The sequence below is a fragment of the Arachis stenosperma genome, chromosome 9 (genome assembly GCF_014773155.1).
Source record: "Arachis stenosperma cultivar V10309 chromosome 9, arast.V10309.gnm1.PFL2, whole genome shotgun sequence".
In the NCBI taxonomy this organism is placed as follows: Eukaryota; Viridiplantae; Streptophyta; class Magnoliopsida; order Fabales; family Fabaceae; genus Arachis; species Arachis stenosperma.
In genome coordinates, this window is record NC_080385.1 from 162,118,908 (window position 1) to 162,190,996 (window position 72,089).

The 72,089-nt window shown below is 31.7% G+C and overlaps 2 protein-coding genes and 1 long non-coding RNA gene across 3 annotated transcripts; 1 reads left to right on the forward strand and 2 right to left on the reverse strand.

The window, feature by feature from the left end:
• Positions 1-16,513: 16,513 nt before the first annotated feature.
• Positions 16,514-31,807, reverse strand: LOC130948160 (exocyst complex component SEC5B-like). Its single transcript, XM_057876878.1, has 21 exons — positions 31,311-31,807; positions 30,856-31,013; positions 30,639-30,730; positions 28,798-28,992; positions 27,443-27,570; positions 27,194-27,352; positions 26,829-26,939; positions 26,115-26,189; positions 25,581-25,718; positions 25,295-25,474; positions 24,751-24,894; positions 23,754-23,880; positions 23,471-23,681; positions 22,700-22,815; positions 22,332-22,554; positions 21,875-21,971; positions 20,965-21,042; positions 20,791-20,847; positions 19,632-19,781; positions 17,256-17,468; positions 16,514-16,826 (listed from the first exon to the last, which is right to left on the reverse strand). The coding sequence occupies exons 1-21, from the start codon at positions 31,668-31,670 to the stop codon at positions 16,746-16,748; spliced, it is 3,093 nt and encodes a 1,030-aa protein (XP_057732861.1). The 5' UTR covers positions 31,671-31,807; the 3' UTR covers positions 16,514-16,745.
• Positions 31,808-34,665: 2,858 nt separating this feature from the next.
• On the reverse strand, positions 34,666-38,326 carry LOC130948323 (putative F-box/LRR-repeat protein 9). Its single transcript, XM_057877046.1, has 2 exons — positions 37,888-38,326; positions 34,666-35,858 (listed from the first exon to the last, which is right to left on the reverse strand). Exons 1-2 carry the CDS (start codon positions 38,319-38,321, stop codon positions 35,015-35,017), a joined length of 1,278 nt encoding a protein of 425 aa, XP_057733029.1. The 5' UTR covers positions 38,322-38,326; the 3' UTR covers positions 34,666-35,014.
• Positions 38,327-38,800: 474 nt separating this feature from the next.
• LOC130948087 (uncharacterized) lies at positions 38,801-41,515 on the forward strand. The gene is made up of 3 exons (XR_009072925.1): positions 38,801-39,163; positions 39,644-39,902; positions 40,643-41,515. It is a non-coding gene; the product is annotated as an uncharacterized LOC130948087 (long non-coding RNA).
• Positions 41,516-72,089: the final 30,574 nt, after the last annotated feature.

Here is a 72,089-nt window from a genome sequence, read left to right on the forward strand (position 1 = left end):
TAATTTGGTATATATAAAGAAGGTAGCTAAGCTAGGTGTAATTGTGAGAAAGACTATTGGGTACACTTGTTTATACTTTATCACCGAAGGAAACTGTGTCGCAAGGTAGAGCCAATTAAAGGGAACTGAGATGCAAAGGATATAGATGGAGGAGTGGAGCAGAGCAATAATAATTAGAAGTATAGAGTAGAGTAGACAGTAGAGTAGAGAGAGATCAGAATCTTTAAATAGTATTAATAGAGGTTGAAAAGGGAGAGTGGCATGTGGTAGGCAGATACTGTAGCCCATTGCCACCGTTGCTTTGATCACTCATCAATTTCTTACCACCAACGAAGGTAAGGGATATTTTTGGATATAGTATTCTTTTGCTCTTTTATTCCTGGGATATTTATTAAATTAGGTTCAGACTATATCAAACCTCTAGTAAATAAATTAATTTTCCGTTTTTTTTTTCCATGAGAATAGTGTGTCATGAAACCATTAATTACAAAAGCTTTATCTGATAAAGAAAATATTTAAGTAACTATAACTTTTATATAAGGAGTGTTAGAGGCAGTAATTTTTGTAGTTTGTAACCATCAATTGACCATTAATAGTATTTTTGATAGTGTGAGATTAAATTCAATAGTAAAAGATCACTCACTTTTTTTTATGGTTAAGTACTAGTCACAAAATACAAAAATTACTGACCTCTAAACTTTCTCCCTTTATGTAGAATAAAAAAACTTAATCTAATTTATTTTTCATCATTAAATTTAGGTGTTATTAAAAGACTACAAAAGTAACCGATAATAAATCGATAAAAAAATAAGAAAGATTATATATATGTACTATTTTTTACACTTTTTAATATTTTTTAAGTTTAATATTAAAAGTGATATAATGAAAAACGAGAAAAAAAAAATTCATCTTTTATTTCATATAAAAAATATAATAAATTATATACACAAATATTATTTCTATAATTTGTACGATGGCGCCATCCAAGCTTAAATGATTGTTAGATTTAGTTATAACTTTTTAAGTTTATAACATGTTACATCTGATCTAAAGCTTATAAATGTATATATGATAATATAAACATGATGATTATTGATGAGAATTCATCAATTAGATAGAACGAGGACACATACATTCTCTCTTTCTCTCTCTCTATATGTATATGGGTTGTGATAGTGACTTGAACCTTGGAATGAATGTCCTACCACAATGAACTCTTACTGTTGTTCTTCTCTTAGCTAGTTTGTAGGAACATGACTTCATGGCCGCATTGGTCACCTTTCATTTCAAATTAATTTTTGTAGGTGCTCGTATATATTCTCACATTTCTTTTTGCTTTTTGAGTCACGTTCTAAAGAATTGTCATCATGTTATTCTTGAATAAAATCTTAATTAAAGCTTGCTTTATTCTCATATTTAATTCTTCATCCTTAGCATTAAAGTTAAGTTTTTCTTCTAAGGGACCAAAATATACATAACTTATTAGTTATATCGTTTTCTTCTTCTCATCATCACTATATATGCGTTATCTTTATAACTTTCAATTCATAGGTGTTTTATGCTTATATTTGAAAATCTATGTGTGATAAACATTATTTCAAAAAGTTTAATGATTAATTTAACAAATTAATTTTTAGATTAAAATTAAAGGTTTATAAAAAATCTCTACTTATTAAAACGATTTAATTATATGAATCTCGATGTTATGGTGATGCTAGTTATATTATTGTCATACAAAAAACTTTACTAACGTATTATTAAGATATATATTTTGCAAACAAAAGGAAATATATATGAAAGTTTTCATAGATCAAAATTAAAATATGGTTTGATTATAAATGCTACAAGAAATCAAAAGTAAAATTTTTGTATATATATATATATATATATATATATATATATAATCTTAATTTCTTTTATTTTGTGTTTTTTAACAATATTTTTAAGATATTTGTTCACCAAACTCTTTAAAATATATAATAATATTAAGAAATCCAGAAAATCATGTAATCCACCGTACAATTACAAGCACATATATTTTTACATGCTTGTGAACTCCCAAAAATTGTTCAGTGCCGGCCACTTTTCCCCAAGAAGATAATCCATTGACGTAACTAAATTAAATGTTTGCCATACATAGTGTTTGTTTAAAGCTTTAATTTCTTTTTAGATAGAACTTTTTTTTAATGTCTTTAATTCGGATAATAACAACCTTCTTTTTATCTCTGTATCACTCTGAAATTAGAGTAGCAAGAGAATATTACAAATTCATGTATTATTATTAGAAATGAGTTAAAAAAATACTCTGCAAATATTATTTATTAATAAAATGGGATAATAAACTCTTTTATGTATTTAATAATTAAAATATAAAAAATTCATCTCATCAATTATTTTAACTAAACTTTTCTATAATATTCTTAAAAAAATATTTAAACACTTCTCAACATTATTATTAATTTATATAAAAAAATTTTACACAAATAATATATATATAAGTGACTAAATTTTAAATTTATTATTATTATTATTATTATTATTATTATTATTATTATTATATGAGAGCACTACTAATAATAAATAAGAATACTGCTAGGGAGTCAATGGTCTAAGTGTACAATGTGTATAATGGGTTATTGAGTTACAAAATAAACATTTAGATGATAAAAAAAGTAACACTAATGGTTATATTTATAATACTCTCTAAATTTTTATTATACAAATATTCCATTAACTCCCTATACTTTCTCAATAAATAAATTATAAAAATATTATATAAACAGTAAAATTAATTATTAAAGTTAATTATTATATATTTATATATAAATATATATTATTTAATCTATTTTTAATATATATTTTATATTATTAGGTGATTTTGATAATTAATTTAATCTACACTTGGTATACGGTTGATTTAATTTAACATGTTGATAATGGTGACTTGAGATTTTTATTTTTAATTTAGTTTCTTCTGTTGTGGGTTTGTGTTAAAGACGGTGAGAGCGCAGTAGGAAGCGGTGCGAGAGAGAGAGAGACGTGATGAACAGAAAGCCAGAAATTGATGCATGCATGTTTTTCGTAACAAAGTCAAACTCAGATTCATTGACTCAACAGCAGCATTATGATGAATAATATCTTTTTCCTCACTTATTGCTGCTTTCACCATTCATTAACATTATTATTTCATGCTGCAAAACTGGAAGGTTTCTTCATCACACCCTCTCTGTATATAGTATATATTGTTGGGCCAACCGTGGGGAGCTCTCGATAATTGGGGAGACTTCGACGAGGAATCAAGCAAGAAAACATAAGATGAAAAGACATCACATCCAACTCAAAACTTTAAAGTATCAAGTAAATGGGTCTCTCATCTTATAAACTCCTCACTCTTCCTTACTTTTTTTGATGTGAGACTAACTTCAACACTCCTCTTGCAATACTAACATATATCATTGTCATTAATTATTTCATGCTTTCCTACCTATGATTCTAAATTGCTAGTTTAATTTGTGTATTGCGGATTCCTTCCACTTTATTTAGTTTGTGAGATTGAGTTCATTAATTAAGATCATTTAACTATAAATATTATATAATACAGTAATAAGTGCAAATATATTTTTCATTTTATAGTATTTATTATTTTATGAGCAATTATTATTATTATTATTATTATTATTATTATTATTATTATTTTGGGACATTTAATTTAATTTTATTATAAAACCCTATATATAATATAACCAATTAAAATTAAATATGTCTATGTATTTCTGATAAGTATATATATAACTGTGAGATAAAAATTAAAATATTAAAATTAAATTAAATTTTTGTATTATATTTAGTGTAAAATATATAGAATTGAATTATATTTTAATATTTTATTTAATTTAAAATAATTAAATATAAATATAAAATAAAAAATTTATTAAAATATTTTTACTTAAAAAAATATTAAAATTTCAATCTATATTTTTAAAAATTTTAGCCTCTTATATTTCTATTTTTTAAAAATATTAAAATTCTGTGTTACAAAATTAATTTAATTTTAATGTTTTTACCATCAAACACAATATTAAATTTCAATTGTCTAAAAACAAACACTATCCTAAACGACCTTATCAAGTAGTAGTCAAAGTTCATATTATATTTTGCATTCATACTTTAATTACTTTATCAAGTTCAGAGCCCCCGCGTAAGGTGGGTGCATGTTTTTAGGAGTATATATATATATATATATAAATTTTTCTTCGATATATATCTCAATTTGATTATGGAAGCAATTCTTCATATCATGTATATCTTTTATAAATAATAAGTTTGTGGACAAGATATTTCAGTAGCGAGTGACAACAATGCAATAACCGAAAAAAAAAAAAGAAATTAAAGCAAGCAAGAACTGGAAGAAGAATATAATTAATGAAACATAGAAGATAGGTGGCATCTGGCATGGTGCAATATATAGAAGAGAGAACACGTGGAATGTGAAAGGTGAATTGTGTGTAAGCAGAAAATGAAAGTTTGTTAAAAGTATGCGGAATTTGATGGGTTATAAGGCAGCATATAGAAGATGAGATGCATTACATTCCAGAGGTATGAGTTATAAGCCATGTCATGCATCACCCTTCAAAACAAACAATTCTTATGTCACTTTTCTAAACTTTGCTTGCTTTAGTATGCACTATTCCATACATGCACCCACACCCTACCTTTCATTTTTCCCTTTTTCTTATTCCTACACACACTTCATTTTCCTTTTGCTAACGTAACACAAATCCTCTTGAACAACAGAAATTATTGCATATTTGTAAATAAAGATTTAACAATATAATTTTATTATGTTATTATGTCAGTAATTTTACCATAAACATGATATATGATAGAATACTATGATGCACGATACGAAACACGTCGACATATAAAATATAAATTTTTTTAGATAAATTGTAACGATATTTTGATATTTTATTGATATTAAAATATAAATTAATTTTTATAATTATTTTTAATGTCTTATTTTAATTATATTAAGTATTTAAAATATTTTTTGTTTTAATAAATAATAATGTATATTATATCTAAATTTATTTCAATAATATATTTTAAAAATAAGATTGAACATGCTACGCGTGATGATATTTAAAATATATTTTTACTTTTTATTAAGACACAGTTGAATACAGCAGATACGCGTATTGAACGAATATCAGTGAGTATCGTATTCGAAATATGTCTGACATGTGAACACGATAACTCGGCAAAATGTTCGTATTTCATAAATATAATACGTGGATCATTTAATTTATATAGATATATAATTGATTCTACTTAATAGGATATTTATTATTTGATTTATGATATAATCTTGTTATGTCACTATGTTAGTATATTACATACATGAAACATGACAATTTTAAACTACCGCTAAATAGTTTACATAGTAAAATATTATTTTTGAAGTATTTAATGTATTAATAGTATTTTATTGTATTTTATTTATTAGAATAAAAACTTAGAGCTTTTTGGTTTAATTATTGTTATTAACTTTATAAATAGATAAAACATAATCAACTTAAAAATTGTGTCCATATCATCTATCATCATCATATCATCATTGAATAGTATATCATTCCATTATTTTTCACTTTCACTATTGAAAAAGAGTTGTCAATATGATATTTACACACCACTCATATGAGGCCACATTCCATATATAAATTTTATAACATCCATGGCATTGGATTTTATTTTCATAACTATATACAAATGAAGCCTCAAAAACAACGCTTCCATCATGGAAGGAGCAAAAGGTAGTAAAAGCAAAGACAAATTGATGCAGCATCAGAGCACCACAAACCAGAACATTAAAATGATTCAGAATACTCTAGAGTACTTTAGCATCAACTTTCATGTCATGAAAACTTTAATTTCATATTATAAAATTATTTGTTATAACAATTTAAACTAACAAATAATGATATAAATACTTATATCTTTAACAATGCAAAATATGTTTTGTTTGATTCCATTTCTACACACATCTTGAAATATATAAATCGAGATCAAAATAAAATGGTACAAACTATTATAAAAAAGAGGGTGGGGGGGGGGGGGGGGACAATTTTATAATTAATATCATAAAAGCATTTAGTAAATTAAAGTTGCTTTTGAAAACCTTTCAAATTTATTTTTCCTATATAAATGTTATTATTTTTTAAATCTTAAAAAGTACCATTTGCTTATAACTCGTTTGAAAAAAATTATGGATTGACATTTTTAATGAAAAATATTGACTAATAATAATTCAAATTCAAGACAACTATAAAAAATATCAGTCATCTAATATATAACTCAATAATTAAATTAAAAATCACATGTTACATGCATTTATTATAGTGCAACAACTGTGCCACAAATTTTGTGTGCATGCATGTACAATTGACACAATTAGATTCAATTCATAGATCTGTTATAAGAATATCTATGTTATTAAGTTGCATGTGACATTGACTCTTTTTACAAGTATAATGTATATATTAACCCTTTCATAAAAAAATCCGTATAAATTAAACATGAAATTTAAGAGATATTGTATTTAATATCACTTATTGATTACAAAGAATATAACAGTCGAATGTAATCAGGGTTAAATCCTTAACCCTAATGAAAATAATAAATATGTAAATGTAAATGAAACTAATATAATCCGTCACAAACTTAAGCTTTATTTAAAAATTTGTCGTTTATCAATAAATTATTTTTTTTGAATGGATTAGACTGCTTCCAATTCTAAATATTACATCACACACTTGTATATATATTTAAAAATCGAGTAAATATTCCACCCAACTCCTGACAATTATTTCAAAAGGACTATGAAGCCTAAAGAAAATATCCAATCCGGCTCTAATTTTTTTAGGGATTGATTAGTCCCTGTGTAAAAAAAAAATAACATTGACTTTTTTTAACAATAAAATTAATTAATTCCATAAAAATAAAACTCAAAAATTGAATTAAATTTTTTTTTGGTTAAAAGTCTCGATCTTTCGAGATAATTATTCGAAACTGTTTAGAATTTTTTTTCTTTTTATCTATTATTTAACTATATGGTCATAATTCAAAATTCGAATGCAACATATTAAAAAAACAACCTTTTTATTATTCAATCTTAGTTGCCAGATAAATGTAGGTTCACTACAGTGTTTGGTGATGCGCATTGGGCTGTCACGGACCAACAAAATGTTAGTGTGATGAGTGAAAATAAATTGGAAGAAGAAAAAGACATTCAAATTTCTATTACGACTTGAGTAGCAAAGAGAAGAAGACACGTGTTGAGTAGCACGTGCTATCCAATGAGTATGACTTCTTTTTCTTTCTTTTTTTTTTCCCTTTTAAATGTAGAAATGTTAATGCACACAAAGCACAAAATCTTGATTTTCTGTTCCCTCCACTCTATTGTGTTTATTAATTTTCTCTTTGATAAGCTGGTACCTTCCCATTGGACCATATTGTCCACCCACACATACACTATACCTTTTCTCCATTCATTCCTTACTTTTATTTTTTTTTTCAAATAAATTAAAATATTTTTTCAATTTCTCTATTTGGTAGGCACATCAACAACACAACGGCAATGTTTTCTTTAACAAGATTTTCTTTCTTTCATCTTTTTCCAGAATTGCAAAAGAGAGGTACCTTTTTTTTTCTTTTCCTTCTTCTTTTCTTTTTCATTAGAGATTTATAGGTGTATGTGTATTCCTTTCTGCCTTAATTTGTCGATGAGTCATTTAATCATTTGAAAGTGATTGAATTTTATCTTTACTATTTCAAACATTTATAATTTATGTATGAAAATTAATTAATTTATCTCTTAATAAGGAAAAAAGTTCACACTATTTTATACAATAATAAGTATAAAATGGAATAAGTTGAAATTAACCTACTAGCTCCCACATGCCAAGTGTAAACAAATGAATATTATTCTTAATTATTTTAAGAAATTATCTCTATCTATGTGTGTATATATTATTATTATTATTATACTTATATTACATATACATGCATAAATAAAAACAGTGCATATTATATATTGTGTGACAAACTTATAAAATTCATAACAAAAATAATAGTAATTATTCTAGCTAACATACATACAGTTATATACCACAGATATTTATTAGATCAAAAAGAAAAAAGAAAACAATGAAACCCTTTATTCTTGGTCGTATTAGTAAATTAATTATAGATTAGAATGCATCTAACTTTAATTAATCTTGCCATGCAAAAGATAAATGTATATAGTAAGGTTACAATTCTAAGTGTAAATATCATGCATGCATGTTATCAATGGCTGCCATAATTTGATGTGTATTATAATTTCTTCCTTTTAAGAGTAGCTAGGGTTAGCTTCTTACTACAGTAGTATAGACATATTTTTGGAGCGTGGGGTGAAGAAGGTGCTTTTTCTATTATCTATCTTTAATAGAAAAGTCAAATATATTGTTTTTTTTTTTTTTACTTTTTATGACAAAAGTCAAACATATTTGTAATCTTTCTTACTGTGGGATGATCAAAGAATTTCCCACTTAATTGCAAAAGTACATGCAATGATTTGCCATTGAAGTTTTCTTTATGAAATTTCGTGGTGCACTTGTGTTATCATGGGTATCGTCACTATTGTGAAATAAATTCTCAATTGTTTTTCTTGTTAGATATAATTTTTTATTATATAATATAATTTATCTTTTAGTTTCTACTTAAAAGTATATAGTCAAATACCACATTTATAATATTATTTAAAAAAATTTGAGAAAAATTATTTTTATACGACATATAGTATAAAATATATATTTAAATATAAAATATATATTAAAAATAAATTAAATTATACATATATTTTTGTTATATGATGAATTAATTGGACATATAGGGGCGCTACATTCATTGTTTAATCTCGTTTTCTTTTTAAAGTTACCACAACGATATTTTTCGGATTAATTTTTACATCAATAATCACGATTCTAGCTTTTATATAAGTGGTCAAATTTCAAAGGAGTACGTGTGCACTTTTAACACACGCTTTTTCTATATTAAAAAAATCAACAATATCATTTTGAAATAAGTAGTGGCCATTGCAAATTGCGTCCAACTAATTAATTAAGATAATTAAGTGCAAAATTCGTTAATTCCTTCAAATATAGAAGGACATATAGTAAGGTTCTTTTGACATTTTGCACTTCCGAAACTCAGAGTCATGTCTACTTTACTGATGCGCTAATATTTATAGGGGAATAAAGAGAGATATAGGCATAGTAGTGATTGTCAAAATAAAAAGGTTAAGAGTTCTTTTAAGAGTTAAATTTTGAATGATTAATTGTGATATTGTTAGAGATATAATTATTTATATTATTTTTTTATTAATTTTAGAATGAATAATTTTATAATATAATATTAGAGTTCTATTTCTGAAAAAATATAGAGTTTGATTGTTAGTAAATAAAAAAATGTTAGAAATATTAAAAATGTAATTTGTATACTAAAATTAATTACTAAAATTAGCTATTAATGTATTTGTCTATAAATATATGTGTGATTTAATTTATTTTTAATGTGTATTTATATTTTAATATATATTTTATACTAGTGATTAATTTTGGTAAATGATTTTGATATACACATAGCATAACTCTAGAAATATAATAATTCATATTCTCTTCTTTTATTAGTTTAAAGTTTTTGGAATTAGTGGTTTTGTCATAGATATATTGTATAATTATTCACGTAATGGTTAACAAAATAATTTTTTTACTAATGTAATTATATGTAATAAGATATATGAATAAAATATTTTGATTTTAATATTACACAAAAAATAAATTCTTCTTTTAATTATTGTTGCCACGCATGGTAACAAAAGAATATTAGAAAAAAAATTAGCGAATTGGTTTTTCTTCAAAGTATGTCATTTCAATATTTGAAGCAAAAGCTATCTATTTCAATATAAAAGTAAATACAATAAGAACTTAAAAAAATAAAAGAGTAAAAAGAACACGTTGAAGGGGAATAGAAAGTAACAGCTTTGATCTTCGGGTTTATTTATTTTCAATTTGATTAAAATGTTTTGATATGTACCTACAACTAAAACAGATAGTATATGTGTAAATGGGCTTTATAAAGAGGTCATAGACAGTGATAAAAACTTTGAAGTGGGTTCAAGTCAGTTTTTGAGAGCAGCGGAGGCTTAGACCAAGTCATATTGCCTCTTAAACAAGCTACACCAAGTTTGAACTCCAGTTGAGACTGGGATGAGGTGTGTGTTGTGATACCTAAGATTGGGGGTTGTCCAATCCACTTGACCAAAAAAAAAAAATTAGTTTTTGAGATGATGAATAAAAGGTACTGTAAAAAATTCTAATGTCTACATAACTAAGAATATAAGTAAGATGAGTGTAGAATAGATTGAAAAATATCTAAAGTATTGAGATACATGCATAAAGTAAGATGATGACTTAGTTCTCTATAAAAATAATCCCATATGAATATGAAGATAGTAGGTGATTACTTTTCAAACTGTGTGAAAGGTTAATTCATGCTGAGGTAGTTATTTCTATGAGCATACTACAAAAAATCTAATAAATAGTAGCAAAAATTAAGCGATAGATTGTATAAAAAGTTAACCCATGTGCATGATAACCAAAGTAATGGGGAGAGTAACTATTACTTCTCCTCTAGTCAGATTGGATTTGAGTCTCAGTATCCGAGTAGATCGATTCGTGTATTTTTGGGACCCATCTTCAGTTTTGGGTTGATAATTTGGTGTAGCCCGTTAAATATAGTGAGCCTACCTTGGATAGAAAGAAATAAAAAAAAAGAAAATAAAAAAAAATTGAATGATTTTTTTTAAATGTATTTAGATGAAAAAAAAAAAAAGAAAAAATATTATAAAAAGATAATTTAATTTTTATATTATAAAATATATTAAAAAAAGTGAAGTGGTAATATTAAAAGTAGAAAAAAAATTTTTTATTTACTTTTTAATGTTAGAAAAAAAAATTAGTGGATTCCATTAATTTTTTTATTTTTTTTAATTTTTCTTTTCAACCAAATAATAAAAAATAACTATTTTTCTTCTCATTTTCTTTTCTCCTTTTTTTTTCTATTTTTCCTTCAAACAAACATAATTAAATCTGAGTCGAAATATTTTATTAGTTTTTATAATTTTTAAAAATTTATAATTAAATTTTTATATTTTAAAATTTTTTAATTGAATTACTACACTAATTTTAAACTTGTAATTTGATAATTTTTAACAGTAAATATTAATAAAATATTTATATCCTTCTTACAGAAATAGTGAATATATATCTAAATATATTCTGTTAAGTTAAATATATATTTTTAAAATATTAAAAATGTGATTACAAATTTAAAATTGATATAAAAATTAATTAAAATTTTTTAAAATGTAAAGACTCCGTTAATAATTCGAAAAAACTATACGAATTAACGAGAGTAATTTATTAACCTTTCAAATATTAGCTAATTAACAATAAAATATATATTTTTGTATCTGTTTTCAAATTTGTTGATTAAAATAATAAAATCCAAAAAGTCATTTGTTCTGCTTTCCATAGTTAGGTATAGTGGAAATATTTTATCTGCTTCCTTTCTTGACTTTTGATTAATAGTAGTACGTGCTATGTGAGTATGTGGTATATTATTCTTAACAGAAATTATTATATAGTATATTTTTAGTAATGTGTCAACATATCAGTGCATCACCTTTCTATCAATTGTTTCAGTTGCTTGCATTGAGAATATAATGTGGCGAACTCACAATGAAAGCGGATACTACTAAATCAATAACGTTGTCTAATATGATATGCTTTTAATTTGTCACTAAATATATAATAAACACATTTCTTGTAATATATACAAACCGGCGGTGAAATGATTCAATGAATTAGGGTGATCATAGATAGAATAAAATCAGATTTGTCCTAATTCAGATTCGATTTTAAATATACACTGATCTATTTTTTAGATCTTAATTCGGTCTTAAACTCTATGAAACTTAAACATTTTCGACCTATAACTATACTGAGTTTAAATCGAGTAAAGATCGGGTATTTAAAATTTTAACAATAATTTATAAAAAAATTTATTTATGATGCACTTATTTATAGGGAAGAAATTTGTTATCGAAAAATTGATATCCATATTTAAACTTGAATTTGTCTATAAATTTTAATTTGATGTTTTTTTTATCTATTTTATAATTCAATAAGGGTGATTAAAAATAAAACAATAAACTTATAATTAATATAACATAATATTAAAATTAATTTAAAACATATATATCTTTTTTAGTTTCTTTAAGATGCACATGGGTCGAATGAAGCTGAATTCGCATTGAGATCTAAAATAATGACTAGATCTATTTTTGAGATTCTTATCCATCTTTAAACCTAATAAAATCACATCAAATTAATCACTAAAATATTTAAAAACGAGCCAAATTTTCGAACCAGACCGGGACAATGTGCACCCTGCAATGAACACCGTCCCATATATAGATGTATTCCATTCCATATTCAAGTTTGATGATTGATTTATTTTTCTCTCATTTCATTCTTTCTTTTTAATTAAATGGTGACATTTGTTGTGCATCTATCTTTTTCTTTATATATCATTTATAGTTATATGCTAGGTATCTTATTCAATTCAATAATGATAAACAATTTGTTTAATTTACATGTGGCAGGAACCATTTATTTTTCCTTTTAAAATACAAGAAACTGTTTACAGAAAGAAAATACATTAAAAAGTAGCATGAAAAAAAAGACGTGTGTACATTTGTTCAACTGTAATGACATAAGACCTAAAGCATTTATAGATTTATAAGAAGAATTGTAAACATAGCAATAAGAAATTTTTAAATCAATGGCGGAATTTTGTAAAACAAAAAACAGTAACAATATTATTAGTTAAATAGTCATCATTACCAATTAGAAATAAATATATCATAAATAAATTAAAAAAAAAACTGACTTCAAATATTTTCCTTTTGCAACAAAGTTTTGGTAAGTGGAACTCATAATTGTTAAAGCTTTATGGATAGTAACAATGGCTTGTTTGTGAAACTGAAGACAAAGCAAGTGCTTAATGTAGGTGGATATGAGTGGTTGTCTCTATATGGGACAGTTTAATTTTATTCATGTTTAGTTCATTGAATATATGTAATGTCTATGAACCCGTAATTGTGCTTGTTTGCATCATTGTCTTTCCAAGCTTTCACATGTTAATTGTTCCCAACCTAAGTTTTTCATCTCCGAAAATTCTCTCAAATTTATTTATTTGTTTGCATAACTTTGAAATTTGCTTTTTGTCCAACCCATTTACATGAAATAATAATATTTGAGTTGAGAGAACATAATGATGTTAACTTTTAGCGAAAACTTTTTCTATTCACAAAAACTCGAAGCAGAACTAATGTACTAAAATCATTTCCATTTTTTTTTCAAAATCATATTTAAATATATGTTTCATACTAAATTAAGTTTCGGTTCCGCTACATTACCAACAGGCAACAGTAAGTGTGTTCATGGATGTGTCTAATAAAAGTGTCTTTTTTATAACTGTGTTTAATAGAAGTGTCTTTATAGATATATTTTCTGGTCTCTTTATATATGTATTTAAAATATATTAATTATTAAACACATCTACGAATACACTTCCATGAAACACAAATATAAATAAGAGTTGACAGAAATTGGCAGATAATATGTTGGTACCCTATACTTTTCCATTAAGTTTTGACTAACAATGTAATATTGAAAAGAATTTAATTTTTATTAGTGGATGTTTGGGCGTCATTATTTTGTTAAATTTTTTTTTCAATGAAAAAAATATTTTTTATTTTTTAACGTGTTTGGCAAATTTCTAGTAATAAAAGTAAAAGCACTAGTAAAATAAAAAAAGATATTTTTGAGATGGTGTAATTTACATCTTTTTTTAAAAGATATTTTTTCCTTAAAAAAAGATGTTTTTCTTGTAATAAATAAATAAAAAAGTACTTTTATATTGTTATACCCAAACATAATTGATAGATAAAAAAAATCTTTTTACACAAGATATTTAAATATAAAATTACTTTTACTTCTCTATAAAATCTTTTAAAAAAATATAACTCGAAAAAAGATTTTTTTTTAAAAACTCACCCAAACAAGCACAAACAACTAATTATATATTATCACATCAACAAAGATAACTAATTTTTAAACTACTACTTAAAATGTCATCTAAACCCTAGTAATAGGAATGTATGGGCGAAAAATGTAGGGACATTATGTGCCAATGCTTGATACCAAATTTGTTTACTTTATTTTTTTTTATCAAAAGCTTCATTGCAATCTACAAACATAACTAAGAATCAGTTTGGATTCGGTGTTAACAGCAAGAAAATTGACAAAAGCACTGTCAGAAATCTAGAATCGTCAAGAAATTGGTTTTAGCTACTGTTTCGTAGTTATTTAGGTTTTGTCAATTAAGTACTAATAAATAAAGGGTTAATATATGATAAATATAAAATAAAAAGTACTAAATTAAGTTTCAATTTGAAACTGAAAAGTTAAAGAGGGTTAATCTATGTAAAGAAAATTCATATAATAGAATCTATTATAATATATATAGTAAGGAAGAGTCCAAAATAGTATTATAGTAGAAGAATGATATATAAACATTTAAGTTTTGTATAAAATTATCATATCATTTATAATAATAATATAAAAAAAATATCTATCTTAAATCTATATTTATGCTACTATAGAGAATAATATTTGTATAATCAATTTAGTATTAATCTAAATTCTAATATTATATATTCTATTTGGCGAATAAATTTTATTTTATAAAAATTTATTTATCTATTTATCTATATATCAAATTATTTATAATGTATAAAAAAAATCAAATAATAACACAATAAACACTTGACATGTTAGATAATTTCTAATACTGTTATATAAATATTTTAGTGAAATTGTCATTTTATAGTTTTTTTATTATTGTATTACTTTTTAATCCTTTTAAGTAGTGTTTTGTCTTACTTTTTAATTTTTATATAAATTACTCTATACCTATAATAGTAATATCATTTTTCTTTTATAGATAAAAATTAGTTAACAAAAATTAATTTATTCTCTCTTTTTATTTTCACTTATATTCTTGTTTACGATATAAATCAACATTCACTTTACACCTTTTTTTTTTATCTCCTTTCACATAATTTTATGCCTTTCACTATTTTTTCTTTATCATTACTAATGTTTTCACAATTACTTAAAAATTTTGGTTTTTAATCACGGTTCTTTATTTTAATTTACTAAACAATTTGCTCACTATATATTTGGGTGATAAACTCCTAAAACACTATAACATATGAAATTCTTACGTTGTTATTAAGTTTTATTTTGCTATTTTTGATCTAATTGTGTTTATCATTTTATATTGTCTTTGTCATATATATATCACTTTTATTTTCAACAATTTATATATTTTAATATTATTTAATTATAATAAGAATGTTAAAAAAGCATGATGTGATGATTCATAGATGTTATTTTTAATTATTAAAATATTATATTTATATTTGCATTACATCTAATAGCTTTGTTCTTGTACTAATATTAAGTTTGTTAAACATATGTATTAGGTAATAAACTCTTTTGAATATTAGAATTAGGGGTGTTCAAGATTCGGCACGACTCAAAATCCGGCCCGGACCCAAAGTATAATTTGCCGTGTTCGGATTTATTATTTTTATCTGGTATTATTTTCGAGTCGGTTTTGGTTTACGTTTCTAGTCACCCAGTTCAATCCGAAGTCGCTTTTTATAAAAAAAAAAATATTTTAGAGTACTTGAATTAATATTATTTTTGTTTTAAAATAATTTATTTGATATAAATATAATATAATTGTTAAATTTAATTTTTAAAAATAAAATTTTATTATTTTAGTATATAAAATTTACAAATTTATATATACTAATTTTACATCGAATTAACCTAATTTATTTTAGATTGCTTTCAATCGAATCTAATCAATCCTAGTTCATGAACACCCCTAACTAGAATGTATAATATCTTTATAATTTTATTTAAATTTAATATTTATTTATTTATTTATTAAATAATTTCTTACGTATAAAATTAAATTAATTTTTGTTCCACAGAACCTGCGGATTTAAATCTAGTTATGCAATTATTTGGTGTTTAATGCAAAGCGTAATATAGTGGTAAACAAGCCACTCAAGAATTTCACTTTGAATCGACTCACTTGATCTACTGTGTGCACATCCCAAGGCTCCATTAATGTCTAATTACATTGATTTTCAAAAAACCACTTACATTTTGAAATAGGAGTACAAATAACGTGAACTTAAATATAAACTCATTCAGCTGGTGAATTGGTATCGTCGTCAACCTTGAAGACCAAAGAAAAAGAACAAGAATGGAAAAAAATGCAATTTCTCATTAACCATATGAACAAAGTTACACACTGAATACAATAGGCAAACAAACAAAAGAATATGGGTTCTAATATATGTTCATCAATGTCTATCTATGCCGCGAGAAACTCGGGGATCCAGTATTATGGCTACCCATGTAGGCTCTGCTAGGAGAATCCATCGAGCTCTTGAAGGCAGCTTTTGCTGGTTCCGGCACCGAGTCCAAAGGGATGGATTATTGAAAGCATGCTGTGTTAATGCGTGTCCGCTCAAGCTCTGGTTGAAGAAACTCAGAGCTACATTGCTGCGCAAGAGCCTGAAATACATGATACGAGCCTTCAGACAATAAATTTAGCCAGAAAAAGAAAATTCAAACCAAATGGTACAAGAGACACGAAAATTTGCACCTCATTTTCAACCCCAAGTCCCACCCAAACAGTCCTTTAGAGTTCAGTAGGTCTACTTACCCTCAACCAGTTCATAGGAAAAGGGTTGGTCAAACATTTAAAAAGATTGGGCCATTTAAAGCATTAAGTTTGCAAGACTAAACAGTTTCAAGTGATCCAAGAACTATAGAATAGACTCTAATACCATCTTAGTTCTTAGAATTGAGTAACCTGACTCAAGCTTAAAAGCTTAATGGAAAGCAAATTGCTCAGGTGGTTATAAAGATTATCCAAGCTTTATTTCTTGGCGACAGGAGACTTTTAAAACAAATAGCAAACAACATAAACAAGTTCCTTACAATGAGTTCATCTGGTGATACATTTGTTCCTTGTGGTTTATCGTCTGCAACTGCATCTTCACTTCCCCGAGTGGGCCGACGAGTATGCCCTGGATTATCAACATCAGACGCACTCTCGGTGGCTTTCTCTAAAAGCAAACCTTGTAGCGACCTCAAAGAATCTCTTGCATCAGACGTAAAATATGGGTTTAATATGGACTCAAAGTAGTCAAGCTGCATAGATACAAGTCAATTAATTAGAACTATGCTAGAAGTTAATTTATCATGTCTAAGAATATGCAACCACCACCAAGTCGTCGTCTTATTAGATGGAATAGGCTATTTGAACCAAACAATTTCATCGTAAATACTGCACCCACCAAGTTATTTTCTTACTAGGTGGAACAGACTATATGAACCAAACAATGAAATGCAGTCATATATACAAATAGTAAAGATTCTATAATAATGTCAAAAACTCTAAATAAACATTGCAGGTGAACGCCATGTAAGCATGTACAAGATTACCACCTCTTTCTTTATGTAACTGAGAATTACTGTCATAAAATCATGTTTTCCTTGTTACTTCAAACTTCGAAGATCGGTGGCTTTATGTCATTATCTGCGGAAACCTAAACCTAATGTATTTTCTAGATTAAGGTATCCAAAATATCATATCTTTTCTTGACAGGAGCCTTCTAAACTAAATGTTTTCTTTAGACTGGAGAAACGAAATGTCTTTTCGAGATCGGGGAGGGACCGGAGCCTCCCACATCAGGAAATCAAGCTAATCTTTTTCCCGTCTCCGAAACCAACCAACCCAGCAAGAAGACCAAACAAGTGTAGGTGCAATGGAAGATTGAAGGCTATTTTTTGGAAATATCATTCACCGCCAGTTCAATAGCAAGAAGTGTCAACCTCCTAATATTCATCTTGATCCTCCCAATTCAGAACCTCTGAGTGCAGAAGATCGAAAAGGAAAGAAAGTAGTAAGAGCTAATGATGAAGAGGAAGATGATGATAAGACGGTCTCTACAGATACTTTTGACTCCATAAATCTGCAGGAAGATGATATGGATGAATGCTCGCTTATAAAGCATCCCTCTTTATTTCCTATCTTTGTTTCGCATAGCAAAGGGGGCTAAAACAATTGAGAAGATTATGAGGGATTTCCTTTTGTCTGTTTTGGTGAGTTGGGAGATTTGCAATCTACATATAAAAAATAAAAAATAAAAATAAAGCAATTGGGTCTTGGAAATCCAGTATCAAAAAACATTAGTTTGACAACAAAATGGCTATGGTGTTTTCCTTTAGAACCACATTTCCTTTGGCATAAGGTTATTATTAGTAAGCATGGCTTGAATAGAAATTGATGGGATGCAAATTTTGCTTCACATGCAACTCACTCTAGCCTTGGAAATTTATTTCTAGTGGTTACACTACTTTCAAACCATTGGTTTTATTGAAAGTCAGGGATGCTTCTCGATTTTTATTTTGAAGATCATTGGTTAGGGGATGCTCCTTTTAACTTCGTTTTTCCCCATCTTCATCACCTATCCTCCTTCCATAACATCCCTATTAGAGATTTCTATTCAATTCAGGAATGTTCCTACTCTTGGAGCTCTCATTTTTTAGAAATATTAGTGATAATGAATCCATCGAGTTAGGTAACTTTCAGGTCTGCTTTGATAATAACCCTCTGTCCACTAACCCTGACAAAAGATTGTCGTCTCTTGATTCTTCGGGTATACTTGTAAGTCTTTTTTTCTGTCTCTATCTCAATCTCCAATATTGCACCTTTTTTTCTTGATAACCCACTTGGAAGTCTTTGCTTTCTCTAAAGTCAAATCTTTTGTTTGGAATGCTATGCTTAACAGAATTAACACCAATGACAAGTTATAAGTCAGAAGACCAAATAAGGCTAATTCCCAAATGTGTGTTATGTGTTCGAGAGACTCAGAAAGGATCTCACATTTGTTTTTACACTGCTTTATGGCTGTTTCTTTGTGGAATTCTATGTTCGGCAGTTTTGGAGAATCATGGTGTACCTCACATCACTAGATCAATTTCTTTTGATGAGGTTAGTGGGTTTTGGGAGAAAGAAAGAGGCATAGTTTTTGTGGCAAGGTGCAATATCAAAAGAAAGAATTTTATTGATGTATAGATAAAACAGTACACAGGAGTGGATGAAAAGGTATCCCAAAAAAAAAAAGGAGAGAGACAGCTACACGGAACAAAGATAATACACTAATGCTACATCATTTTTTCTCTCCCAATTCATCAAAGTGAACTGTGGTTGCCCAATTCAAGATCAAAGTCTGCCACAAGTTTCAGCTAGGCTCAATATACCATATTTATTATCATTTTAAGGCTTAAAACAATAACACTAAAACTTACCTCAAGCATGAGCTGACAAAATCCATTTGCATCAAGTGCTCCGAGATCCTTATCTTCGTTTTCATGAAAAATGCTGATGAATGTATCAATCAAACCTTCCACAAGGATGCCAAGTGTTCTATCCAACAGGGGTTTAGCACCAGCAAAAACCTACAAAAAAGAATTCAGCTCAGCATGGTACTTTGAAGAAAATAAAGCAGAAACAATTATTTATACACATAGCTACTCATCACTCATTAGGTACCGCTTAAAACCCAAAAAGGAAACAGACCTTAATAACCAAGTTTCTAAACAAGGATGTGGTTGTCACTAGAATGTTGAAAACACCAGTTTATCAACTCAATCTTTCTAAATGTGTGGCCAAAAACTAATGTGAACAAGCTAAGTTTAGCAATTCAACTTATATAGAAGAAAGGACAGCAAAGTATCATAAGGTTAGTATGAGGTACACAAAAGTGTGACAAGTCAAATTACCATACACTTTATGAAAGAAAAACAGTAAAAATTCTTTGAAAAGTGGAAACCTCTTTGATATAGAGAAGCCCCTTCTAAGGTCAAGTGCTTCATAGGGACAGTAGTCGTGGAATGTTTATTCATCTTAATAGAAAACAGCGACTTATTTGTTTAAACTTTCGGAACACTAAAAACTCCTTGAAAAGTGAAAACCTCTTTGATATAGAAAAGCCCCTTATAAGGTCAAATGCTTCATATAGACAGTAGTCCTGGAGTGTTAATTGAATAATATAAATACAGCAACATATTTGCTTCTTCATTAAACAGCATCCTTGCAGATAAGCTTGTGCACTCAAGTTGAAGCATTTACTTTTCAGCAATTCCAACAGGTTTTGACCAAGTAAGAAGCTTAGTATGGGAGAATATATTCTATTCCTTGTGTCCTTCGTTGGAAAAAATAATGTTCAGACACTTGAAGGAAATTTTTCATCTCTAGATTCACTTTAAAATACCATAGTTTCATGGCTCTTGTGGTTTTCACCATGTGGAGTATGCTTTAAAGTAGCCTCCTTGGATACATGTAGATACTAAGCTTGACTTATTGCATTCTTAAGTAATTTTGTATTTCTTTTTCCATCAATAGAACTCATTTTTACCATTTTAAAGAAAAAAGAACTGAATTTAGGATTTAAGATGCAATAATTACCTCTGCATGCACAGCTACCAATGTGTGCAATAACTCCACTGCAGCATCACGAACGCCCTGAAAGAAACCAGCATAAAATGAAACATCATATCCAAGCACCATAAGGTAAAACAAACAACCAAATAATGAGAACTATAACATTTACAATAACCATTGTTGTCACTAGTTCCTCACTTTAACTGCAGGTGCAGCTCCCCAATTAATGCCAGAGTTCAACAGATAATTCATGGCAGCAGACCTGATCAAGTTTGCCTGAAGAAAATAGAAGAAAGCGTCAATGTATTTGATGGTTAAGGCTGGACTATATTGTGTAGATTTTTTCTAACAAGAAAGTGTGTATCCAGTATTAGTAAACGCACCCCCCCCCCCCCCTTCTCGTTCCTATATTAAATGTGCAGTCTTTTTCATTCTGGACCAAACTGAATACAAATGCAAATCACTGTACAATACATCATATCTATTATTCCATCATGCCATACAGAGGAGTAAACATCAACAAGCCTGTACATTCTTTCATTAAAAAAACCTAGTTGTCCAGCATTTTATAACAACTAAAAAAACCTAGTTGTCCAGCATTTTATAACAACTAATCATTGATCATCTTTTGTTGGCTGATCTGATCTTTAGAACTTTGCGGTAACATAAGCAGAAGCAACTCTTTCTCAATTTCAGTTTCTTCCATTATCCCACCTCAATGACTGAAACTTAGGCTATACAGAATACAGGCTAGCATTCTTTGGGGTAATAGTAGCTGCTGAGTAATGCAATGTGAACCCTTCTTTTTGTGTGTGGGGGGATCTGGGAGTTTGTTCAGAAAATGATCACTATTTGAATAATTTATTTTTGTGAAAGAAGAGGCAACATCTATTATTCTAACATAATTTTATTATCTTCAACTATGTCAACAAGAGCAGGTAATACATTGCCAAGAAATGTTCCTTCCACAAAAATCAACAAGTCAAACAATATCCAATATCAAATTAAGTAATTTAATGCTCCTTAACTTTGATTAGACTGCTAATTTCACACGTTTTCCTCCCACTTATTTCCTTGCAGAAGATGGAAACAATACTTTCTCCATTACCTTTGCAAAAGTATATTGTTCAAGGACCTTCTCTTCAAGTCCTGAGAAACAAATCATAAGATCTTGTACATCATCACCGTTTGCCTCATCCTTCCCTCTGAATCATAGGAAAACCAAGGACCAGAATGTCAGCAAATACAAAGTAGGATACAATATTTCAAGAAAGCACCACATAGCACAAAGTAAAGTATTCAACCATGGGATTCTGAAAGAGAAAACATTTGATCATTTGAAATGATTTATAGCCAAATTGGAATCCCAGTCCCATCTCTTTTGTCTGTATAGCTTAGGAAATTAACTATATACAAATCAACGTATTAAATGAATTCTCACACAATCCAACTGGATCATCAAATCAAATTGAACTGAAATAGTACCATTCCTGATAAATGCATCAATATTTTACAAGAACTCAAAAACGTACATAAATTAAGAAGGAACAACTATGATAAAGTACCTGGAATGCTGCCAGATATGTTTATATTTCTCATACAATTCATACGAAAGTTCATCTTTGCAATATCCAATATTACTTAGAACAATCAATAATTGTTGATGTGGATCGGTAACACCATCAGCTGCATTTTGTTCTAGTTCATGGGAATATCCGTTTGTTAACTGGGAACCTTCTATGTCTGATCTATTTTGGCCAATCTCAATTCCAATACGCTCTAAATTACCTAAAAATCAACCAAAATAGCCAACTTTTTAACTAAAAATCCAAGTGCACCACCATTTTATACTTACACTGGGTCTGTTACTTTTACCGGGAAGAAATAAGCTATTGGACAATAGAGACAAGATCAGACAACTAATCCAACATACCAGCAAAATCAAGGAAGCAGTTTAAAAATGCCAATCTGACAGATTCTTGAATTTCCTGAAGTTGTATAAATGTATCCTCTGACTTTGTTGCCTCGTTCCTCAAGGACAGAAGCATCCTGAAGAGATGATTATTGAAAAATTAAGACAGGTTTTTAGAACTTAGATAAAGTAAATATCATGAGTCCATGACAACTGAAAAACAAAAAAAGTATGTTGCCTGCAGTATGCCGTGTCATCGTTTAAAAATAACTAGAACCAACCAGGAAGAGGTTTATCTGTTCTATAGTCTGTACCTATTCTAATATTGCATTAACATAATTTATTCTAATATTCAATAATATTGATCTAATTCTAGTTATAGATACAAAATTATCCTTGGGACTCTACCTAAAGGTCGTAAGTGCCCTTGTGTGGCAGGCAGCTAGTTAGAACCATTATGGGTCCTCCATGGCTCCACCTGAAAAGTTAGACTTGACCACTAACAAATCTAAACCTAAGATTTTTCCTCTGCAATCATGATTTTCTAAAGTTTGAGCTAAGAAAACTACGCATTTCCCTATTTCCCCCAAAACACTAAACTGTGTTTGACAGTAAGACTAAGACATATGAAGAACTTAAAAGTTTTTTTTTTTTAAAGGTATAAAAAAAAGGTATCATGGTGCAAAGCTTTATTGTACATACACAACTATACATATTTTGAACTTTAAATTTGTGTGACTTTCATTGAAATAGAACCATACCAGATCCTATAAGATAATCATTTAGACTTACGTATTTATCTGATCCAACGCTGAAGCTATAATTGAACGGAATGTTAAAGGCAAGTATGAGATTGCGTAAGGTGATTTGTTCCGTTCAAGAATAGAAACAATAACCCATGTCACATTCTTTGAGATCTCTTCAACTGATGCTCGCGTCCAAGAGCAAAGCCTCAGAACATAAATCTTTGTAATCTCTGATTGCAGTGATCGCAGAGCACCAACTGAAACAAAAAGAAAGACATACACTCAAAAACTTAACAAGGACAACAACTCTAGACCCCAAAAATTAATACCAGCAATCTGAGGAGCAGCTTCCTTCATTTCAAAAGCTACACATGCTTTAGATATATCTTCTATGGCATCACTCATGTAGGACTGGAGGACATTTGATTCCTCTAGATCACTAAAGATGGTAATAACCTGCGCTAATGAGAAACTATCAGAATATGGAAGCGTAAGTGGGAAAAAGAAGAGGGGGGGGGGGGGTGTTAAAAGAAAGTTAAAAAGAAGAAAACCTGCAGCCTACATTCTAAACCAACCATAATTAATGAATGCTTCTCCAAATTACTGAATTAGGTGTTGGCATGCATGTAGCCTGATGATCTTATGTCTATTTAAAATAGTTTCCATATATAACAACTAGGACAATAATGCTTCTAGAAATTACTGAATTAGGTTTTGGCATGCATGTAGCCTGATGATCTTATGTATATCTATTTAAAATAGGTTTCCATATATAACAACTAGGACAACAGAAAAGGAAGAGGGCCCACATGTAAGTGCAGTGTTAAAAAAGAAAAACGAAACATAGAAGAGACTACTTCAGAAGCAAGATACCATTAGCAATTTAGCATCTAACGATGAATGCATTTATTTTATAAACCACTTAGCTTTCTTGGATACATCCCACACACTTTAAGATAAATTTAAAAAGGAACAAAAGAAACCATACACGGACACTTTCACACTCACTCACAGAAAAATACATATTCTTAAAACACAAGTTCTTGTTCTGAAAATAGGTCAATCTAAATGGCTCTTCCTTCCAGCACAGGATCATGGAAAAAATAATCAAGACCAGAAGCATCAAGGACACTACCACCAAGTATATCCAGATCGAACACGGCTCAAATGTCATGATAATCCTTTTACCTTTTTGGTAAGAAAATAGCACCATCCATTCAAAGCAAACATTTCTCTAATTGAGTACAAACAAAAAGGATGAAAAATTGAGTTTTGAGATATGAACATGTTTTTAAATGAAGAAAAAAATGAATAGAGCGCAATTACCTTGTCTCCATAAACCGAAATTGTGCTGCATATCATTGCAGCAACTTCATCCATAGAATGACTTGAGTATTTTGTGTCTCCAGCTTTTTCTTCAACTCTATTAGCAGAACTGTTGGTATTTGAATCTGTTGGAACTTGTGAAGACTGGAAAGAAAAAAAGATGCAAAAATATAGTAGATGTGATTCCGTATGACATCTTGAAGAAAATAAACAGCATTAAAATAGAGTATATACAATGGTAACAACAACAACTGACAAAGCCTTGTCCCACTAGGTAGGGTCGGCTACATGAATCAAACGACGCCGTTAGAGCTCTGTCATGTATCATGATATACAATGGTAAAAGCAAAAAACAATAAAGCAGTAAACCCAGTTAAAAAGGCAATGGCAATCAAGGACGGCAGCTAGATTACAACGAGAAGTGGAAGAGTTTTTTAAGCATGATGATTCAGACATGCCTAAATTAAGACTCAAAATAAAAATGTCACAAATAACTCATGTATACATAGACTAAGTCAAAAATAAATTAATAAACTCATAGTACCTTAGCAAATTTTCCACTGAAAACAGAGAGTGCAACCTTCCAGAAGGCTGGTATGTGGCGGATGATTACAGCAGTTAATCTACGGATATACTTTCCTCTTAGAGCATCAACCTCTTCACCAGTTAGATCTACCAGATGAGATTGGGTATTACCAACAATAGGAGAGCTGTTGATATCTGACTGACAATAGTTGTAAAAAGAATATTAAAAAGGAAAAACTTAATGCCATTTTCTTAAGTCAACTAAAGAACAACCCAACAATCAACTTAATGCAGTTTGCACCTACAGATTCACCCAATTCATCTTGAATCTTCCTCCACCTAGCATCAGAAAGAGCCCTTTCATGCAATTCCTTCTTCAGATGTTCCATTCTGACCTCATGATCTGAGGTACACTTCTCAAGCAAACCTCGGATTCTCTGATTCTGTAAAGGAAACGAATCCAATGGACTCCACATTCAGCCATCTCAAAGTAAAAACTAAAGGCTTGTTTTTGTGAAAACATTTTCTATTTTCAGGATTTTGTGAGTGAAAAGAAAATAGAAAACATGATTTTATTCTTTTCATTTTCTTCACAATCTTAAAAAGAAAAAATATTGGAAATGAAAAAAGAAAATGTTTTCACAATCCAAACAAGCCTTAAGGTTCTTAAGGAATAAGTGAAGCTTATAAAAGAGAGAATATTAAAAGTAAAAGGGACATTGGACAGGGGAGCTATAAAGCTACACAATATATATGCAAAGTTACAACAACTCTAGCAGCAAAATATGAAAATAAATGACAAATATTTCGAACAATGGGTACGAACAAAATTTCCAAACCTGTATATTCAAATAATGCCAGACTGGATCAGACTCTGGTTCCAAATCCAACAGCAACCTCACAGTATTCTCAAGCTACATGGAGAATAAACATGTGTAAAAATCACCCCGCAAGCAGAATACAGATAGAAGACCAAAAACAAAAAAAAAACAAGAAGGCAATACTACTTAATAGATTCATACAATTTCAGCAACTTCCAGAATGTATAATGTTTATCAGGGTAGACTCAGTCTTTTCTCACATAACAATTTGAATAGTCATATTTTATTCTAAATTTACCAAGGCAATGCAATTTTTGTAAATAAATGGTTACACAAAGGGTCAACCCAAAATCTCCTGCAGAGTACCCCAAATTCCTCATCAAACACCACTAATCCACTACCAGGGACATGACTCAATTAACAGTTTGAAATACCACACCAAATGCGAATGAAACGGTTAAGCTTCAAGTAGATACCAATCTTTAAGAAAACATCAAACCTGCTATCCTTGATGCTCCATTGTATTTAACCCATTAACCAAAATTCATTCTAAATATAGCTTGATGCAGCATTATGCATTAATTACCACGGAGAAAGTTGTAGGAGCAACCATAAAATAAGTCATCACAAACAAGGATACTGCCTGAAATGCTACCTCCCTTCTAGGTTGATGATTCTGTCAATTAATTCGAGTCTGAAATGGCTGTTAAACTGAAGAAACTAAAAACTTACACTTGTTAGATCTATTTCCGGATCTTCCATAGATTTGAAAAGCATTGCCTTGAACTCATTCATCACTTTTTCAACTTCTTCGAGAACACGTTTTAGGATCCCCACCTGAATCTGAATCAAGATCATATGAAAAGCTAACTTCAATAAGAAAAGAGCATGACAAGTTGTTCAGGAAAAGAAGAGAAAATCCATAAATATTATATCACATGGTAAATGCTGGAACGAATGGCAACTCTTCAATGGAAAAAACCTCAGTGACATCTATATTGAAATTTCAATAAACCTCTAAAATAATATAGCTTACCACCACCAATCAAACAAGAGTAACCAATAAAAAGATTTAAATCAATATAATAGTCTCGTACATGAGAAGGAAGAGCAATTGACTTGGCCTTCTTGTACTCCCTGACTGCCAAATCAAATTCCCCCTTGCTAATGCTACCACGGATAGTACTTGGTAAGTTGAAAAGGGTTCGGAATCTCTGCAGCATTCCTTGGACAGTCCTAATTTTTTCGGCTTGAGCCTACACAATCCAAATAATTCATGGAAAAAACTAATTCTGAAATATTCAAAACGACACCACAAGAAAATGTAAAATTTAGACTTCACTCACTTGTCTCTCAAACAAAGGCTTCAAAGCACGATTAGCTTGCAAATTAACTCCTTGAATAATACTATGCAAATGGGAGGTCCCAGATCCTTCAGGATCATCCTCAATTCTTCTTAACTTTGATTCAATATCTGTATATTGGTTGGGGAGAAAAAAAAAAGGCCAGCATGTTTTAGTTCACCAAATAAAACTGAGGGGGAAAAAAAAGAGTGCTTCTTATAAAATTGAATGACATGTTCCAAAAGTGTAGGGCTCTAACCACTTTGTATCTAACTGTGTATAGTGTGTAGTCTAGATTTCGATTAAGTGGTTCATATCTTTATGCATCAGCGTGAATCAAGATCTCTTGAGACAGTTCTGAGTTTGCCTCTCATAAAGAATCAAAGATCCTATAATAAGCCTCGATTTTTGCAGTCTTCTGGTGTATTTGTTGGAAGAAAATCTAAAGTTTTTAATTATTCCCTTCCAATTATTGATATTATTTCAAGAGATTACTTTTCTGGCATCTGTTTGGTACTTTGTAAATGGCCAGTTTGAGTTCCTTTAGCGAATATATAGAAGGATTGGCATGCACTGCACGGTTTATCAATTATAGCACTTAGCATAGCATTCCAATCTCTCAACACACCAAAGAGGGAAATACTCTAAACCCTAAACAGATTATGCACTTTACACCAAATAGAGGCCAAAAATCAATCCTATCACATAAATTTGTTTCTCAAAAGTCTGTCATTGAAAGTATGTGAATTGGGCATGTTTAGCCTGCAAAGGCTTCAATGCATGATTGTGTTACAAACCGACTTCTTGAATAATATTAAACATATGGGAAGTCCCAAATTCTTAAAGGTCATCCTCGATTCGTCTTAACTTTGACTTGATATCTAAATAATGAATAAAAAATAAAAAAGGTGTGTTTGAATTTACCCGAGGAGAAAAAGGTGTGTATGGTGTATATTGCATATATATTAAAAGATTTTGCCTCTTTTCAACTCCTAAAACCAGCAAAGTAATAAAGAGAAATTGATCTAAGGTTGTAGAGCACACTCAACATTCAATAAACAAAATATTCTATTAAAAGCTAGCCACAGGATAGTGCAAAAATAGCTGTGATTTTTTAAAAATAAATAAATAAAAGAGGAACATCAAGACAGATAAGGAGGATAAAAAAGTGATATTAAACCTAACATCTTACAGATATAATGGACAACAAATGAGAAATAGAGTAAGAACATGAGCAATGAGCATGATAGGAGTACCAGTCATCAAGAATAAATGATTGATTCTCAATGGTTAAAATTGCAGTTTGAAAACCATACAATAATAATAATAGTAACAATAATAATAAATCAACCACATACCATCAATTGTGGTTTTGCAAGAGACAAAGCAGTCAAAGTTATCCTTAACCAGCTGCTTTTTCTGCTCGGTACGACTTTGGAAATCAGCTTTCAAAGCACGTGCACCAGCTACCAGATCTTCAGTTTTTGTTTTAGCATGTACTCGTGATAAGAACAGCTTTGGATCGAAGTTCTCGGAAAAATAAAGCAATTTCTCTGCATAAAGGCATCAAGTACACTATCAACCTAAGTAACACTCAATAATAATCATATGAACAAAGACCACAAGGAGAGGAAGTAACAAGGTTTCCAATCTAAACAACACATGCTAGTTATTTGCACATACTTGTGTAAAGCAGAACACATTTGTAAGAGTTTATGCAATACCAGATATCCCAGTATACCTATATCTGCACACTGTAATTTGTGATTATAAATTCTCTGTATAAATTAAGAGTTTCACTATGATTTCAATGGACATTAGCCATAAATTGAGTGTTCGATACAGAAGCAAGAAGTTATAACATCCATGCTTATTGCATTTTTCCACACAACCAACCTGCTGTACCCGTAAAGGAATATATATAATAGCAACTACCTTCAATAATTGATCAAAATGGAAATGGAGAATCTACAAGCCAAGTACTGGAAAGACAAAGCCCCCTCAACCCACAAACATACTCGTTCCTTCCCTCCAAAAATTGATGGAATTTCCTTTCCCTCCATTTTAAATTATACTATCAAATTATGACCCTTAATTAAACGAGAGAAAGATAAACAACACAGACAGACTTACACTCACACACACTCAAAGACAAACACACATACATGGGGAGACATAGACATAATATTCTTCTCCCCAAACCAAAAGGCCGATACTGGCCAAACTATTTCAAACCCATCACATTTACTTTTTTATATTAAATGATAAAAGCATCCCTTGCCATATAAAATGTGTGCAAGTGTGTGTCTACATAAATTTCTGCCTTTTTATCTCAAGGAAAATGAATAAGATAAGCAGATTTGTGGCTTAACCATGGCCACCTCCTCAAGCAATTTAAATGCATCGTGAGAGTGGAGGAAATCAAATACAATTACTTTTAGTGGTATAATTACCAAAAGAACAAATAATATGATTTTTTTTCCATAGTATCCCCCAACCCGACAAGCCAAAGACTAATCTGTCACGGATCGGAACTCCATTTAAGGGTTTGTCACTACTCACTAGCCAACGGGTTGATGCCTCCACAAGGCGGAATTCAAACCCCTGACTATGATTTAACGGTGAGTAAATAGGTGACTGTCGATGTATGGGGAAAAGTGACATTTCATCTCAAAACTCAAAAGTACTTTATATTTCTCACAAAATGAAAGGCAAATTAAGGTTTAATTCTCCCAAAATTAATTATGGATACCTCAAAAGTAATACTAGGGAAACAAATACAATCCAAACAAGTTAATTTATAACCAAAAATATCTCTTTTCCAGAATTTCATTTGGTTCTTAGTCAAACAAGCATGAAGTGTCTTAAGTAAATCACTAAATTGAACCAAAAATTACTTCCACAATCCAAGTAATACTATCTGCAGCTGCAGATACTGGGATTTGGATCCTCTAAAGAGAACGTAATTACAAAGTGAGAGTGAGGAACCAATCACCTCTGCACTAATAACAGTCATTGCATGTGGATTCAACAAAAACATTCCAAGGGATGTTACTAGCTTACTATTTAAATTTGCAACTATCCTCACTTTAGAGAATACTATCCCAATAATAAATGCAGAACAACACCTCATATGTCAAGGTTGATTTTAAAAAGTGCTTCCTAGGGATAACATAATCTAATAACAGAAAACAATTACCTCGAAGGTTGGGATCCTGCTCTTCATTGTCAACATTGTGAGAACTCTCTGAATACTCGGTGATCAACCTTAGTGTTCTGTTGTCTATGATCCTACAAACAATCACCAAGATTAGGTCCGCAGAAAACTAAATGAATTAAAGCAATGACAGGTTGTTAAAAAACACAATAAAAAAAAATCGCAACAAAAGGAAGATAAGCATCAAAATGAACTTTACCCCAAACCCAGTGGATCGACACATTCCATGCCACGAGGAAAAGACTGCGTGTAATTGAGCCCCTTTCTAGGACCTCCTGCCGCAGTGGCTTTATTCTCGTATTTCTGAGCCACTGGTGCTATCCTTGATTCCCTCATCGCTCGAACCCTGCGAGCAAGCTGCCCAACAACACCAAATTAAACACAAGTCCGTAACAACTACTTCTTCCACCATACAAACATAAACACCACTTCCACCAAAACTACTTGCATCAATATCACTTTCTAATTCCCTAGCACAACGAACACACAACACAATAATGATAATTAAAAAAGAAAAAAGTTCAATTAAATTCAGCATTCATAAATGCTTCTTCCACCAAGGAAACACAAAATCAACTTGTCATTCAAAAAATCTAAACAAATTGAGCTAGCTCTAGATGAACGCAAATCTAAAATCATCGAATTATAGCATACGTCAGCTTCATTGACGTGCTTCCAGCAACTAGGCTCTTCGCCGTCCCAAACGCGTTCGTTGTCCCGAGCTCCCGGCCTTCCGCGACCCTTGGCAGCGGCAGCTGGAGCTCTGGCGTTGTCCTCTTCGCCGCTGGATATGCTGAGCATCTCGACTTCGGAGTCATCATCGTCCTCGGCCACACGACCTTTGCTCTGCGCCTGCTTGGCGGAAGCCGGAGCTCCGCCGCGCTTAGGAGCCTGGACGTAATTGGCGACGGGCTTACGGGAATTGGAGGAGGGTTTGCCGTAGTTAACATCGCGCTTTTCTTGCTCCTGCAGCGCTTTCAAGATGAGAGCATCTTCGTCGCTATCGCTCGACATTTCCGCCGCTTCTTCTTCTTTTGCTGAATTGAGATTATGAGTGTGATTTTCTCGATTTTAGATCTGAGACTCTCTGAGTTTGTATCGGAAAGAGAAAGAACAGGGGAAGAAGAAAGTTCAAAGCATAATCTTCAATCTTCAAAAGATTTGTGAATTATTTGTGAAGTTAAAGTTAAAAAAATTACCATTTTTTAAATCAAAATTATTTTTTAAAGATTATTATATTAGTCTTTGGTCACTTTTTAGTAACTTAGAATGATTAATACGATTAATTTATTTTTTTTAAATTAATTTTAATTTAAAGGTTTTACAGAAATCGATTTTTAAAAAAAATTAGCGATCAATTTAATAATTTATTTTAACATTTTTCTTCTAAATAGGAGAAATATTTGAGAATAATTTTCAATGTTGTTATTAATTTTTTATTTTTCTTATTGTTAATTTAGTAAATGTTTGCTAAATAATAATATAATATAGGAGGTGTAATAAAAATACATGATAAATTCCTGATAATATAACTATTGTAAGTAAAGTTAAAAAAATAAAAAATAATAAATAATAATATTTATTAAAAAAGATAAAATTGAAAACTTGTGTAAATATTAAGTATGAAATTCAAAATTTTCAAATATTGTGAATAAAGTTAAAACTAATGATAAATATTGAGGTTGTAAAAATTCCTAACATCTTAAAAGCAGAAAAAATAATTTAGGTTAATGCTATGGTTTTCTAACTATTAGATTGTGTTTTATTATATACTCAATTTAAAATTGATTCATCATTGAGAATTTTTATTATCAATTTCAATTATGATGAATTTGGAAAACTCATATTTATTTTGATAATAGACAAACATTATTAAAATGATTGATTACAAAATTATTAATTATGATTTTCATGTAACATGTGTTAATTAATAATTTTGTGATACAGGTTTACTATTGGGCCGAAAATAAAAAATTATTGCAGGCCCAAATCAAAATACACATTCAGCCTTGTTGAATGTTTCTATATTATATGGCTGAATTGATTGTTATGTTACTTGGGCCAAATTGATCCATTATAGCTACAAGCCCAAGTTAAACGTATTTTGTTATCCACCCCAATGCATGATCCGAAAAAAATTCATCAGGAACGCAAATGTTGATATTTGCCTTATGGCCTCCAACAGATTCCATTTCTTGTTGTGGGATGGATTTTAAATTTAATTTGCTAGCATTGGAAACATAAATGAGAGAGAGAAATTGATTTGATGGCTTCAGTAACTCTACACGCTACCTTATGCAAGGGAAGTTGAACTTTAATTTCACTTTATCATTACCCATTAGCTAGTGTTCAAATTTCTCTCTCCTCTCTCTCATCTTTGCTTCCTATTTCGGTCTTTACACAGCAAACCATGGAAGCTCTTGCAATACATCAAGATGAAGCTATGAGCAAGTCAAAGACCATCATAATGATGGCAAGAAAACATAAAAAATGTAGTGGCTAAGATTCTCATTCACTTGTGGTAAGATATTGTGAAGAGATCTTGGTTCCTCCATACCAAAAATTGAAGAAGATTTCAACCAGCAATGAGAAGATCCTTGGAGAGATGGCTTGTCTCTGATTCTGCTTAACCACCCCAGGAAGTAGCTAGGGTGGCTACGTGATGGAAGAGGCAGAGATTGTAGCAGATGAATCCATCATCATCATGAAGCATCAAGGGCCAGAATTTCATCTTGGAGAGCATACCAAGGATGGAACGCTCGGATTGATGTAGGATGATGACCAAGGAAGAAACAGAGGTATTTGCATGTTGGGTTTTACATAGGTTACCTCTTCTCTCTCTCTGGCCAAACCGGTTATGTGTGAAGGAAAAAAAGTTAAGCTTGGTTTTGTTTCAACTGTGGAGCTTCCCCCTTCTATAAAAGGGGTGAACAGTCATGGTTTGATTCAAGGAGTTAGTAGTAAGCAGTGAGAGTGCAAGGCACATAATTCTCATAGCTACCTAAACTTACAGATTTTCTTTTCCTTCAATGTTTTCTGTTTTGTATTTTTCTGTTTAATTTTGTCATGTCTTGAGTCTCATGGAAAAAGACAAACAGTGAGGTTTGTATGAAAAAGCCATAGAGCGAAAAAAGGCAAAGAGTGCAAAATTAAAAGAAAAAGCCATAGATGTCCTTAGAGTTCCTTTGTTCATCTATGTTATGTTTCATGATTCTGTGGGAATCTCCTTGTAAGTTGGTTTAGCACTTTACAATCTGTAATCAAGAAGATTATAGTGAAATTCCATCATTGTTGTGATGGAGACTGGATGTAGGCTGCATTGCACTTAGCAACTGAACCAGGATATATTTGGGTATAATTTTCTCTCTCTTCTTCTCCATTTCTGTTTCTACTGCACACATGAGATAAAATTAAAAATATCTCGTACCAAGTGACGAGACAAAAAGAAAAGTCTCGTGGATAGGGACGAGACAAAAATAAAAAAGTCTCCTAAAAAACCAGTAAATATAATCAAGCAAAAAAAAGGATAAGATTCAACCCGCTTCTCTTAGCCACTGAAAACCATCAAATTACTTTACTTCTCTTTATTCAACTTGAACCGAAAATTTATTTAGAGACCAGATTATATTATATTACTTCAAATAAATTACCCACTAAAACTAAAGTGATGTTTGCTACCTTCTATCCTTGCCCCCTCTGCCTTTTGTTGTGTGCCACAATGCCATGATGAATGGAAGAAGAAGATTTTTGGTGAAGATTCTAAAATTCATTTGGAATTAATTATTCACTAATTCTACTTCTTTTTGTCAATTAATTACTCGCTATATAATCACCCAAAGAGGAAAGTAAGGGAAAACATAATAGAATATTAATAGAGTCCAGAACTAAAAGTATCATAGGTAAACCAATACAAGACATTATTAAACCAAATCCAACTTGTGAAATAGATAAAACAGAACAAAGCAAAGCAAAATTCTTCAACTGAGAATGTAATTTCTTATTGGCATTAATCATAGACCAAGATATTAACCTATCACTGCCAAAAGCAAAATTCTAAGCATAGTTGTAACACTTCTTAGTTAGTTTACTCAATATTATTAAATACAAAAATCTTTTACGACATATCTATAAACCTTTTTTCGTATAGTCATCAAAGACAAGACAAGAAAATAAACAATGCGACAAAAAAATATCATATTTAATTTCTAATCAACAAATAATATCTTGTACCAACCAACAAAACCAATAACAAACGCTCAAAATAGCTAGAAAATTAAATCATCAATTGCACCTCTTTTAGTTTTCAAAATTGGCCACATGATATCTCTATCCTCCCACACCTCCTCTTGTTCTTGAATTCAATCTTCAGAATAATAATTGTAATTCCTCTCCAAAACACATGCTTCAAGGAGGTCAATCTTGCTTGCCTTTTTCCTATGTTTCTTCCCTTTGGATACGGTACTGTGTTCTTTTCTCCGGCGAAATATTTGAAGCGCTTTGAAATTTTTAGTACTCTCTCGCCTTTGCCTTCTTCTAATTTTCATAGTGACCCATATCATATCGATATCCTCCCAAACCTCCTCGTCTTCATATTTTACTACTAATTCAAGTTTGGCTATTTTTTCATCTTGAAACCTCTGCCATTGCTCTACTAAATAGTTGAAATCCGAATTCTTGAGTGCCTTTTCATAAGGTAGTAACGAATAAAACTCATAGTCAATTGTTGATGCACCTAGAATTGGAAGTCTAAAATCCTTGATTCTTCCTTGCAACATTTCTATTATTATTTTTCTTTTCAAATCAAGGTTGATACAGTGACGTAAATCTAGAGATTTCAGATGTGGACAACCGTTAAGAATAGCATGCAAACCATCATAATCCAAATTGCTTTCAACAAGTTGGAGATGGCGTAATTGTGGCATGCTTCGTGCAATAGCATATGCATATTCATTACCGGCGAGGAGGTGACAAGAAGAAATGTGATCATAACAATACTGTCGGTGGTGGCTGAATTTGAAGGTTTTTAGAAGAGGGCAAGCTTGACCCAAAGATTCTAAATAAATCGGGAGAATACAGTGGCAATTGGTAATTTCAAGCTCCTCAAGCAAAGGAAACTTCTTAGCCGAGTCACGCAACACTCTTTTTGATATGCGTGCGTAGTCGCACTTGTAAAGTCGTAAACGCCGAAGACGACTTCCACAACTGTATATAAAATCACCAATACAATCATAACATTATTATCAAAAGGAATTTTATCATGCATTGTTAAATAGGGATATTCATTGATGTAATCCGCATATCCGCGGCATTTATCTGAATCCGATCAAATAAGTTTATTGGGTCGGATCTGATCACATTTATAGAATCGAATTATGAATTTTACATATTTCGGATCAGTTAAAAAAACGTAAATTTTTTTTGCTTTATTTCAACTAATAATTATCATATATATTATATTATTTTAATATTATTATTTAAAAAAATTATGTTTAATATTTTTTAAAAATAAATATATTTAAAAGAGTAGAAAAAAGAATTTTATTAATATTTTTTAATAAAAATAAGATTTTAAAAATATTTTTGTGTTTTGCAAATATACCCGATATCCGATCCAATCAAATCAGCAAATGTGCGGATGAGATCGGATCCAAAATAAAAAATTGCGGATATCTGATTCGATAATTTTAGTGCAGATCAAATCGAAATTTTAGTCATATCTGATCCGATCCGCGTTCATCCCTCGTTGTATGATTAATAAAATTTATAATTTTTTATCAATATTTAGATAATATTTTAAATTTAAAATTTTAGTAGTATAAAATTAAAATATTGACTCTCTAATATAGTGTTTTTACTAAACAGATCATTGATAAGAATTAAAATTCGAGGAGTGCTAGGAATCAACAAATTTTGTAATTTGTAGTCATCATTAATGTTTGTAATGATATGAAATTACATCTAATGGTATAAAATTGTTCACTTTTTTTTTATTGATAAAGTGTTGGTCAGATTTTAATAAAACTGCTGACAGCTTTAGACTTTCACTTAAAATTAATTGATAAGAATAGAAATAAAATAAATAAATTTGACTTTTATAAGTATAAAAAAAATATACAGAAAAATTTTTACAAATATTCTTTTTCTATTATTAGAACTGTCTTTTGAAATATAATTTACTTAAAATTGTAAACCTATATTTGAAAAAAAAAACTTTTAATAAATACAAATAATAATATTATATTTAGTAAAATAGTTTTTATAATTAAGATTTTTTTATTATATCAGACTTTTTCATTTTAATAAATATAATTAACATTAAAAAATAATTTTTTAAGTATTTTTAAGAGCATCTTAACTTTTAAAAGCTGTAACTATAAACATATAATTTTTTATTTACCGAATATAACACAAATAAAGTGCTAATAATATCTTGATAACTCTCTAATAATTAGAATTATATTTTCATATCTTTTATGATAGTTTATGAATTTATTTTATTAAAATTTAACAAAAAAATGTCTAGTTTAGATTATTGTTAACTAATATTATTAGACAAATAAAGAATGATATTTGTATAAATTTTAGATTATGTTAAAGGTAAAATCAATCAAAGAGACACAAGCATGCATAAAATCAAATGACAACTCGTAAATAATGCAACTTATTTGGACTAGAAAAGAAAAACAAAATGCAGAAAAGTAACAAAAGCACATGATTTCTATCAAATTAAAACTGCAGTGTCATGAAAGTTAAGAAAATCAAATTGCCAAATGAGAATTACATTAAAATTTTATGAAAATTCAAAGATTTTCAACTGCCACGCACAATCACATTTTCTTCAAATATACATGTATATGTTAAGAGTTGAAAATACTACATTTTTCCTCTATGAAAAGAAAACTCACTCAAAATTTAAGACATAGAGTTTTTAGTGAAAAATACACTCATAAACGAAAATACATTATAGAAAAAAGATAGTTATTAGAGAAAATTAGAGTTTATAATCAACAATCCAACTTCACTTTTCAATAATGTACAAATTTTTTTATTACTTGAACTTAGTAGTGCACTTATTAAAAGGTGTGGGCGTCTATCTCACTACATGCTTTTCTAAAATTGTTTACCAAACCAAGCATAAATATAACTATAACTAATTTTTTTTTGAGAATCCTTAATCTACAATTTCCACAATAGAATATATATGTATATGTATATGTATAGATGCGCTTACGAATTAGCGATGTGGTTGAGGAGATACTTGGTAGCAAAATAGCCAATACTTATGTCCACCAAGAGACCGCAGCTGCGTTCGATGGTACGGAGGCACAGCGAACTCAATTGGTAGTCCATGAATTTGGGAAACCCCACGACGCGCATGTTGATCACGCGCCACGTGTACGGATCCTTGCAGATGGTCCGCCAGAGCATGCACACTCGCTGGACACTGGTGAGAACCTCTATGGCTCCGAGCTTCTCGAAGATGATAAGAATGAGTTCCACCGGAAGATGGAGCCAGTTTCTACTACTCCTCTGTTCTTGGCGCTCTTGGTGGGGGCGGCGCAATAATGGATTCGTATACCAAATGAATGATGAAGGCGATTCTGGTGCAAACAAGCGGCGTTGGAATTCCGCTTCCATCGAATAACTCGGACAACGAAGATGCATTTCTCTTTTTGCCGTTTCACGAGACTCGAGAGAACAATGCTTATTTATATACACGTTGCTACTTGACGCGCAAGATAGAAAGAACAAAAGAAAAAAAGGAGGCCACTTACATAAAGACACAAAAAACGTCTTTTTTTAAAGACGTTCATACGTGTCATAATATGATTGGACATCTCTATTAAATCGGTTAATAAGCTATTTTTTAATAATTCAGAATAAAATCGGTTTATTAAAAAAAATAATAAACCTAATTGTCCGTATTATAATTATTAGATTCGGTTTGTTCCGATCAATTTACACAATATAAATCGAATTATATTTGAATTTTTTATAAAAAAACAAATATATCCTTAATTTTTTATTTTACAGACATTTAAATCTCTAATAATTTAAAAATACAATTAAATCCCTATAAAAAAATAATTCTAACCCTAACCCCTGATCTGTCCAAGCCCAAATTCAAGCTTAACAGTGAAAGGGTGAAATAATTTGCTGCGAGTTAAACCCTGTGACCCTGAGAAGCCACGCCCGCCCAACCTTCTTTCTTTCTCCTCTTCTTCTCTGAAACCCAGCCCAGCCCGCAGACCTCCACACCAACCTTCCGTCCGTCCGTTCCTACCGCCGGCGACCACCGTCGCTAACACTCCCTCCTCCCTTCTTCCTTTTCTTTCTTCCCTATTTCTCCATTTCTTTCCTCCTGTACGCAACACCCCTGTTCGTGGCGCCACCTTTGTCTGCACCTTCCAGTTCCGGTGAAAACCACCAGCGGCGGCGAAACTCTGTGCCGCTACGACACTACCTCCGCTCCTTACGCTATCTTCTTTTTTCACTCCTCAACGCAGGTTCCATTCCATCCTCTGTGTCTGTTTCTTTTTTTTCTAATTATTTTTTTTTCAGTGCCTTTTGATTCTGCTTTTACTGATCTTGTTAGACTTAGGATAGTTGATTATTTGTGTTTCTGGACTGAATGTGTATTGGTTGGTTGAAATTTTTGGGTTGATTGATGCTTACATTAAACTAAAATTGCTGTTTATGAATCCGGCATACAACCTGTTCGATAAATTGCCTGAAAGTTAAATCTTATGTCTGATCATCATAGGCTTCAAATTTTGTTTTCATTAGGCATTGTAACTCATATTGTGCAGTTTTCTATAAGTTTTTATGATGATTGAGATTGAATTTTGGTTATGCACTTGGTGAATGTTCTTGCTTAACACCAAATTAATTGAACTGAAATTTTAGAATTCATTCCTTGTTTGGTGTTATATGTTAAGTGCATACAGAGTTAGCAAGTGAATTGATGATATTGCGTATCCATGTAGTTGTTGAACATAAATGATCATATACTCTTGTCCCCTTGAACCGAAGCACAAGCAGTCACCAAGAAACGTGGAATGGTAAGATTGTATTCCATTCATTACGATTAATCACATGAAACCTTACCAGTTACCAATTATGAACGCGAGTGTGATTCAGAAGAGAGACGAGAGGATGTTTCGGTTGAGTAAGAACAAGGCTTCTTCGAAATCTGCAGCTGATACAAGATTTGAGTTCTGATTCTCTCATTTTAAGGCTCTTCAGGTAATTTAATTTAATTTTTATTTTTTCCTTATTCTTCCATTTACGTTGATAAATGCTAATGCAATAGTGTGTGAAAATTTGTTGTGTTTTTTTTTTCACGTTAGCTTAATACGCTTCGTATGTTCGCAATTGTTGATCCGCAGTGATGAATTGATTATGCGTTTGGTGCGAAATTTGCAATGCAAGCCTCAGAATCTTAAATCCTATTTCTAATTTAGAAACAGCGAAAACTAGTGCTTTATTTGTTGAATTTTATCAAAGAAGATGAAATTTATTATGTGAAGAAGTTTAGTATTTTGGAAATGGATGATAATTAATTAAGGTGAACTAAAGTGAAGTTGTTCTGTTGAGCTATAATATAGAATCCTTGAGACTTGAATGTTTTATCAAATGCAAGTAGCAGATCGAGTTGTTGGTTTGATATGAATAACAAGTGTTCATACATATTTTTGTTCACATTATTAATAACTTAATACTAAGCAGTGGGACAAATCATATTGAATGACTGGAGTGACATGTTAAAAGTAAGCAAAGATGACTTATCTTTAAGTTCTAAAGTAGTTGTAATCAAGGGGGAAAATGTTTAAATCACCAAAATTATACTCTTTTTATCCAAATTTGCTGCTAAAAAGTTGTATGTTGATTTTAGAATTGCTTTCAATAGTAATTCAGTGTGCGGGGAAATAAAGGAAATAGATGGTTCTGTTAATAATAACAAATACTGATTCTCTTGTTTGTAGGTACCCAAGGGATGGGAAGCTGCTTGTTTCTGTTGTTTCAGTAGAAAGTAGTAAAGCTATTGCAAAGTCAAGCAAGGTGCTAGTGCAAAATGGGAGTTGTGATTCTTTTTCAGAATTTGTATTGTTTCCAGGAGATAATTCTTCCAAGGAGATTGATGAATGTCTCCTCAAGCTTATTGTTGCCATGGTGCTGATACTATTGCTGTTTGCTTTTCCTATTGTGTATACTCTACTTTGTAGTTAAGATGTTTCTTTATCAGTTAGAAGTTTGTTTGAATTATGATGTGGCTTAACAGGGACCATCAAGGTCTAGTATCCTTGGAGAGGTCACTGTTAATATGGCAAGTTATGTGAGTTCAAATGCTGAATCTTCACTTTCACTCAAGCTGGGTAAGTGGCAACCATGGGACAGTTTTACATGTAAGATATACAAATAAAGTTGTCTTACTTTTATTGAGTGTAGAAACCTGGATGGTTGTGTTACTGTGGTTGGTTACGCTCGGATTTAATTGTAGTCATGTTTGGGAGAAAAGTAACATTGGAAATCTGGAATATATTGCTGAGTATTGAATGTATCTTATTAATTCCAATTACTCTTGTTAATCGACAACTTGTTTTCTTTGGGTAATCTCTGTTCATTCAAGCGGTATTCACTGTGATTTTACTCTCTGATATACAATGTTGCATAGGATCATATGGAATTATATTTCTGCCCAAAGTTTTATGACTTGTATTCAATTGAAGTCTTAGCCACCAGATTGCCAACAGTTATTGCTGGTTCATACAGTTACATAATACCAATCATTTCAATAGTTCAAGCTAAAAGATATGATTTATATACAGATCCTTATGAGGTTAATGTCATTTTTCTTTCTTTAGATGCTACCCATTGTGCTGATTTTGGCTTAAATGGTTGAGTTCTCTTTTTTTTCTGTTAAAAAAAACTAAAATATTTTCTATAACTCAGAGATTCACTCAGACAAAGAGGGACTCAAAGTGCCTTGATCGTAAGTGCATCTTTCCAGATGGTACTTGGATTTTCCAAATCTGACTCGCATTAAGTGTTATTATTATATAGGGACAACAATACTAACTGGATTACATTTAAACAAGCTAAGCAGGACAAGTGCATATTATTTTTATTTCCACTATTACAAAAAAAGAAATGAAAAGAAAACATTACAAACTCCATGCACACAAAGGAAAAACCAAGCACCAGAAAACATCATAAAGTCACATACATGATTGAAGTTTGTACCACACATCGTCAAGGAAATGGTAATAGGCATACATCCATGATTTGAATATGAACAGTGGACCCACAAATCCCCAAAATCCCACTATAAATCGAAAAGCCACACTCACAAACAGCCACTTCACTCCATGATTCTTTCTCTCTTTTTCATTGTCATTAGCATCATCATCAGGAACTTTCCCGTCCATGGTACAGTTGAGCAGCAATGGTGGACCACATAGCTTGTTGCCGACGAAATCGGATGCTTCAAAGCTTTGCAACTGAGTGCCCGTTGGGATTTTGCCCTCCAAGTGATTGTAGGACAAGTCTAGCTTGTTCAGGAAGTTCAAGTTTGTGATGCTTTGAGGGATCTCCCCTGTGAGTTGGTTGCCAGAGAAATCAATGGATTCCAATGACTCCATATTGCCAATACTTTGTGACCACTTAACTCATTCTTGGACAAGTTCAAATAAATCAGAGCAGATAGGTTTGTGATTTCCATTAGTATTTCCCCCAACAATTTATTAGATGAAAGATCAATGTTTTTTACTAAGCCGAGAATGTTGTTGTACTCAACATCTTTTCCTTTCACCCATAGGGTCATGCTTATAATATCACTTCCATACATCATGTCTTTTTGGATGGATGAACTTGCACTAGTTTTATCTATCATGGCACTCAAATGGTTCAAACAATTTGATATAATAGACACATACAATAGGAATAATAGACACATCACTAACATCGAAACTTAGTTGGGTAATACCCTTTCTTCCATTTTTGTACTTTAACACTTTATTTTTTACCCAATTGCAAATTTCCATATTGCACATTTGCACCTAAACCGATCCTATATGCATCAACACACAAATGTTATTTATACAATTCAATTAAACAGAGGATTTGACTCAAGAGTTACCTTCATCTTTTTCCAAAAGTTATAGCCGTCTGTAGATCTTCCAAGCTTAGTCGAGCTTCATTAATAAAACAAATTTTTATCAAGTGTTACTAGCAATATATAGTGGATAATTTTATACGCGATAAATAAAAAAGGGATATAATTATGGCCTCATTAGTAAAATAAGACTAATACATGAGTAATTCCTAATGATTCAACTCACCAAGTAAAAAATAAACATATGAATGAAATAAACAACATAGTTTAACAAAACAAAAAAAGTTAAATAAATCTATCTCTTACTTTTAAAATTCAATAATTTGATGTAATTAAATATTTTTGAAACAAAATCATTCTAAACCAAATTTATTAAGAACTTATTTAATTATATACTTTATACAGAGGTTTCGTGCAGGAAGAGGCGAAACACCAAGAACCAAAGAACAAGGTGGCAGCGATGGCGACGGTGAGGAGGCAAAGGATGTTGGAATGCGAAAAGGAAAACATGGAGAAGAAGCCCTTCATGGACATACAAACTGAGACCAAGAGATTCAGGCAAACAACACTTGATTTGATTTCCATTTTTAGCATTCAGCAACAATCGTCACAAATCAGTAACAAGTAATCCCTAATCACACTAAACCTTAAATCAATAAAGCTAAACAGAAATTTCAGTAATGATTTGATTTCTATTTTTAGCAGCAGCAAAAATTTCAACAAAAGCTTCAGGAATTAAAAAAAGAGCAACAGCACAAATCAATTACTTGATTTTCCATTAACCCAGTCACAGTTTCACATTCAAAAATCAACAAGGCCACATTCAAAAATCAACAACAGGACATAAAAGGAAGAGAAGAACCGAAGAAGTGAAGGCAGTGCCGCTAACCTTCGACGGCGACATGGACGGCGCCCGGCGAGGCGACAGCGAGTGGTGACACAGCGGCGAGCTGCTCCAAGTTCGAGAGAATCAGAGAGGACAGCGACAGGGGGAAGGAGGACGCCGAACTACGATAAAGGAAGCAGAGGCGCCGACAGCACGGACGGCGGCGGCACCGCGGCAGACCCGTTGCAGGGAGAACTTAGGGTTTTGGTAGGGTGAGTTGGGAAGGTGCTATGGGTTCAGACTTCAGGTGATAGTGATATATGATTCACGTATTGGGGGGGGGGTGGGTGCTAGGGGAAATGGGTGGGTGTAAGGGAGAAGGGGTGGGTTTGGAAAGTGGATCCAACCATTTTTTAAGTCGGTTTTTGATTGAATCGGTTAGACCGGTCGATCTGACCGGATTTTAAAATATTGAAATTGGTTTTATTTTAGTTAATTAAAAAATTTATAAAAAATCGGTTTACTAAAAACGTCCAATTATATGACGACACGTAGGCGTCTTTATAAAAAGACGTTTTTTCTAACTTTGTGGAAGCATCCCCCAAGAAAAAATAGGGTTTGAGTTGGATGAACTTTTGAGGTAAGTTATGGTATTGGTGTCATGAAAACCTTTTTTACATAAGAGGTTAGAGGGGTGTTAGGGGCAGCGATTTTTGTATTTTGTAAACAGCTATCAATAGTATTTTTAATGGTGTGAGATTATATTTAATGGTGAGAAATTACTCACTTTTCTTTTTTGATGATTAAGTATTGACCACAAAATACAAAAATTCTGTCCCTAAACTTTCTCTAAGAGGTTATATATGTGGCCCTGATAGTAACCAAATAAAATCCTGCCATTACAATAGACTTGCGCCTCAGGGCAGACAAAATAAAAATTTTAAAAAATTAAATACATAAAATATGAAATTGTAACTTGACCATTTAAATGTTTACCTCATAAAAATCAACCTATATATATATATATATATATATATATATATATATTAAAAATTAATTACTAAATAATTATTTATATAAAATATATGTTAAAATACAAAATAAACATACATAAATACATAATAACTAATTTAAATTTTAAAGTGAATGTTAATACAAAGGACACTTTTTAGCCAAGTCACACAACACTTCATTTGATATACCGTCGTAGCACTTGTTAAGTCGTAAACGTCCAAGACCACTTCCACAACTCTATATAAAATTATTATCAAAAGGAATGTTACTATGCGTTTTGTTACTAATAAAATTTATTATTTTTTATTAATATTTATATAATATTTTAAATTTGAAGTATTAAATTTTAGATTCTAAATTTAAAATTAAGATATTAACTAATATTAATAAAAAATATTTACTCTCTAACTTCTTTTTTATTAAAAGCAATAATTGATAAGTATTAAAATTAATTAATAAGAATAGAAATAAAATAAATAAATTTTTTTATAAGTATAACAAATATACGGAAAAAATTGTGCAAACAATCTTTCTCTATTATTAGAAGTGTTTTGAAATAGAGAAAGAATAGAAACAACGTTTTTTTTTTAAATTAAATTTTGAATTAATTAAGTTTAATCATAATTTAGATTTTTTTTAATTTTTGTCGCAACCGTTCTCTCGCGATTCTGTGCCACTGCTGCTGCTGTATCGCAACCTCAGTATCTCGCAGTTATTGTCTCATTACTTGTTTCTTATCAAATAAGTCAGACGATCATTTTACTATGTATGTGTGCAGATGCTCCTTTCATTTTAAAGTTGGTGTTTATTTGAGTATATTATTGGTATTTTACCTAATTTGCTTGATTTTGTATGCACATATTCCGCAAGATGTTCATTTTACTATGTATGCGGATGGTTATTTTTACTAAGATGTGAATATTTATTTGGGTCATACTATTTGGAGAACAAAATAAAGGGGCACACGATGAAAGTGGCGAAGACACGACGTAACGGTGTGGAAGTAAGAGCAGAGGTCCAACTTGTGAAATAGATAAAACAGAACAAAGCAAAGCAAAATTCTTCAACTGAGAATGTAATTTCTTATCTATTATATATCTATTATTTTATAACCAAAATGTGCCACACGTCACTCCTTTATTGTAATTGAAATCAAATATTTTTCTGTAAAATTAAAGAGTTCTTCCCTTCTCCATCTTTCTTTCTCTATTTCTCTCGTTTATTTAACTATTCTATCTATTTTATATATCATTATCAATATCAATGATTCATTACTAATTTGACAATCAAAATGTGCAATATGACATTCTTTAATTACATTAAAATTAAAATATTAAAATTAAAATTGAAATATACCTATATTATATATCATATATTACTATCTAATTTAATAATCAAATGTGTCACATGACACTCTCTTATTAAAATTGAGAGAAATTTTTTTTCAAAATTAATAAACTCTCTTCCTAAATTTTCTCATCTACCTCTCTCCATTTTTCTGTTTATCTCTACTATTTTTACTCTATATATAATTTATATTTTATATTAGTAATTTGACAAATTAAAATATGTCATCTGATATTTTTTATAATTAAAATATTTTTTTCCAAAATTAACAAACTCTCACTCTCACTCTCATTCTCATTCTTCATCTTTATCTTTCTGTCTCTTTTCTCTCATTTTCTATTTTTTCTATCTTTCTCTTCTACAGAAAATAAAATTAACAAAATAATATAATTTAAATAAAAATATTATTATTATTGTTATTATATACATATTTTTTTAGTTTTTTATTTAGTTTTAAATTTTCACTGCTTATCTTTCTAATTTATATTTTCATTGCTCTTCTTTCAAATATTTATTATATAAAATTTGGAGAGAATACTAATATTATAATTAAAAGTTAGAATCAAGATTCAATTATTTAAAAAAATTAATTTGAGTTAATTTTATAACTATCAGTATAATTTTTTTATGCTAATATCTAATTATATTTTTATATACATAGAGAGAAAAAATATTATTTTTAAATAGCAAGTATATAAATTAATTATTTTTATTTGTGCAACAAATTTAACCGTTAATACATAATTAAACATAAAAGTATACACATTAAATTATTTTAAATTTTAGATAACGAATGTTAAAATTAATTATTAATAAAAAATTAGACTTTTTCATATAAAAATAATAACTAAAAATTTTATTATTTATTTTTTTATCTATAGATACATACTTTGGTCTTCTTAGGCATAGACTTTTATTAACCTACGACTTTTTTTGTAAAAATAGTTTGATTTTATAAATTTTTTGTACCACACATAATCTATACTGTCAGAATAAAATGGATCATTATTTTAAAAAATTTATATTTTCGTAATATTATTAAGGATAAAAATACTAGTTGGCATTAATCATAGACCAAGATATTAACCTATCACTGCCAAAAGCAAAATTCTAAGCACAGTTGTAACACTTCTTAGTTAGTTTACTCAATATTAAAGCCAAATTCTATGGTGCCTTTTGTTTGCTGTCTAACTTTTACCTAAATTATTTTTTTAGGGGTAAGTGTTGTTTTGGTCCCTAAAGTTGAGCGTGAAAATCAAAACCGTCCCTATTCCTATTTTAGTAATAAAAGTTATAAAATAAAAAAAAACACGTGTTCGGGGGGGGGGGGGAATGCGTGGGGGGAGGAGGGAGAAAAGGGTATAAAAGGGGGAGGGGAGGGGAAGGAAAGAGGGGGAAGGGGAAGGGGGGAGGAGGACGGCGCCCGCGTCAGCGAACGTTGGAGCTGCCGTCGCCGTCGCCGAAAGAAATGAGAGAAAGAAAGGGGGGAGAGAAACAGGGAGGAAGGGGGAGAGAAGGGGTCCTCGCTGCCGCCACTCCTCGCCCTCACGCCGCCGCCGTGCCCTCGCGCCTCACCCTCCTCGTCGAGCCGTTTCTGCTCCTCCTCCTCGCCCTCGTTGTCGCCGCCTCGCCCTCGTCGTCGCCACCTCCTCTAGAACTCTGATGATGATGATGATGATTTTCTGAGTTCTGAGTTCTGATGATGATGATGATTTTCTGAGTTGAGTTCTTGTTTTTTTGAGTTTGAGTTTTGGATTTGTTTTTCTGAGTTTGAGTTCTAGATCTGAGCTCTGGGTTCTGATGAGAATAATGATGATGATGTTGATTTTCTGAGTTTTGGTTGGTGTGATGCAGATGGTGATGGAGTGGCAGTGGGTGGGGGGTGGTGTTGGTGCTGGTGTTGGTGCTGGTTGTGGCGGTGATGTTGGTGTTGGTGGTGGTGGTGGAGGTAATTGTGTTGGTAGTGGTGAGGGTATTTTTGTCCAAAAAAATTAAAAGGACGATTTTAATACGAAAAAAAACTTTAAGTATGATTCTAAATCGAAAATTAGATGAGAGACGGTTTCGATTTTCACGCTCAACTTTAGGGACCAAAACAGTACTTACCCCTTACTTTTTATAATAACTTTAAAATATTTAAAGTTTTTTAACTTTTATACTTTTAAATTTAAAATTAATTATTTTACCTATTTTAGTAACTAAGCAATACTTTTTAGGCACCATAGCAAACACTCAATATTAAATACAAAAATCTTTTACGACATATCTATAAATCTTTTTTGGTATAGTCATAAAAAACAAGACAAGAAAATAAACAATGGGATAAAAAAATATCATATTTAATTTCTTATCAACAAATAATATCTTGTAACAAACCAACAAAACCAATAGAATAGAGTAAAGTATCGTTTTTGTCCTCAATATTTGGGGTAAATCCTATTTGTGTCTCTAACGTTTAAATTGTCCTATTTGTATCCCTAACATTTGTAAAAGTGATTCAATGTTATCCTGCCGTCAATTACACATCATGAACGTTTTAATTTGAGTTTTAAAAACCTCTTTTTAAAGTTAGAATATAAATATCTGGAATAGAATCGATGATCCACTCTGAAAAATAATTCATCAAAAGTTGAAATTAATTCCTACAATATTTACATAATTCACTTTTCTAGGGACATAATTGAATCTAAACACAAATAGTCGGTATAAAATATTAAAATCGAATACATCCAAGTGAGACATAATTGAGAAAGAATACATCCAAGTGAGAATAATTGAAAAATATAATCTGATTTGTTAGTATAATTGATAGTAGGATAACATTGAATCACTTTTATAAACGTTAGAGATATAAATAGAACGATTTAAACGTTAGGGACACAAATATGACTTACCCTAAACGTTGAGCACAAAAATAATACTTTCCTCAAACCAATAATAAACACTCAAAATAGCTAGAAAATTAAATCATCAATTGCACATCTTTTAGTTTTCAAAATTGGCCATATGATCTCTCTATCCTCCCACACCTCCTCTTGTTCTCCAAAACACATGCTCCCGAGGTCAATCTTGCTTGCCTTTTCTCCATGTTTCTTTCCTTTTCTTCTCCATGTTTCTTTTCTTTTCTGGCGTGATCTTTGAAGCGCTTTGAAATTATTACTACTCTCTCGTCTATGCCTTCTTCTAATTTTCATAGTGACCCATATCATATCGATATCCTCCCAAACCTCCTCGTCTTCATATTTTACTACTAAGCCAAGTTTGACTATGTTTTCATTCTTCATGGTAGCTTGATGAAACCGGTGCCATTGCTCTACTAAATAGTTGAATTCCCAATTCTTGAGTGCCTTTTCATAAGGTAGTAACGAACAAAACTCATAGTCAATTGTTGATGCACCTGGAATTGGAAGTCTAAAATTCATGATTCTTCCTTGCAACATTTCTATTATTACTTCTCTTTTCGTATCAAGGTTGATACAGTGACGTAGATCTAGAGATTCCAGATGTGGACAACCGTTAAGAATAGCATGCAAACCATCACAATCCAACGTGCTTCCAAGAAGTTGGAGATGGTGTAACTGTGGCATGCTTCGTGCAATAGCATATGCAAATGCATTACCGGCGCGGACGTCAATAGAAGAACAATTTCGCTACGTTATCAACAATATTTTTGCTAACATCTGTCAACTCTTATTTATAACTGTGTTTAATAGAAGTGTCTTTGTGGATATATCTAATAAAAATATATTTTTTATGGATGTGTTTAATAGAAGTATCTTTATAGATATATTTTTTAAATGTGTCTCTTTATATATGTGTTTAAAATATAATAATTAATTATTATTGACAATAAATCAATAGATAATATGTTGGTACCATACTTTTTCATAGAAGAAATGTAATTATAATAATAAAAAAGTTGGCGGTGGTGGTTGAATTTGAAGGTTTTTAGAAGAGGGCAAGCTTGACCAAAAGATTCTAATAAAGAAATAGGGTGAAAACAGTAGCACTGGGTAATATCAAGCTCCTCAAGCAAAGGAAACTTTTTAGCTAAGTCACATATCACTTTATTTGATATGTGTGCGAGTGTGAAGCACTTCTTAAGCCGTAAACGCCGAAGACGACTTCCACAACTGTATATCAAATCACCAATACAATCATCACATTATTATTAAAATGAATTTTATGATGCCTTGTATATGCCTAATAAAATTTATTATTTTTTATCATTATTTAAATAAGATTTTAAATTTTAAATTTAAAAATATTAAATTAAATTTTTAAGAAAAATAACTTTTAATAAGTACAATTAATAATAATTGTTTTTTTAATCAAATAGGAAGACTCGAACTCGCGATCTTTTAGATGAGTATAAAAAGACTATATTATTTGAGCTATATCTCATTGGCAATTAATAATAATTATATTTAGTAAAATAAATTTTATAATTAAATTTTTTATTAGCTCAAATTTTTTAATTTTGATAAATAGAAATTAATTTTAAAAACTAATTTTTAAGTATTTTTAAAAACATCTTAACTTTTAACAACTGTACCTATAAACATATAATTTTTTATTTATCGAATATAACACAAAACAAAGTGCTAATAATATCTTGATAACTCTCTAATTAGAATTATATTTTCATATCTTTTATGATAGTTAATGAAATTATTTTATTAAAATTTAACAAAAATGTCTAGTTTAGTTTATTGTTAACTAATATTATTAGACAAACAAAGAGTGATATTTTGTATAAACTTTAGAGTATATTAAAGGTAAAATCAATCAAAGAGACACAAGCATGCATAAAATCAAATGACAACTCGTAAATAATGCAACTTATTTGGACTAGAAAAAGAAAAAAAATGCAGAAAATTAACAAAAGCCCATGATTTCTATCAAATTAAAACTGCAGTGTCATGAAAGTTAAGATAATCAAATTGCCAAATGAGAATTACATTAAAATTTTATGAAAATTCAAGATTTTCAACTGCCACCATCTCATTTTCTTCTATAAAAAGAAAACTCACTCAAAATTTGAGACATGGAGTTTTTAGTGAAAAATACACTCATAAACGAAAATACATTAGAGAAAAAAGATAGTTAGAGAAAATTAGCGTTTATAATCAACAATCCAACTTCATTTTTCAATAATGTACAATTTTTTTATTATTTGAAAGGGTAAAGTATCGTTTTTGTCTTCGATGTTTGGGATAAGTCTCAAAGTTATCATTAACGTTTAAATTATCCTATTGAAGTCAAAATTGGCTTAATGTTGTCCTGACAAAATTGAGACAATTTTAAAACGTTAGGGAATTAAATAGAACAAAAACGTTCGGGACAAAAATTATACATAGAAATAAATTATAATTTTATCCTTTCAATAATATCAATTTTTTACTTGTTCAATTATTTTTTAATCACATCTAAGTTAATTAGACTTAATCACATTATTTTCATTCTAAATAAATTCATTTTACAAATATTTCATGATGAGTAAAAATATTTAAGAATAAAATTATGATTAGGTGTAATTTATTTAAATGTGATTAAAAATAGTTAAATAAATATATATAGTAAAAAATTGATATTATTGAAAGGATAAAATTAAAATTTATTTCGATGTATCATTTTTGTTTCAAATGTTTTCATCCTATTTAAATTCCTAATGTTACATATCTCTAATATTGAGTCAATTTTAAAACGTTAAAAATTTAAATAGGACGATTTAAATGTTAAAGATAACTTTAAAACTTACTCCAAATATTGAAAACAAAAAACTACTTTAGTCTTATTTGAAATTAGTAATGCACTTGTTAAAAAGTGTGGGCGTCTAGCAGCTCACTACATTATGCTTTTCTAAAATTGTTTACCAAACCAAGCATAAATATAACACTAACTAATTTGATACTAAATTAAAATATTTGTTTATATATCAAGTGTACGTTAGTCACTTCCAAATTATGAGAATTTTTTTTGAGAATCCATATTCGACAATTTTCCACAATAGAATATGTACATGTATACGTATATATGTATGTAACTACTATGTATAGATGCACTTACGAATTAGCGATGTGGTTGAGGAGATCCTCGGTAGCAAAATAGTCAATACTTATGTCCACCAAGAGACCGCAGCTGCGTTCGATGGTACGGAGGCACAGCGAACTCAATTGGTAGTCCATGAATTTGGGAACCCCGACGATGCGCATGTTGATGACGCGCCACGTGTACGGATCCTTGCAGATGGTCCGCCAAAGCATGCACACTCGCTGGACACTGGTGAGAACCTCTATGGCTCCGAGCTTCTCGAAGATGATAAGAATGAGTTCCACCGGAAGATGGAGCCAGTTCCTACTACTCCTGTCTTGGTGGGGGCGGCGCAATAATGGATTCGTATACCAAATGAATGATGAAGGCGGCGATTCTGGTGCAAACAAGCGGCGTCGGAATTCCGCTTGCGTCTCATAACTCCGACAATGAAGATGCATTTCTCTTTTTCGTGTATCGAGATCATAGGGATTTATTATTCTTCTTTTTCTTCTTTGTTTGGCGAGACTCGAGAGAACAATGCATTTTCAGGACTCTACTTTTCTGCAGCGTCAAAATGCGGATTATTTGCAGGAGCCTACGGTTGCTTATTTAATTATATACACGTCTTTGCTACTTGATGCGCAAGATAGAACAAATAATTAAATAATTGTTAATTTGTTATACACAATTTTAAAAAGATAAAGTATAGGGAGATAATGAGTTTAGTGAACAATGTGAATAATATAGTTAAAAAAAAATAAAATCAGATGATAATTAATTTAATTTATTTGTCATAATTTCGTTTGAATTTTAAAAAAAATAAGGATTTGTAAATGGTGCAATTTAGGGGTGTTTATGGATCGGATCCGATTCACATATCCACAGTGTTTATCCGAATCTGATCTAAAAAATTACGGATATGAATCCGATCTACAAGACTATCGGATCGGATCGGATCAGATCCGCACACTAGTCAGATCGGATTGTGGATTTTGGGTTGGTATCCACGTATCCACAAAAATAAAGAAATAAATAAGTAAATATTCTTTTTATGTTTTATTTCAACTAATAATTATTATATATGTTGTATTATTTTAATTTATTATTTAAGAAAAATATGTTTGAAGGTTGTGGTAGGCTTAGAGAAGGGGGGTTGAATCTATGCCTTCCTTTTAATTTGCTGTTTTGACCCTTTTTAAGCAGAGCTACAAATCTGATTCTGTTTGAACTCAGCAGCGGAAATTTATGAGACAATTTATTTTTGTCTCATGAATAACAGAAAACAGAACATGACAGAGAAGAAGAAGCTAACACCAGCATATATCCTGGTTCGGTTGCTTTGTGCTATGCAACCTACATCCAGTCTCCTCCACAAATATGGAAGAATTTCACTATAGTTAACAGTATTACATACACCAATTTCACACTCAAGTTCTAGCCTAACTTGACATTGGCTATGCTAACACCTAACTATCTTCTCTTAGTGCTAACCCAACTAAGAAAGGGATACCAAACAAGTACAAGATACAAGACACTTAACCAACCTAAAGAAATCTGAAAAATAACTCTAGGCTTTTCTCTCAAGTGTATCTCTCAACCTTTTCACTCATGGCTTTTTCTTAAGCTTTCTCACTTTGCCTTTTCTCTCAAGAAATTACAGAAAGATAAGCTTAGAAAAGTACATTACAATCAGAAAAACATGAAGGAGATTGACTTCATCAACAGCCTCTAAGCTATGTGAAAAACCAGCTTTGCAAACCTCTGAATTTGTTCTTCAGTGTTGGCAGAATGCTTCTTTGATAGAGAGCATTGTCCAAGTAGAGGAACTTCACAGGGAATACTTCACAGAACTCAACTTCTCAAACTCTGGTTTTCTCTCCTTACCTTGAATGAACAGCAAGCTCTTCTTTTATCTCCTTGCATGTTCCTTGGTTCTTCCTCCAAGGTCAACATCTTGAGCCTTGAGCTTCACCAACCACAGATTCACTTTTTCTTTTTAATCATCAAATTGGAACCTTTCCTTCTGACTTTTCCAACTTGACCGAAAGCCATGAATATGTAACTGAACTTGTTTTCCAATGGTCAACTAAAATCTGAACCCTTGAATACCAACTTGGTCCCCAAGTCTTGATTAAGACCGTAGATACACAGCAGAATAGGGCAGAGTGCAATTTTCCCTTCACAGCCATTTTCGGATAGAGCAGAGAGTAGGGAAGAAAGGATGAAGATCTGATTCATGCAAGATGATATGGTTTACCTTTCTTAAGCTTGATTTAGCTTGGGATTTCTGTTTTAGCTTCTGTGCTTCAAGCTTCAACTCTCTCTTTCTTGCTTCTTTGGTTAGTGGCTTATGGAAGAAGCTTTTCTTCTCTTTCTCTTTCTTGCTTTTTCTGAAATCTTGATGTGACTTGATTAGAAGGAAGAAGAACGTTGCTTTTAGTTAAGCAAGATAGAGGGAATTTCAATTCTGAAACCAGTTCGGGCTTGGATCTTGTAACCCGTTTGGCCCATCTGATTTCTTTGGCTTTTATCCTTTGCTTTTGTTTGGACTTTACCCATTACCCTTGCTGCATTGTCTTTATACCTTTTGGGCTATTAACATTTGGCCTGCAACAATAAACAATTAGTTAATAAGTAGATATAATTAATCAACACTAATTATTTATTTTGCTCACAAATAATGTTTGTCATCATTAATTAATTTAGTTAATTTCTTAACTCAACAATCTCCCCCTTGATGACAAACATAATTTAAGCAATAATCAAAAGGAAATAAGTTTGAGTTAGGTTTAGAAAACTCCCTTTGATTTTATGTTGCTCCCCCTGTCCTTTTCAACAGTAGCTCCCCCTGAATTTATGTTTTCCTCTTTATCCCTGTTTCACATTGTTCTTAAAGAAAGCACGATAAAGAGTTATGTACAATATATCTTGTACAAGGGTTATCAAATGAGCAACATCACATAATCATCCTATCATTAATTGTATGTTAGCAGCAAAAGGATTCATCATGTGAGATCAAATATTTGTGCAGCAAAAAAAAACTACCAAATACTATCCAAACACTATCCTTACTCCCCCTTTTGTCATCAAGGGCGGACAACCCAAAGGATCAAAAATATCAATTTAAATCCTGCACGGTAAGGTTAGATAGCAGTTCAAAAGTCCAACAAAAGTGCAACAGTATTATAGAGTTATTACAGTCATCCAAAAAGAAAAAAAATTCAACAGAAGCAGAATGAATAAAATTCATGAGACAAAAAGAGAGCAGCAGCAGCGGTCTTCATGAGACAAATCTTAGGCATCAGAACCATCTCCTTCCGAGGCAGCATCCTCTTCAACATCAGTGGCAATGTCCTCATCATTGTTAAAATTATCAATGAAGGTCATGAGCACAGCCACCCTATCCCTTGATTTCTTCAGAAAGTTCTCATGCTTGCTAGCTAACTTCCTTTGTTCCTTGCTCATGGCAATCAAGTGATTTGATTGAGACACAAACTCTTGAGCTACATCCTTGACCACATTCAGCAGAGTGGATTTCTTCCCAGTGGAAATGGAAGTGCCTTCGGTGGAAGGAGCAGGAGAATCTTCAGGGATAAAGTCCTCATCTTCATCATCTAGAACGACTCTTTCAGATCTAGTGGGTCCTTTGTTCTGTTTCACTGAACCACCCCCTTTTAGGTATGAATGTCTATTTTCATATTTCTCATTGGTCAAGTCAATACCAAAATGCTCAAATATGCAAGTTAGAAACATGCCATAAGGAAGTGCTTTATCTTTTGTACTTCGAACAGAATCAAACATGTATCTAGCCATCAAGTATGCAAAAGAGATTTCTGTTTTTGTAATGAGGGCATATAAAACAAGTGTGTCAGTGTAAGAAACCCTTTGATATGAACCACTTTGAGGAATCAAAATGTGGTTGACAATGCGGTGTAATTGAGCACGTTCATATCCTAGGGCTTTGTGAGTAGGTGTGATGCCATCAATTAAAGAAACATGTTCACAAATGTGAGCCAGTGCATCAAGATAAGAAATTCCAACACCTTCATCCCACTTAACCGAAGTGTAAGCACAAGGCCCAACATCAGTATACTTCAATGCATCACTGACAGTTTCATTATTTAAAAAGATGTCTCTGCCCTTAACATAAGAATGCACACTTCCTTCATGATAAGTCATGTTCGCATAAAATTCTTTGACCAACTGAGGATATACAGGTTTTTTTGATGTCAAAAAGGTGATTCCAGTCTAAAAATTCCAAGTTTTCAACAAAAGGAAAACCTTTCTTTTTCAAATCAGGTAAATCAGCCAGAAAAGATGGACACAGAGTACGATACTTAATAACTCCCTCATAGAAATCGTGGTTCATGGCAGATTTGAAACGATGGGGATTAAAGTCAGAGTGAGATGTCATATAGTGTGATTTGTGAGCAAAAGGATCAACTTCTGGTTCTCTAACAGATGAGAGAAGAACTCGAGCTTTACCTCTTTGAAAACGTGATGGAACAGACCTAGATTTTGGTTGTGTGGACTCAGGTGGAGGTTCTGGTGCTGCAGGTCGCTTTCCTTTGGCTGAACTCAGTTTCGATGAACCTGGCTTGGATGGTGTGACTTTCGGTGGTGGCGTTGGCTTGGCAGAGGCAGGGAACCTTGGAGTATTTTTGGTTCGAGCCATGGGGTCACAGCGAGGAGGAGAGGTAGGAGGAGAAGGAGAAGGGGTAAAGGTTCGGTCTTGAGAGCGAGTGGAAGGCTTTGTGGGTAGTTTGTAAATCTTCTCACGAGGAGCCCTTTTTGCAATGACTTTCTTCCTCATTTTGGTTAAAATGATGTTTTTGATGAAAGGGAGATAGTGGTGTGAGAGGGAAGAAACCGAAGGGTTGAGGAGAAGTTATGGAGGAAAGAGAGGGAGTGTTGGTAACCGTACCCAAAAGCAATTTTCCAAAACCATGCAACTGCATCATCATTTGAAAAGACTTGACAAGACATGACCTCATAAAAGAGAAGATCTTATTTGATTTTTAAAAATAAAACAGAAAATTAACTTTAAATTTTGAATGGCAATCAGAATTAAATTGAAATTCATTTTGGACCAAAGTCAAAAATTAAAACAAAACCTTTGTTCGGGCCACAAACAAACTTTTAATGAAAACTTTAACACACAAGTAAGAATGTAACATTCACATTGGGCCCAGATGTGGTTTGAATTAGTGAAACATATAGGACTACCCAGATCTGAATTGATGTTGGCCCAGATTGATTTTTCACTTGCAATAAGCCCAGAACACGCTGTTTTGAAGGAAACATTCATCATCTGCCCAGAATTGTCTCATACCTGTTTATGAGACAAAATTCTCCAGCAAACACATCAGCACTTTTCAAATAAAGAATTATAACTCAAAATTCCTAGACAAGTCCTAAGCATGCAGAATCTATCTTCAGCTAATGGTTTAGTAAAAATATCTGCTAATTGCTCTTCTGATTTAACAAATTGAATGCAAATATCCTCCTTTTGGATATGTTCTCTTATTGAGTGAAATTTCACTTCAATATGCTTAGTCCTAGAGTGCAAAACTGGATTTTTAGAAATATTGATGGCACTCATATTATCACACATTAAGGGAATATTTTCAGCATTTAATTTGTAATCAGCAAGCTGAGTTTTTAACCATAAAAGCTGAGAACAACAAGAAGAAGCAGCTATATACTCAGCCTCCGCAGTGGATAATGCCACTGTTGGTTGCTTCTTGCTTGACCACACATTTAAGGATTTTCCAAGGAAGTAACATAAACCAGAAGTGCTCCTTCTATCAACTCTGTCACCAGCAAAATCTGCATCACAGTAACCAACTGCAGAAAAATCATTAGTTTTAGGATACCAAAGACCAAAGTTGGATGTGCCAAGAACATATCTAATGATCCTTTTAACTGCAGAAAGATGTGACTCCTTAGGTTTGGATTGAAACCTAGAACACAATCCAACACTTTGCACAATATCGGGTCTAGAGGAGGTTAAGTACATAAGAGAACCAATCATCCCTCTATACCTAGTCTCATCAACATCTTTTTCATTTTCTCCCTTATCCAATTTAGAATTAGGGTGCATGGGAGTTCCCATGGTTTTGGCATTTTCTAGACCAAATTTCTTAACTAATTCCTTGGCATACTTTTCTTGATGAATAAAAATACCATTTTCAGTTTGTTTAATTTGCAGCCCAAGGAAGAAATTAAGTTCACCCATCATACTCATGTCAAATTCACTTGTCATGAGTTTTCCAAATTCAGTACAAAGGGATTCATTTGCTGATCCAAAAATAATGTCATCAACATATATTTGGACTAAGATAAAAGAATCATTAGAATTCTTGATAAACAGAGTTGTATCAGTGGTGCCTCTTTGAAAACCATTTTTCAAAAGAAAAGAGCTGAGTCTCTCATACCAAGCTCTAGGAGCTTGTCTTAAACCATAGAGAGCTTTAGACAATTTAAAAACATGATTAGAATGCTCTTTATTTTCAAAACCAGGGGGCTGCTCCACAAATACCTCTCTATCTATCACCCCATTCAAAAATGCACATTTCACATCCATTTGGTATAGTTTAAAACCACAAAATGCAGCATAGGCTAAGAGAAGTCTTATGGCTTCCATTCGGGCAACAGGGGCAAAGGATTCATCAAAGTCTATTCCTTCTTCTTGGTCATATCCTTGTGCCACTAGTCTTGCCTTGTTCCTTGCAATGCTGCCATCTTCTCCTAACTTGTTCCGGAATATCCACTTGGTGCCGGTCACTTTCTTTCCACTTGGTCTTGGAACCAATGTCCACACTTGGTTCTTTTCAAACTCAAGAAGCTCATCCTCCATAGCCTTAATCCAAGAAGGGTCACTAAGGGCTTCCTTGACGTTTTGGGGCTCCATTTGTGAAAGAAGGGCAATATTTGAATCTTCATTTGCCTTTCTAGTGGAAGACCTAGTTTGCACTCCATGAGAGACGTCCCCAATGACAAATTCCTCAGGATAATTCTTTAAGAACCTCCATTCACGAGGTTTAGTGGACTTGGAGGCAGATTCGGTCATCAATGGAATCTGTATGCTGCTGTCTGCAGAATTTCCTTCAGGTTCATGAGACAAAACAGAATTGTCTCTTGAATTTTCAGTATTTGCTGTTTCTGATTCTGCTTGTCCAGAATTTGCTTTTCCATGATTCTGAGCTGATTCATCATCCTTTTGAACTTGATTTTCTGCATCACCATCTTCCAAAATGCTTTGCACCAAGTTAGTATCACAAAATGTAACATGTATGGACTCTTCAATAATTCTAGCATCTTGATGATAAACCCTATATGCTTTACTAGTTGTGGAATATCCTACAAACAAGCACTCATAAGCCTTTGGATCAAATTTTCCCAAATTTTCTTTGTTATTTAAAACAAAACATTTGCATCCAAAAATGTGCAAGTAATCTAAGTTTGGTGGGTAGCCTTTCCAAAGTTCATAAGGGGTTTTCTTCAAAAATTTCCTTATGATTGTTCTATTCAAAATGTGGCAAGCTGTGTTAACCGCTTCAGCCCAAAGGAATTTTGGAACATTACTCTCACAAAGCATGGCTCTTGTCATCTCTTGTATGCTTCTATTTCTTCTTTCCACAACACCATTTTGTTGTGGTGTTCTTGGACAAGAGAAGTTGTGAGATATTCCAAATTCCTCACAAAAGGATTCAAACAAATTGTTTTCAAATTCAGTTCCATGATCGCTTCTTATAGAAGAGATTTTCAAATCCTTTTCATTTTGAATTTTCTTGCAAAAAGGTTCAAAAGCCGAAAAGGCTTCATTTTTGTGAGCAAGAAATAAAACCCAACCAAACCTAGTATAGTCATCCACAATTACTAAACCATAATGTTTACCACCTAGGCTTTGAGTTCTTGTTGGACCAAATAAATCAATGTGTAGCAACTCAAGTGGTCTTTTAGTAGAGATGTCTTCCTTTGGTTTAAAAGAACTTTTTGTTTGTTTTCCCATTTGGCAAGCATCACAAGTGATGTCTTTGTCAAATTTAATCAAAGGGAGACCTCTCACTAACTCTTTCTTTACAAGTTTGTTTATTTGAAACATACTTGCATGGCCCAATCTCTTGTGCCACAACCACTTTTCAGATTCTTTAGAGTGAAGACAAGCTACATTTTGATCCTTTAGTTCATCAAGAGTAAGTCCATACATATTATTGAAACGCTTGGCAACAAACATAACTTCATTTGTTTTTTCATTAACAACACAGCATTCAAGTCTTTTGAAAACAACTAAATATCCTAAATCACACAGTTGGCTAATACTCAAAAGATTGTGCTTTAAACCACAAACAAGAAGCACATCATCAATGAAGGTAGATTGCTCATTACCTACTTTTCCAACAGCAATGATTTTACCTTTACCATCATCTCCAAAGGTTACAAAACCTCCATCATACTTGTTTAGTTTGATGAAGTAGGTTGACCTTCCAGTCATGTGCCTTGAACATCCACTATCCATGTACCACATGTCCTTTTTGTTCTTGGATGCTAGGCAAATCTGCATGATGAGTTTCAAGTAGCCTTAGGTATCCAAATTAATTTGGATCCTTTGAAGTTAATCCATCTTGGTTGCCCAAGTGCATTGAAATTACAAACAACATTGTAGACTTTGTTTCCTACAACTCTCTTTTCAATGAAGCATTGTACATATGAGTGACCAAATTTCTTGCAATTAACACAATGATTTTCTTGAGTGTGTTGCTGAAACTGATGTGAGTTATATTGCTTGAAATGATTAAAGCTTTGAAATTTTCTGGTTTTTGGAGGAGATGCATTTCTTTTAACAAACTGATTTTTGTTAAAGTTTTTCCTCTTTGCAAAAGTATTTTCACCAGAATTTTTTTGAACATTATTGCCTTTCGAATATGAGGTTTTGTTGTAAAATAATGGTTTCTTGAAAACAACCTCATTTTTTGTGACATAGCCCAATCCTGGTCGGTTTGAACCCGGACCAGTTCTTGGTGAAATTTCAGTTTTATTTGTGTATTCTTCATCAGATTTTTCTTCACAAGTGGAAACATATCCGATACCTGATTTATTTGGTATGGATTTTGTATTTGATGAAGAGGCCACAAATTTTATAGAGGAAGTGTTGGAAACAGCATCTTCCTTGGCTATGTATCCTAAACCAGATTTTTCAAACAATGGTCTTTGACTAGCAAGTAATTTGTCCAAGTTACTAGAACCTTGTGCAAATTTTGCCAAGTCACCATTCAGCCTTTTAATTTTGTCATTTAATCTTTCATTTTCAGCAATTAACTCATTTGAGGGATCCACAATGTGCTTTCCTTTTAATTTTTCAAGTTCAGATTTTAGAAATCTGTTTTCTTCAATGATGTCTAAAGCACATTCAGTTTCCTTCACTTTTTCTTTTAAAAAACTCATTTTCAGCTCTTAACACATCTCTTTCAGATCTGCATTTATTGTATTTGTCAAGCAGTTTTGAGGTGTTTAAGGTAAGATCATCAATAATAGCATGCAAGTCCTCAATGGTCAAATCATAATAGTTTACCTCATCGAGATTGTTGTTTCCAGCCATGAAACAGTCCTTGTCATCTCCTTCAGATTCTTCTTCTTCATTTGAGTCATTCTCAAGATCTTCCCAAGCTGCCATGAGTACTCTCTTCCTTTCCTTCTTTCCTTTGTCCTCCTTTTTGAGCTTTGGACAGTTTGACTTGAAGTGTCCAGCCTCCTTGCAATGATGACATGTTACCTTACTCAAGTCTATCTTGTGCTCCTTTGAACTTGAGCCCTTGTATTTGCCTTTGCTCTTCAACATCCTTCTAAATCTCCTAGCAAAAAACAAAAGCTCGTCATCTGAAATACCATCACTTAACTCACTCTCTTTCGGTTCTATTTGTGACTTAAGGGCTATTCCCTTTTTCTTTGAGTCTGTGTTTGTGTGTGTGGCTTCATAGGCAAGGAGTTTTCCTCTCAGCTCATCATAGGTTATAGGACTTATGTTGTTACTTTCGGTTAGGACAGTGGCAGTGTTTTCCCACTCTTTTGTGAGGCTTCTAAGGAGTTTCCTCACCAGGGTTTGTTCTGCATAGTTTGTACCCATAGCATCAAGGTTGTTGATTATGATTGAGAATCTCTCAAATGCTTCATCAATGCTTTCTCCATCCTTCATGTTAAACATCTCGTACTCTTTTCGCAGCATATCAATCCTCGTTTCTTTGACTTGTTTGGTGCCTTCATGTGTAACCTGGAGTTTTTCCCAGATTTCTTTGGCTGTCTTGCATCTAGACACCTTCCGGTACTCTTCAAAGCTGATAGCACAGTGAAGAAGGTTGATTGCTTTCGCGTTCAGCTCTATCTTCTTCTTATCATCTTCATTCCATTCAGCTTCTTCTTTTGGAGTCACTACTCCATCAGCACTTGTTTTTGTTGGGATCCTTGGGCCGCTCACAACGATCTTCCATAGGTTGTAGTCAATGGATTGGATGAAGATCCTTATCCTTTCTTTCCAGTAGGAATAGTTCTTCCCGTTGAAGAAAGGTGGTCGGTTGTTTGACTGACCTTCAGTGAGGGTGTAGGCAACTGTGGTTGTGCCCAAGTTGTTCGCCATTGGATCTTTGCTCCAAGCGGTTAAGCTTGATTCTTGAGACCTTAGCTCTTGATACCAATTGAAGGTTGTGGTAGGCTTAGAGAAGGGGGGTTGAATCTATGCCTTCCTTTTAATTTGCTGTTTTGACCCTTTTTAAGCAGAGCTACAAATCTGATTCTGTTTGAACTCAGCAGCGGAAATTTATGAGACAATTTATTTTTGTCTCATGAATAACAGAAAACAGAACATGACAGAGAAGAAGAAGCTAACACCAGCATATATCCTGGTTCGGTTGCTTTGTGCTATGCAACCTACATCCAGTCTCCTCCACAAATATGGAAGAATTTCACTATAGTTAACAGTATTACATACACCAATTTCACACTCAAGTTCTAGCCTAACTTGACATTGGCTATGCTAACACCTAACTATCTTCTCTTAGTGCTAACCCAACTAAGAAAGGGATACCAAACAAGTACAAGATACAAGACACTTAACCAACCTAAAGAAATCTGAAAAATAACTCTAGGCTTTTCTCTCAAGTGTATCTCTCAACCTTTTCACTCATGGCTTTTTCTTAAGCTTTCTCACTTTGCCTTTTCTCTCAAGAAATTACAGAAAGATAAGCTTAGAAAAGTACATTACAATCAGAAAAACATGAAGGAGATTGACTTCATCAACAGCCTCTAAGCTATGTGAAAAACCAGCTTTGCAAACCTCTGAATTTGTTCTTCAGTGTTGGCAGAATGCTTCTTTGATAGAGAGCATTGTCCAAGTAGAGAAACTTCACAGGGAATACTTCACAGAACTCAACTTCTCAAACTCTGGTTTTCTCTCCTTACCTTGAATGAACAGCAAGCTCTTCTTTTATCTCCTTACATGTTCCTTGGTTCTTCCTCCAAGGTCAACATCTTGAGCCTTGAGCTTCACCAACCACATATTCACTTTTTCTTTTCAATCATCAAATTGGAACCTTTCCTTCTGACTTTTCCAACTTGACCGAAAGCCATGAATATGTAACTGAACTTGTTTTCCAATGGTCAACTAAAATCTGAACCCTTGAATACCAACTTGGTCCCCAAGTCTTGATTAAGACCGTAGATACACAGCAGAATAGGGCAGAGTGCAATTTTCCCTTCACAGCCATTTTCGGATAGAGCAGAGAGTAGGGAAGAAAGGATGAAGATCTGATTCATGCAAGATGATATGGTTTACCTTTCTTAAGCTTGATTTAGCTTGGGATTTCTGTTTTAGCTTCTGTGCTTCAAGCTTCAACTCTCTCTTTCTTGCTTCTTTGGTTAGTGGCTTATGGAAGAAGCTTTTCTTCTCTTTCTCTTTCTTGCTTTTTCTGAAATCTTGATGTGACTTGATTAGAAGGAAGAAGAACGTTACTTTTAGTTAAGCAAGATAGAGGGAATTTCAATTCTGAAACCAGTTCGGGCTTGGATCTTGTAACCCGTTTGGCCCATCTGATTTCTTTGGCTTTTATCCTTTGCTTTTGTTTGGACTTTACCCATTACCCTTGCTGCATTGTCTTTATACCTTTTGGGCTATTAACATTTGGCCTGCAACAATAAACAATTAGTTAATAAGTAGATATAATTAATCAACACTAATTATTTATTTTGCTCACAAATAATGTTTGTCATCATTAATTAATTTAGTTAATTTCTTAACTCAACAATGTTTAATATTATTTTAAGAGTAAACATATTTAAAAAAATAGAAAAAATGAATTTTATTGATATTTTGTTAATAAAAATAAGCTTTTGAAAATATTTTTGAGTTTTGCGGATATATCCGATATTCGATCCGATCCAATCCGCAAATGTACGAATCAGATCGGATCCAAGCTTAAAAACTGCGGATATTGGATCTCATCCGATCCAATCCGCGTTCACCCCTAGTGCAATTACACTCATGATCAATTCTAACCGCCCTGCCCCATTTGTGAATTGGGTTCTGCAACCCCGCCCTCCATTATCTTCACCTCTCGCCTGTCTGATCCCGCCCAGAACACCAGCCATCCCTGCCAGCTGCAGCCGAAGCCGCCTACCTCTACTACAACGTTCGAGCAGGCCCCATTTGCGTACATTGTGTCCTTCGTGCAGGCCATCAACGAAACAACGGTGTAGGCCCCCTGAAGCCCACCGCATCTACCATCGCAGCCTCTTCATCTGTGACAGATTCAACCGAATACAAGGGATATTTGCAACTGTTATTTCATATGTACATCACCCCTAACATTCACGTAAATGGAGTCCAATTTGGTTGAACTACTTTGTCATTTTTATCTTTGTTCAACGACAACAATTTCCATCCTTTAGCCGACAGCGTCATCTTCCGCAATAGATCCGAACAAAATACGTTTTCATACGCGGCTGCATTTTTGTAAGTTCATCACCCCTTACGTAGAGTGAAAGGAGCCTGATCATGGTTGGTTCATTCATCTCCTTCTTCTACTTCAATGGACAGTTTAGATGGTCATTTTAGTAAGTATGTAGATGATTATTTTGATTGGATTAGCTTTAGTTATGTATAATTAAAATATGTTAGATGTTCAATTCATTAGGTATGCGGATGATTATTTTTATTTTTAAGCGAATGGTTATTTTTACTACAGGAAAGGGGCGCGCCGGTAGCGGTGTGTGGCAAGCCAAGCAGTGACAGTGAAGTGGGATGATTATTGATGAAGGTGGGATGGCAGCCAGTTGAAAAAGAAGAGGGAATTAGAGTGAAATACTTTGATAAATTAGGATTTGGGATTGTTATTTTTTGGAATAACTAAGTAGATTTTTTTATTTAGATAATTTATGGAGTATTTTTTTTTCTTTTACATGTATTGGGCTAAATCTGTAGCCAATTATTCACATTGTTAAGATTCTTCATTGTCTATCTAGTGGAGTTGTTTTTAAAAAAGTAAAGTATAAGAAATTCATTTTTAATTAGTCTATATTAGTTTTTTTTTCCCAAAGATATGGAGATTTGAATTTGCAACTTTTAGATAAGTATGAAGAGACTATGTCATTTGAGTTATAGTTCGTTTAGTTAATTTTTTAATTTTAAATAATTATTTTTTTTGAAAGATTTAGAGTTTATAATTTATAATTTAGAATTTAATATTAAAAATTATGATTTAAAATTTAAAATTTAAGATAAAAAATAATTTTAAAAAGATTGATTAAGAAATAGTGAATGAGTGTTAAGAATGCTTTAAAAGGATTTTAGAATGATTTGAAATGGAATTAGATTGAGTTTCGGTGAAAATTGACAATTTGGTAAAATTGGTAAAAAATATAATTTTGACTAATTTTGATGGATCATAATTTAGTGTTCGGAGTTCGGATTTTAATAAAATTTATCTTAAATTAAAGATGGAGATTAGAGTTTTTAAATGGTTTAAAAATGAAGCAAATTAAAATAGAATTTTATAAAAAAAAGTTATGAATGATTGAAAATTAGTGTCAATTAACTTTCTAATATTACTCTTTAAAAAATTATATAGTTATGTTCAGTAAAGTAAAATAAATGTTGGTTTAATCGGTTTGATGATAACAGAACAAATTCTGCTAGGTAACCAACACCCAACTAGTTAATTATTATCCAACTTGTTATCAATTGGTAATTTTAATTTTTTAAATTGTCAAAATGAGTGATTATTCAAATTTTATTTTTAACACACAAAATCAATTATTATTAATTATATTTATTTAAAATTGATTAGTTAGGAGTTATTTACCTATATTTTTTTTAATAAAATAGAATAGAAAATACAATTTACACATAAAATCAAAGAAAGAAATTATTAATTTACAAGAGTTAAGTTATAAATTGATTTTTTAGATTGATTGCGTACATTAAAATAGTTTTAACTAATGTTTTTGTTCATAATAACGTTACTGAAATATAAATCTTTTAAAATTACGTCATGTTGTTCTAACATTATAGATTATATATGAAAAAAAATATTTATAGAATTAAATTACTTTAACAAAAAACTCGTAGAAAACAAAAGTTTTGACCAACTAAAAAGATCAAGATTTCTGTAGATAAAAGATCAAATAATAAATTTTTTACTATTATTTTCATATAAAAGAGTTTAATTTTTTTTAATAATTAATTTTAATATTTATTATCTAAACTTTAAAAGAATTTAATATGTATACTTTTATATTTAATTAAACATTAAATCTGTTACACTAATAAAAATAATTAATTTATACTTGTTATTTAAAAATAATATTTTATATATATATAATTAAATATTAATATAAAAAATTTATATTGATAATTATAAATTAACTGAAAATCAAATTTTTTTTTAAAACAAATAATATCTCGTACCAAAATAACAAAAGCAATAATAAACATTCAAAATAGCTAAAATATTAAACCATCAATTGCACCTCTTATAGTTTTCAAAATTGGCCATATGATATCTCTATCCTCCTATGCACACCTCCTCTTGTTCTTGAATTCAATCTTCAGAATAATAATTGCAATTCCTCTCAAAAACACATGCTCCTGAGATCAATCTTGCTTGCCTTTTCTCCATGTTTCTTCCCTTTGGATACGGTACGGTGTTCTTTTCTCCGACGAGATCTTTGAAGCGCATTGAAATTATTAATACTCTCTCGCCTATACCTTCTTCTATTTTTCATAGTGACCCATATCATATCTATATCCTCCCAAATCTCCTCGTCTTCATATTTTACTACTAGGCCAAGTTTGGCTATTTTTTCATTCTTGATGCTAGCTTGAAACGTGTGCCAGTCGCCTACTAAAGCGGCAAAATCCCAATCTCTCATTCCCTCTTCATAACTTAGTAAAGAACCAAACTCATAGTCACGTGTTGATGCACCTGGAACTGGAAGTCTAAAATCCATGATTCTTTCTTGCAATATTTTTATTATTATTTCTCTTTCCGTATCAAGGTTGAAACAATATCGTAGATCTAGAGATTCCAGATGTGGACAACCGTTAAGAACAGCATGGAAACCATCATAATCCAACTTGTTTTCAAGAAGTTGGAGATGACGTAGCTGTGGCATGCTTCGTGCAATAGCATATGCATATTCATTATCGGCGTAACGGAACCTATCAGAACTGTACTGATTAAGCCACTGGGGGTAGTTGAATTTGAAGGTTTTTAGAAGAGGGCAAGCTTGACCAAAAGATTCCAGAGTAATGGTGGTAATACGATAGCAATGGGTAATATCAAGTTCCTCAAGCAAAGGAAACTTTTTAGCCAAATCACACCATACTTTATCTGATATGTCGGTGAAGCACTGGTTAATTCGTAAACGTCGCAGACGACTTCCACAACTATATATAAAACCATGACAAAATTATATATTAATAGGAGAGAATAAATTTTTGTATTTACTGTGAGAACATTAGAAAGGGTAGTGCTAGGGAGTCAATGGCCTAAGCATACAATGTGTACAATGAGCTAAATCTTTGGTTTATGAATAAAATAAACATCACCCATACTATTCAGAATAACCATCCGGATACCAGGTCAGGGATAATAAATATCTAATGTCATAAAATCACTCATCCCAAAAACTTAAGTTGATTTTGGAATTCACCAAGAATCGAATCTTTGACCTTTCGAATCTAGAACTCTAATACAATGTCATGAACTCACTCATCCCAAAAGCATAACATGACAGAACAATGTAACACTAATGGTCATATCTCTAATACTTCATAAATCTCCATTGTACACATTGTACACTTATACTATTGACTTTCTATACTTTCCCTATTAGAAATGACTTAGAAATCTTATGTTGAACTCTATATGACCAATAAAGTTTATGATTTTTATCTAATATTTAACTAACATTTTAAACCTCCTTAAGTACTTGAAAAGTTGAGAAATTTAAAATATCCAATCTTAAAAATTTCAATGACAAATTAAAATAATTACTCTAAAAAAATAGTTAAAAAAGATTAGAGTCTGGAATCAACAATTCAGATTCATTCTTCAATAATATAGACTACTTTTCATCTCTTAAATTTTTTACCAAACCAAACATAAATATAACTAATTTGATACTAAAATATATAAAATATTTGTTTTTAAGAGTTAGTCGTCACTTCCAAATTATGAATTTTTTTTTTGGAGAATCAATCTACAATTTTACACAAGAGAATATAGATGTATGTACATACAAGCACTTACGAATTAGCGATGTGGTTGAGGAGATCATCGTCAGCAAAATAGTCGATATTTATATCCACGACGAGACCACAGCTGCGTTCGATGGTACGGCGGCACAGCGAACGATACTGGTAATCCATGAATTTGGGAACCCCGACGCGCATGTTGATGACGCGCCACGTGTAGGGATCCTTGCAGATGGTCCGCCAAAGCATGCACACTCGCTGGGCGGCGGTGAGAACCTCTATGGCTCCGAGTTTCTCGAAGATGAGAAGAGTCAGTTCCATCGGAAGATGAAGCCAGTTCCTACTACTCCTGGGTTCTTGGATTCGCAATAATGGATTCGTATACCAACTGAACGGTGGAAGCGATGATACTGATGTAAACAAGAGGCGTTGGAATTCCCCTTCAATCGCATCACTCAGACAACTATAATGCATTTCTCTTTTTCGTGTATGGAAATAATAGGGATTGATTATTCTTTTTCTTCTTTGTGTTTGGTGAGAAAACAATGCATTTTCAGGATTCTAATTTTATGCCGTCAAGATGCAGGAGGTTAGGGTTGATTCCGCTGCTTGTTGCGATAGAACAAATAATTAAATCATGATAAAAATTAGCATGTAAATTGTAGGAAGCTTATATTTGAAAATTGTGAGATGATTTAATAAATTTAATTAAATTATTATTTAATAATTTTTAAATATTAATTTCATATGAAAATAACTGTAAGTAAGTTTTTATCTTAAATAATTGTTAATTTGTTAAATAATTTTGAAAAAATAAAGTATAGAAAATTAATGGTTAATTTGTCTATATTAGTTAATTTTTTAACTTTAAAATTTTTATTTTAAAAAAAATTAGAATTTAAAATTTATTTTTAAAAATTTATAATTTAATATCTAAAATTTAAGATATAAAAAATAATTTAAAAAATTTAATTAATATTAGTTGAAAAATTAACCTTCTAGTATTACTCTTTAAAAAAATTGTAGTTATATTTAACAAAGTAAAATAAATGTTGGTTTAATAGATTTGATGATAATAAAATAGAAAATTCAATTTACACATAAAATTAAAAAAAAATACTAATTTACAAGATTTAAAATTTTAAAATTAATTACGTACACTAAAATAATTTTAATTATATTAATTACATTCATAAAATTAACATAAATGCACCATAATCACATTCACTTTCACCGTTATCTGAAAATAGGAATCTATAATCACAAATTAGTATACAAAATCACACTGTCATTTAATATTCAAATCAAATTAAAATTAAAACAATTTCACATTCAAATCAAATTAAAAAGAATCCAACAGAAAAAATCCAGCAAACAACAAAAGAAAGTTGGACGGAGACAACTTTCACTAATTTTTTTGTCAGAGAAATTGGACAATCTCTAACTTTAGCCATTATATCACAATCCCGTTTTAAGGTGATAAATAAAAAGTCGGGCAATCCACCTGTTACGGTGGGTAACCGGAGATTAATAGACTGAACCGTATTTGGCCGGCCTAATCGTCTACGGATGGTAGTCTTCGAGCAGGTTTGCACGCTGGAACCTCCTTCCGACTTGTGTACGTGAGTGAATGGGGGGTGGTACTTGCAAAGACACTCCGATGCCTAAGTTAGCAAGGGTGTGAGCAAGTTTTGAATGTATTGGGTTTAGAGATACCTGAGGGATGTCAGGATATTTATAGGGGTGAACCAATAACCACCGCTGAAGTAGTGCCACCCTTTTAGGGTGATAACCGTCCCTTTACCTTAGGGAGGTTAAGATATGGCTCCCGGAAGTGGTTAGAGAGATTTTAGGGGCAGTTACTCATTTGAATTGATGTTAATCTGCCAACTACTCTTCGTCCCGACTTCTTTAGAGCAAACCGTAGTCAGGACCGACTTCTTAGTACGAAGGTCGGTGCTCAACAAGGCTCAATCCTTTGGACTAGGCCTTTCGTTTGGACCTGTGCCTTTATTATTGGGCCAGGATATGAACAGTGCCCCTACTTGAGCCCAAGATCTCTTTAAGACTTGGGTTCGAGTATTTTACTCGGGTTCGTAGCCGACTTTCTTGGAGGAGGCGTGGGTTTTTAAACCGACGTGATTTTCGCGACTTTTTGTTTCTGACAGTTACGTCTATTCAAGCGTCGTGTCCGTTAGGGGTGTACCTAGGGATTAATGGCTTTGGTAACGGTGCACTCTCATTAATAACTGCCCCGTTTTTACCATTATGTCCCTAGAGTATTTATAAATACTTTTCCCTCTCTTTCATTATCTTCTTTCTGCGATTTTTCTAATTCTTTCCTCGTTCGTTCTTCATTCGTTCGTGCTGCATTCTTGTGTTTCGGAGACTTCTGCTTCTTCCAACCTTCATTTTCAGAGAGAGGTTAGTTTCTTTTTCTCTTTCGTATTTTTCGTATGCCTTTATTTTGTAGATAAGTAGGTTTGTAGACTTTTGCTTGGTTCCTTTTTCTCCCCTCTAGAGACCTTTGTTTTTGATTTTTTCTTTTTCCCTTTGTAGGTTTCCTCATCTTCTTTAGGAAAAGAAAAATAGCCTCCGTAGATTGGGTTGATGTTACTGTCCTAGAGGAGGAGCCGTTGGTTGATGTTGAGTTTGTCACCCATCTTCGTACTCACCACCGGCTCTGTACCTCGGATGAGGACGAGCCTAAGTATGAATTGCTTATTCCAAGTTCAGAGGACCGAGTTTGCCATGGGAGGGCCAACGGAACGGCTCCTCATTTCTTCTTTATGTATGAGTGCATGATCACCCGTCTGGGCATTTTTCTACCTTTTTCAGATTTTGAGATGTCTGTTTTGCAGCACTATCGAGTTGCCCCTACCCAGCTTCACCCCAACTCTTGGGGTTTTTTTAAAATTTATCAATTTATTAGCCATGCTTTGGAGTTCCCGACCTCTCTGAAAATCTTTTTCCATCTTTTCCATATGACCAAGCCCTTCAGTGGGCTAAACAATAAACAACAATGGGTTTCCTTCCGAGCCATACAAGGTCGGAGAATCTTTACCCTTTTTGACGAATCCTTCCACGACTTTAAAAATTATTTTTTCAAAGTGCAAGCTGTAGAGGGTCACCACCCCTTTTTCCTGGACGATGATTCTTCTCCTCGCTTCCCTTTATATTGGCTGGAGGCCTCTCCTTGTGAGAAATATGGTCTGGATGACCTGGATGAAGTAGAGGCCGCCATTGTGGGGTTCCTCCGAGAAGTGTGGGGGAGGGCCCCATATTTGGACACTAAAAAGTTTCTCCAAGGGTCTTCGACCTTTATCCAAGCACAGCTAGGTAGCTTTC

What these genes read in the sequence shown, in the direction of transcription:
- LOC130948323 (XM_057877046.1), bottom strand. Translation starts at nt 38,321, where the DNA reads ATGCATCTTCGTTGTCCGAGTTATTCGATGGAAGCGGAATTCCAACGC. An exon ending in CTCAACCACATCGCTAATTC is followed by an intron (nt 35,859 to 37,887) that starts GTAAGCGCATCT and finishes TTTTATATACAG; the next exon opens with TTGTGGAAGTCGTCTTCGGC.
- LOC130948160 (XM_057876878.1), bottom strand. Translation starts at nt 31,670, where the DNA reads ATGTCGAGCGATAGCGACGAAGATGCTCTCATCTTGAAAGCGCTGCAG. An exon ending in CATATCTGGCAGCATTCCAG is followed by an intron (nt 21,972 to 22,331) that starts GTACTTTATCAT and finishes CCTATGATTCAG; the next exon opens with AGGGAAGGATGAGGCAAACG. An exon ending in AACAATATACTTTTGCAAAG is followed by an intron (nt 21,043 to 21,874) that starts GTAATGGAGAAA and finishes TATTTTCTTCAG; the next exon opens with GCAAACTTGATCAGGTCTGC.